Below are 72,089 nucleotides of genomic sequence, written 5' to 3'. Positions count from 1 at the left end.
ACAAAGAAAACAACCAATTAACAATTAAGCAAATAAACAAATAATCAACTAAAAACGCTAAGAACAAGAAAACAATAATAAAAAATGCCGAGACTATCCTTTTTAATATGAGGGGTATTACAATATACTACACTCCGAAATGATGAGAACAATGTTTTAGGAAGATTGAGAGGTAGTGAGAACACATTGGGAGAGATTTGAAAGTTTTTGAGGAAGATTTTACATTCTGTCCATTTAAAACTGGTTCCCAAAAGGACTGAACAGGTTCAAGATCAGCAGAGTTGAAAAATTCAAGACTGGCCATCTTGAACCAGTTCCTAAAAGTACTGAACAGGTTTAAGAGTCAAAAAAAGCCTTCGAAATTGTTTATGGCCTTCTTGAACCGGTTCCCACTTTCTTGAACTGGTTCAAGACTCCTGAAAGGTTATGGAAACTTATTTGATTCCTTTTTGTACTAGACTTCTTTCCAAGTCCTATGCACGAAATTTATCATATTTTCTGAGGGATTAGGACTTTCTAAACTCTATATAAACCTTGTCATACACATTGGTTTATTCTTGGCTTTAGGGATCATCAATTATATATTTTGAGAAAGCCTTTTAGAGAGAGAAAATTTAAAAAATTAAATTTGATTATTCTGAATTTATTTTTGAGAGCACACATATATATTCATGATTTATTTTGTTATGTTGTTCTCTATCTCATCAAAATTAGATCTATATTGAAGATTCAGATATTCCAGATGAAAAACAGGATTTAATTCTTCTACAATCGAGTTCAGATCTTGAAGAACAGAAGTAAAAGCGATCACACTTTGAAAGGGTTGGAGCATTTGTGGAGTGTTGTCTGATCCACCTACTACTCTCCTACAAATATCAAGCATAAGTCTGAGGTCAAGTTGTTGTTGGACGGGGAGTCGCAAAGCCAGAGGATTGTCAGCAATTAGTGTTTGGTAGAACGATAGGGTGTAAGCCAGAGTCAAAGTTCGGTGTACTTTGTTTCAAACATAGTGGATCGGTTTACTTTGGACTGAATAGTCCATGAGGTTTTTCCCATGCAAATAGTTGACGTATTTTATCAACTGGGGTTTCCTCGCTAAAAATCCTGGTGCAATCTCTTTAAACTTTTACTTGCTTTACTTTACAGTATTTATATTTGTGATTGTGGATGTTTAAATTTATCATATACTTTAATCAATCATAAATTGAGCAAGTGGACTTAATAATCAGATCTAGGTCATTAAAGGAGTTAATCACAATTAAAATCAACTAACTGTTTTCGCACCCCGCATAACTTTCTTTTCACAGAGCAAATTGCAAGTACTCTTTCTCGTTAAGAGGAGGAGGAAGAGGCAAATGAATAAATGGCAAAAACTTCAATTTATATAGATGAGGATGAGAAGAATGACGAGGAAGAAGTAGCAAGTGAGCAATTTGAGGAATTGGTGAGTCCACCAATGGCTAATCCAATAGAGAACAACATGACTTATGAGGATTTTCCTTATTTTGATCATGATCTTATTCTGGCCTTTAATAATTTAGAGAGTAAGGAGATGTTGACCACTATAGAGGTAGAGGAGAGAAAGGATGAACTTGAAGAAAATCTTCCTTCTATTCTCTTCAAGGACCTTCTTGAGGAGTGCCTTTTGGAAATGTATGAAAATTGTGCTTTTGACATTGAAAGCTCTATAGATGAAGTGAACTCTCTAATGGACTTCGTGGCTATCTTAAAGGGTGAGAAGATGATGATTTTTTAGGAAGAGAAAAAGGATGAAGAAAGGGTATTTCTTAATATTCCAAATGAGTATTTGAAAGACATTATTGATTTTGTTTTCAAGACCATGTATAAAAGGAACGAAATCATCTCTTTCATTTCTTTTCAAGTTATTCTTTTGGAGGATGATTTCATTGTTGTAAGTGAGGCATTAAATGAGAAAATTGAAAAGAGGGTCAATGAGGATGTTTTATATCCCGTTTTTGATACTTTCGACTAGTCAGTCGAACCAACGTCTTGCTAGAGATGTTAAACACTATCATTCGTAGAGTTTTCAACTTTATTCCTCTCCCATTACTTTTTATTTTTCACTTCTTGCGGCGTTTAGATATGTTACATTGCGCTTCATTAAAGATTTCACGTATGTTAGGCATTGGAAAAAATTCTGCCTTAGGAAAAAGTGCCAAAAGTTCCAAAAATTTTCCAAAAATGTTTCTGTCGAGTGCTAGTTTGATCAATCATCTCTTTTCTCGATCAATCGACGCTTTCTCACGATCCTTCGAAACAGTTGTCAATCGATCCCTGAAATTGGCGATCAATCGCCAACCATGTCGGAAAATTAATAGCCTAGGGGCATCTTTCATAGAATTTACGATCGATCGAGCACTATTCATAAAAATAAAATAAAAAAAATTTCTTTATTTCCTTGCATTTTCATTCCTTGCATGTTTTTTTTTTTTTTTTTTTTTTTTTTTTTTTTTTTTTTTTTTTTTTTGTATGCATACTTGAAAAAAAAAAAAAAAAACAACAATCTTTCAAAATTGCCACACTGTCTTATTAGAGATGTTAAACTTAGCACCCACAAGACACATTATGTTTTTTATCTCCTGTATATTGTATGTTTACTTTCATTTCCATTTTCTTTATTTTTCTTTCATTTTGTTTCTTTACATGCTTTCATAAAAAATAAAAAATAAAATATTTCACCATCGTGCCCTTATGTGTAGTCATGTTACTTTCATGTTTATTCTAGAGGTTGATCTCATATCTCTCTTTCATCTTATGCTATATTGCCTTAGAATGCTTGTTTGTTTATTCTTATCCCATTTGACATTTGATGTGAGTTTGCTAATGTGATTATTCAAGTAGGTTATGGATTCCAAGTTTGGGGGTGCATTCTCTCCTAATGAATCATTACCGGGTTTCATGTCTTTGCCACCACAATATATTCTTTCCATCTTTTCCATTGTTCTCATTGCACATTGAGGACGTACAATGGGCGCTTTAAGTTTAGGGGTAAGGTGACTTTGTTGTATTCTATTTAAAGTTTTGATCTTTAAATGCATGATTGAGATTTGAGATCGATATTTGCGATGATTTTGATCTTTTGAGGATCATGATACTTAGAATTTAAAAATTGCTTGACTTGTGAGTTCAATACTCCTTGTATGCTTTTTGGATGTCATTTTGGGGCAAATTATTCAAAAGATTGATTTCATGCTTGCTTATGTGATCCACATCATCTTATTTGTGAGATTGTTTTGAGATTCATCTCTATAGTTCTACACTTGCACATATGCACGCTAACATTCATTTGTGGGGTACATGCTTAGTTGATCATTGCTTTGGTTATATCCCAATTGAGCTAGTAAACTTTGAAAACTTTCATTCTTGACAAGATAACCTTGCATGCTAATAACAAACCTTTCACCGAGTAACCAGGATTCTAGCCTTATCAAGCATTAAACTCTCGTATTTAAAAGTGAAGGGCCCACACAATAGTTCCAAGAAAAAAAAAAAAAAAAAAAAAAAAAAAAAAAAAAAAAAGAAGAAGAAAAAGAAATTTGCAAAAGCAAATAAAGTGAGCACTTCTCACCAACGGTGGAAGTAAGGAAATGACATGACGAGAGTTGTTTTGATTTGTAACCTAGTTGATTTGAGCTTGTAAGTCCTTAGGGGTGTTTTTACACCTAATGCCCTAAAGCCGTCCGATTTGAGAGTCATTGACCTAATGCTTGTTAAATGGATCTTTTAAAGAGCTTAAAAGATCACTATATTGCACCATACTCTTGTCTTTGATCCCATTAAAAAAAAAAAAAAAAAAAAAATGTGCAAAAGAAAAACAAAGAGAGCATGTAGGAAATAAATTAGAATAAAGAGGTTCGTTCTTTGTCTTGATGATTGGTACTTGATTTGTGCGCTAGTTTGAGACCGGTTGTGCCCATTTCAGTGATTTGCTAAGATAGGAACATATTTAATGCCGGTTCACTCAAAAGGATGCTATAGTTGATTTGATTTGCATGATTATTTTACTTGATGTGTGGATGACCATAATTGCTTACTTATTTTTGGAAGTTTGAAAATTGCTTAGAGATGGTTGAAAAATGGCATACTTAAAGTAATTTTCTTTCAATGCTTATTTGGAATGTTAGTGCCTCTTAAGTGAGAAAGAGCTTAATATTTATGGGTATGATTTCTGGAAACCCTCATGAGACTTCAATCGTCCATTAGGGGTAACCTAAGGGTTTAAAAGGCTTGTTACATATGATAATTGCAATCGTGTTCCTGTAACGACCCGGATTTCTCAACCCGGTGCGTTAGTGATGAACCGGAAGTTGACCCTATAACGGACCCGAAATGCGGAAGCGAAAGAAGCCAAATGACCTCAAGAGATGTACGTCATCCCTAAGGCCCCAAAATGACTCTCCATGAAGCCACGGAACTCAAATGAGCCAAGCAAATGAAGCAAGAATGCCTAACCCGAAAAGAGATGAACTAAGGGCAAAATGGTCATTTCTCACTGAAAAGGGTGCCACCGTGCACACCATTGGAAGGACAATGAAAAATGAACAAAATTAGACTCAAGAATCATCTGATTCTGAGTCCGGGCAGAAAAGATATGAAATTCCAACACCCGATGCGAAAGTTATGAAGTAATGACTTAACATTTTCCAATATTTTCATAATAAACTTTGAAAACAAAAGTGCATAGAAAACGAGATACATGTCATTGGCCTCCGGTCTCATCTCATACATATTAAATACATTGAAAAGAATGCACTTACGTACACTTTACATATACAAATCAACGAATACAAGTTTAAACAAATAGGGCTACAAAGAGGCATCTTATGCTAACACTTGCTTAAAATAAAAACATAGAAACTGTAAGCCATCCAAGGAGCAATGGAATCTTCAAATCCTGAGTCTTGTACCTGAAATATACCCCAGTATCGTAGGGATGAGTAACATAAAGCTACTCGTAGGAGATGAGCATGCATCGACCTAGCATTTTACAATTTTATCACCTTATAGTGAAACATGTTAAAGGGGCTCATGCCACCTAACGTCTATGTCAAGATGAGACCTTGGGAGAATCCTAAGCTACCTAGATCATTTATATCATAATCACATTGTTCATGCAATTTAAACAACATGGAAACATGTTATATAAGGCAACAAGATATAGATTCTCAAAGTCTTCAACTTGAAATCCAAAATACGAAAACAACAAGTGTGGGTCATGCCACCTAACATCTATGTTCAAAATGAATCTATAAGGTCATTCCTAAACTACATTTGAACATCAAAACACAAATTATGATATCGATGCAATTTAACCAATAATGGAACTTCCAATACAACGCATGAAGCATGCTTTCACAAAGCTACATCATAAGCTCAAAATAGGAAATCAAATAAGGAACAACAAGTTACGATATCATCTAGTTATCAACTTGAAATGAAATACGAAATCAAACAAAGTGGATACTCGGACGTCACGCCGGATCAGACCGACAACATAGTTACTTTAGAGTTACTAGCCCATGGGTAACCTCCCTATGTGCGCACTAGACTGTATAGAGGGACAATCCCCCGTACTAGAACTAAGTCCTAGCCGTAGCCAAACAACGACATCCCCAAGTTTCCAAAAACAACAAATTGTGCAACAACGTATATATATCAACATGTATATACAAGATATCAACTATTTACCAAGCACAATCCAAATTTTGGAAACTTATACAATACATGCTCAAAATTCACAACTACTATGGCATGTAAGATGTCAAATACAAAGTGTGCAATTCCTTACACATAGCAACAATATATTCAATAAGGTAAAACATATTCTCATGAATATAAAAGTAACAGCTATGTTATCAAATGTTCAAAAGTAATCAAGTGAACATACATCAAATCCAAATCCATGATTTAAATATAGAAACAATTTCCAAAATGCAATTAAATCCATGGAGTAATAAAGTAGAATTTAATTAAACATAAATAGTTAAATTCTCTAAATTTCAAGTTAATCCAAATAGCGTCAATTTAATATATATTGAAAGACATGTCATGGTCATCATATATATAACATTAAATGACAAGTTAAGTGATTAAAACACTTAAAACAAAATTAATCAAGCTAATTAATTAACTTCCTCTAGATTTTTAAACAATTCCAAATGCTCTCAATTTAATCTATGTTAGAAAACATGCTAAGGCCTATTTAAATACCACATTATAACTTGATTTAATGCTTGATACAACCATGTGAATTAAACTTTCACTAAAAATAAATATTAAATAAAAGTTGTAATTCTTAATCAAATGATCCAAATTTAATATATGTTAACCAACATATATAAGCATAATTTCCTAGCATGTTACAATTCAAATCAAAGTTATACATCATCATAAATTTTAAATCTTATACAAAGAAATAAAAATTACTAACTTTCTAGATTTGATACAAAGCATACATATATGTTGTATAATCATGGCAAACACACAATACAACACACAAACAATCCTAAAACATTCCCTACCTCAATTGGAATGAAAATTCCAATTACCACCGAAATGAAATCGCCCCAAATTTTCGGTCCGCAAAACAGATTTTTTCAGCTTGCTACCTTCAACTTGTAAAATTCATAAAAAATTCAATTCTAACCCAAATTGAATAAATCCAAAGCCCAATGAAATCTTAAATACTATAATTTGATAATATCAATTTAGTTTAGCAAAATATTTTCCCAATTGAAACAGTTTTCACCCACAACTTTGAAACAAATTCTGCCCAGAAAACACATTTTCAGCCTGTAGCTTCCAAATTTGAAAATTCATGAAAAATTCATTTGACATCCAAATTGGGCAAACCTAATTTATTTTGGAAGTAAACATATGAGAGTGTAAAACTGAAAATTTAAGCCATGATCCAATGTCAAAAGGTTAGTGAAATAAATCATCTAAAAATATGTTTTCCAGCTGTAATAAAAACATGGACAACAGATAGTTTTGAATTTTTAAAAACATTTAGAAATGCTCTAAAATCGTGAAAAAATTCTGAGTAGTGTAAAACCCATGGGGGAAGTTCCAGTAAAAATTTCTAGGCAATTAAATCACCACAGCTCCATATAAAAATTTATTTCCGGACCAAAAAGGAAAAGCTTCAGCAACTAGCTTGCAACTTCAAAAATTCATAACTAATTCATTTTAAATCCAAATTACATGAAAACAAAACTAAATGAAAGCTAATTGAGTATATTTTCATATTCTATATTTAATTTAACAAGATTAATTTCAAGTTAAAACAATTTAAGGGCAAAATACAAGTCCTTCTCTTCCATGCATGTAAAACACTCAATAATGACATAAAAATACTTCAAAATAATAGATCAATACCTCACTAGAGAATTGAATCTCTAGATACCAAAGCAAAACTAGGAGTTAGGCTAGATCCTTCAAGGGTTTTAAGGAGGTGGATGAGGGGAACAAAAAGTATTCCAAGTTCAAAGTTCTAAGGTGAGTGAAAGGGCACCAAAAATGAAGTCAAAGCTACTAGTCAAGCTTTTCTCCAATGGTGGCTTCCTTAGGGTTCTTGAGAGGAAAGTGATGAATGAATTAAAATGTGTAAACCCTAAGCTAAATTGGTGGGCTTCTCCACTCACTAGGTGCTCTTGCACTACCTCTCACACACACACTAATGCAAGACTAAAGGTGAGTTCTACACTTGTCATGAATCCAAGTAAGCTTCCAAGATTAAATATTAACCCTACACTTGTCAACCATCCATGCCAACAAGTGCATCAATCCTAGGACAACAAGTGGGTGAATCTCCACCCTCCATGTGTCATGAGATTAAGCCTCCAAGTGGTTCCACCAAAAAATCAACAAGTGGCACCATAGGAATGTGACACTTGTCACATTTTCCAAAAATTGCAAAAAGGTCCTTTTTAGAAATATCTTCCAATTTAATTTGTAAAATGGTCCCTAAGACAAAAAATAATTACTTTACTTAATTACCCAAAAACCCCTCAAGTTATGGATAATTGCAAAAAGTCTTATTTTCATAACTTTTACAAAGAAAGTAAACATTTAATATGCATTTCTATAAAAGTAAAAATGTAGATGTCATGGAATTTAAATATCATGAACGTATGCAAAACCGGAATCAAATCAGAGCACAAAAAATGAGGTTATGCAAGTAAAAGTGAAAAACGAGAAGAGGACAAAATAAGGAAAAGACGAAAAATGAATAGTGTCAAAAAACAAAAAAATGTGGAAATGACTCGGTCCTCAAAGGAAGTTGTCAATCCAAAGGAAAGAGTCTCAGAAACCATTTCCGAGCACTCTAGACGACATTAAGAGGCAGGAAATCGAACCCAAAAAGGAAAAGATAATGAAAAAAAAATTTATCCGCAAAATTTGAAGAAAAAGGGAAAAGGAAGAAAATAACCAGGTCATTACAGTTCCCTACGAAAGTGGCGTTATCCATTTATTGCTTTCTAGTTCATAGTTGTTTATTTCTTCATTTCTTTCTTTACTTAGTATTTCATTGCTAGAGAATAACAATATCTAAGTTTGGGGGTGTGATAAGTGCTCAAATGTTGCACATTTTAGCACCTAAGTCAGGGTATTTTAGTTCACTCATCTATCTTACTTTCCCATTTTAGTTCTAATTTGTGTTTTTGTCTATTTCAGAACAATAAGGTTCAAATGAACTAAAAATGGGTTATTAAAGCCTTTTTGGAGTCAAGCAAATGCATCAAGAAAATTCAAAAAAAGTTGTAAAAATTTACCCTGGAGCAGTTTCGATCGATCGAAGCTTCAACCACGATCAATCAAAAGTTGGCGATCCTTCGCAGCCACGTCAGCAAAGGGATAAGACTGCCACCTCATCCTTTGACCAAATTGGCAATCGATCGAAGACTTTTACGATCGATCGTAGTGCCATGTCAGCGTAAGCTCAGCAATCCGGATAAAACTAAACAAATATTTTCATGCCACGTCATTCTGGATTGATCGAAGCTATTCACGATCCATCGAGAATATGCTGGCAATGAGCTGTTTTATTCCCATGTTGGCCCAAACTTCACCTACCCTATGGCTGCGGGATTGAACCAATTAGAAGGCCATTTTTTGACTTGTTGCCTACTCAAAGGGACTTATAATTAAATAAAATTAAACCATTTGTTAGGGGTTCACATACACCTTTAAATAGTATTATTTTACATTGTAATTTTATATTCTCTCTCTAGAAAAGTTAGAGATTAGGGTTTTAGGAAAAGAAGAGAGTGGAGACACCAAGAACACACTTGAAGATCTACACACTCTCTCTGTAGAATTCATCAAAGAAGAAAAGGAAGAAGATAGAGCCATGTTTGGAGATAGCCGTTGAGGGTTCCATGACCACATCGACTTCTTCCATGATTGGCTAGGCTTCTCTTTGGGGTTTGGATGAACCCCAAGCTTGTAATCTAAACCCTTTCTCTTGACTTTTTGGGAAAATTATCTTTTGATTAGTGCTATAGCCTTGTGTATAAAATGAATCTTGGTTTATCTCTATGATTTCTATGGTTTAATTCTTCCTATTAATTCTCTAGATTAGTTGCATGTCTATGTGTAATTAATTGAGGATTATATATCTATGATTCATATGGTTTAATTCTTCCTATTGATTCTCCTTGTGATTACATGTTGTCTTATGTGCGATTATTTGGGAATTGATCTCTACACTAGATTCTCTATGTTGGTTGTATGTCTATGTGTGATTAATTATGGATCTAGTGATGGCTATACATGGTTTTCATTGAATGAATTTGTCAATTAATTTGATGGATTATTCTTATGCTTAATGGATTATTTTACAATTTAATTTATGTTTATAGGTAGGTAGATAATCTATGCTTGATTTGATATTCTATGGCTTATTGTTGCAAATTCCATAATTCTCTAAATTGATGTATGCTACAATTGTGACTAGTTTGATGGGTCATACTTAGAATTGATGGGTTGTTCTACACTTAATTTATTTATTGGTTAGGTAGACAATTCATACTTGAATTTGATAGTCCATGCTGAATATTGCAATTAGTAGTCGTATTTTGTTCACAAGAATGTTTTCCCCAATTAGTTAAAAGTGTCTGGTTTGGTGAATGAGTTTAGTGGTGATTCCAACACTCTAAGACCTCTCTTCTTACCATTCAAATCCCTATCTCAATTTAGTTTACTTTAATTGCATTTTAATTCCATTGCACCTTAGTTTAATCAATCAATCCCCCTTGCAATCTTGTGATCCACTAGAGTTGAAGTTAAATTCCAACTACGTGTTTAGTCCCTGCGGACAATCCCTACTCGTTATGCCTCATTAGTTGTAGTAGTGGTTTTATAAATGTAAATTTGACTAGAAAGGCTTCCGAAACCACAATCATATTTTGACCTTGCAAAGCGACCTCTCGCATTAAAAAGCACAATTTTTCTCATCAAAGGAAAAAGGAAGGGGGTCGGTCATGATGTTTCATTTGAATTAATCCAAAATCTAGAGATTGTCATGTATAGTGATTATTTTAATCTAGTGATTTTCTATCAGTAAGGATTCCTTGAATTGTGTATAAAGCATGCCTATAAATTGTTGGATAGTAAATGTTATGTTGATGTTTAGATGAAGACTTGAACTTGTTATGTAATAAAATTAGTGTATTTCATAAGTTGACATGCTTATTGTAGCTTAGGGAATTACATTGAAAACTTGTTGTGATACAGTTCTTGTCTGTGAATTTTAGTATTAGTGTACCACCATGACTTTAGGAGCATGGTGTCATCATTACATTGTCTTGAGGTTTAAGTTGTGTATGCATGACATACATAGCAAGTGTGAAGGATGGACGCCATCCGAAAGTTGAAATTAGTGGACAACGCATCCAGTGGGTGAAAGGTCCCATGGAACATTGGCCAATGGGGTGTGCAAGTGCCCCAATCTCGTTTTCATGTCCAGGGATTTGATTCTGGCATTGTTTTCGTTATGTTGTGTTGTGGAGTCACATGTGTGAGTTGCATCATAGTGGAGTCTATGTGTCAGCTACTTGGTAGTTCTTGGAGTGATGTATACTTGTTATCGTACTAGCTTTGTGGTAGTCCTTGTTACAAGTATACCTTTATTGTTTGATTTTGCTTTCATTTACAAGTTAACATTACTTTTGAAGTTGTAGTTTGTTGATTTTACTTGTTGTGAATGGCTTATACCATGTTTCAAATATAGCTTTAGGGTGTCCTTTAGCTTCCCTTTGAACATAGATGTTAAGTGGCATGAACCTTGTGGATTCAGTTTATATTGAACTTGCAAATTCATTAAAACTTTAAGTTATACGTATATGTTTTTCCTACGAGTAATGCTAGTTATTCACCCCGCTGATTGCGATTTTTTAGGTAAGGAGACGTTGTTTTGGGATGAACAACATCCTTAGGTTGGCTTAGTTATATTGATGTCTTTTTATGTAATTTTGCACATTTACCAATGTTAGCATGTTTAAGTTTCACTTTTGAAGTTGTAATGCTTAGCTTTGTTTTGACATGTCGTTTTTACTTTGGGATGTGTAACGTGTATCTAAGTACACTTTTCAAAACTCTTTTATATGTATGACATGTGGCCAAGGCCAAACATCTTTTAATTTGCAATTATGCTCTTTTGATTCCATGTTTTACTTTAAGGCAATTTTACAAATTTGGAGGCAGCGGGCCATTGTAGCACGTGTAAAAATGCATATTACATTTACATGTATGTTCACTTTGTACACAATATCACATTTGCATGAAATGGATGTTTCTAGACTTAAGTGTTTTCACTTTTATGCAAAATATGAGCATAAGGGCATTTTGTGTATTTCACTTGAATAAGGATTTCCTTTGACATGGTCACCTAGAAAATATGATTTTAGGGGGGGTTTCTTCACAACTTTTTTTCCCAAAAAAATCCATTTTGGGTTCAAAAATCACTCGCAGCCGTGGAATTTCTAGTGCAGTAGCCCTGTTTTGTAGTCTACGATGGATGGCAGATGGCTACGATGGATCACCCTGGGAGCAACCCTTTTTTTTGTTTTGTTTTGAAAACTTCGGGACATGATATCTTTATCGTCTGGACTCCGAATCAAGTGATTCTTGAGTCTAACTCTATTAATTTTTCATCGTCTTTCCAATGGTGTGCTCGGTAACACCCACATTTATTTTGAAAAGACCATTTTACCCCTAGGGTTGTAGTTACCCGTTTTTAAAACTTCGCTTCCGCATTTGGTTTATTTGAGTTCCGGGACTACATGGGAAGTCATTGTGGCGTCTTAGGGATGATGTACATCTCTAAAGATTTTGTTTCTTTCTTTTGCTTCCACAAATTCGGATCCGTTATCGGGTCAAATTTTGGGTTGTTACTGACGCACCGGGTTTGTAAAACTTAGAGTGTAACATCGCATCCCTGAACTTCGAAGCAGAACTACCAGATATATGTGAAAAAGGTAATAGCCTTTTCATGAGTATTCAAGGGCCAAATTTTGAAGGAACCTCGTCATTGCCTAAAAAATAACCGGATAATTTGAATTTAAAGATGAATAATCTTAGGTTGTAGGGTGTGCTTAAAAAGCTTAGGACTAAACTTGCTTATTTCTTCCCTTCACAAGGCATTGATCCAAGTTTGCAACCCTATGAGGGAAACGAGTTATGCATTGGAAATGTGGAGACCGTCCTCTTGACGGATCCAATTTATGAGGACCAATGAGATTCCCATCTCGTTGAGCTATCGACATTAAACTTAGCCATTCTTAGGAAGCATTGAGCTTCCTTACTTCTTTATCTGCTTTTCTCTTCTTCTAATTTTTTTTTTTTCAAAAATACGTAAATTTGCCTAAATTTAGCATTTTCGTAAAAGTGCTCTAAATCTTATTTTGTTAGTCATACTAGGTGTCTCGGGCATCAAATAGGCTCTGGTGAAAAAATCAAAATTTTTCAGGATCGTTGCGGGCTCCAAAGTCCAAAAATAAAATTCCAGAAAATAGGAAAATTGGCGTCCGGATGCCCTTCCTTGCGTCCGGAAGCAAATCCACCTAGGCTCAAATTGTTGTTGTTTTTTTTTTTTTTTTTTTCCTGAATAACAAATTGTTTTAAAAAACACAAAAAAAAATTGGTGTTTTTTTTTTTTTTTTTTTTTTTTTTTTCAAAAATCCAAAATTTTGATTTTTTCCGAAACATGTCTGTTTTTTATTCCGACTGTTCTGAGGGGTGTCCCAGTGTTAGTACATCATGTCCAAGTGGTCCTGTGAATTATAGATCCTGTTTCAGCCCCCAAATGGCCAGAACGAAAAACAGTCCCCAGCCTATTTTGCGTTCGTATGCCCATTGCCATCATATGTGTCACGTCTAGAACGTTCGGATGCCCCACCTTGTGTCCGGATGCATTTGTCCAGACTTGGGGCCCATTCACTTATCTCTATATATTTTTCCCCCAATTCATTATATTTTCCCCCCAATTTTAAATTAACTCACAACCCATTTCTTGTAATGGGACCAATAAAATTTTGACGTCTACGCGAAGGGAACCCAGAAGATAATCAATGTAAGCTGAACTTTGTTACAAGCAAAATCTGAAGGAAATTATATATAATACTTTATATTACAAAAATAATAGCATAGTACATATTATTCAGTAGTACTATCATTAGAACTAAGGCTAAGCTAGCTCTATATGAGGGCACCTAAGTATGAAAGTACTAAAACATGGTTTGTTAATGACGTAAGCAATAAACGTTCACAAGGAACATAGTTACCTTGAATCCACAAGGTGGTACCTTGAATTCATAAGGAAAAAAAAATTGCAGAGGAACCTAATGATATATTAATAATTGATTGAACTACTCTGCAGTACATGTATTTATAAATAAAAAACCCTAACAACATAAAGGAAATCCTTAAAACGTAAGGAAACTTGCAGCGTAAGAAAACTACTCAAAACAAACTTGCTCTGAAAATTATGTAAAAATAACGAAAGAAACCTAAAAACTAAAAACTGCTAAATACCAAAAAGGAAAGCAAATCAAATTCGTTTAGTCTTCTAACGAAAATCTTAAAATATTCAAAATTGGGAAAACGCAAATCATGAGCCTTAAACGATTGAATTTGGCCAAAAGGAGCCCTACCTTGGCAGCAAAGCTCCTGATAATTGTGACTTTGGTCGATTCTGATTAAACTGGGCCCTTTTCGGGTCAAAAATTGATTCATCGAAATGATCCGGTAAAAACTGATCAGCTCACCCGTTTGACCTTTTGACGGTCCAAACAAGTTCTAAAATCTTCAGCTATCTGTTCTGCATCGATTAATTAGCTAGAAATGCAAAGCACAACATCAAACAAATCTAGCTCCTACCCCCATAAGTATTAATTGTGACTAGGGAACCGTCGACATGACAACTAGTTACCTCATTAACTTCTCCCACCAGTTCACTACCAATGAACACTACTAGCATGTTATCATAATCGAGCCTCAACAAAGTCTTTTCCATTTCTCGGCCTCTAGGCCGGTAAGAGATTGTTTCACAACACATAAAATAAACGCCCTGGTCATTATTTTATAAATAAAATAAGTATCCTTACCATCACTTGATAGATTTTAAAATTTTCCTACCAATTATACTACGTTATTATTGTTAGCAAAGTTACATTGTAATATTTAAAATTTATTTAAAATGTATTATGAAGTATTTTAGAAGTATTAGATATACAGTTGAAGTATCTATTAGATATTGTTTACACCCTATTTTTCCACTTTCCAGTAAAAGATTACCCAAGTCGATTCTAATAGAAAGTTACTACGACGTTCCAGTGGAAAGTCTTAAGACACATGGCAACCTAGGATGTGAGAGGTTACAAGTGGTTACATGCAAAGACATGGGATACATGGCAGCCTAGGAAGCGAGCGGTTACAAGACGTTACATGTAAAGTCATAGGACACATGGCAACCTAGGAAGTGAGCGATTACAAGTGGTTATATGCAAAGTTATGGGACACATGGTAGCCTAGAAAGCTGGTCGGTCCAATGGAAAGGTACTACGACATTCCAGTGGAAAGTCTTGGGACACATGGCAGCCTAAGAAGTGAGTGGTTACAATTGGTTATATGCAAAGTCATGGGACACATGGCAGCCTAGAAAGCGAGTGGTTACAAGTAGTTACATGCAAAGTCATAGGACACATAGCAGCTTAAGAAGCTGGTCAGTCCAATGGAAAGGTACTACGACATTCGAATGGAAATTCTTAGGATACGTGGTAGCCAAGGAAACAAGCAGTTACAAGCGGTTGTATGCAAAGTTATGGGAGACATGGTAGCCTAGGAAGCAAGCGGTTACATACAAGCTACCATTATTAAATTCTATAAATAGGGTATGATATTGTAACTTAGAAGGCCTTCTCAACACCAAACACAACATTTTAATACAACTTTACTTTTCATTATAATGCACTTTCAATACGATTAGTCTTAGTCCTGCACTTTACTTTTTAGTAGATAATTTTACATTTAATTCCTTTACTTTCATAAGTAACGTAGTTCTTCCTAGCCAGTTAACTATCCCGAAGTCCTTTATCAAAGGCAAAAAGAACCCTGAGGTGTTCATTCCAGACTTTATCACAGTCGTCTGGTCTTGCAATCTTCCACCTGGAATATTATTTGGATCTCTCTTTGAAACTACTGCAGTTCCTGGCACGCCCACCCGGTTTCATCGAAATCGGCAACTTTTACAGGCCAAACATAGTGGCACGCCCGGTGGGACAACCGGGAAAAGATCTTTCTTATGGCATATCTGAGTTTTGAATATAGAGTACTACTGAAGGAGGGCCGAACAACATGATATGTACTGCGTACGTAAAGCATGCTACCAAAGATACCTAAGGGTGGCCGAAAAATGTGAGCAATATTTTCGGTTTTGTCAAAGTACCGCTCAGGCTGGTCAATCAGGAAGTTAGCCGTACTTTTCACCTAATACTACTCAATAAGCAGTTGTTTTGGTGTGCAGGCCAAGTACGTTTGTTGAGGGTATTTCCATCAAGATGTACATTCCATGCCACAGGCACAAACGATGCAGATGCCATATGTACAATCGATGTCTATTCCAGTGGAACAGCATGTGCGGAATCCTATGGCAATTCCTCAACAGGTTTGTCATAATGTTTTTACTTACAATTTACATCATTTTGGGTCTTGTTAGGGTATGGCTCAGGTTGGTTAACAAGGAAGTCAGCCGTACTTTCCGCCAATACTATTCAACAATCAGCTGTTCCGGTGAACAGGCTAAGTATGTTTGTTGAGGGGAGTCCATCTCATAGGCCTGTGCATTCCATGCCATAGGCACAGACGATGCGGATGCCATATGCACAATCGATGTCTATTCCAGTGGAACAGCATGTACAATATCCTATGGTAATTCCTCAACAGGTTTGTCATGATGTTTTTACTAACAATTTTCATCATTTTGGGTCTTGTCAAGGTATGGCTCAGGTTGGTCAATCAGGAAGTCAGCCGTACTTTTCACCTAATATTACTCAACAAAATGTGCAGCCACCTGTTGCCATTCCTCAAAGGCCGCCTTAGGTTTTTCCTATGGCAGGCGGGGGACAACCTGTTCCAAAAAAATCTCCTGATCAAAGGGTAAATCCAATCCGCTAGAGGAGTATTCCTTTGGTAGATCCAAACATAATTTCAGTGGTGTTTGGGGGGCATCTAATGGCCAACTTACCCAAAGGTTGGCCAAAAACTACAAAGTCATTACCCTAACCTATGGTGTCGATTCCACCAGCAGTGAAGTCGATTCCGCCAGTAGTGAAGTCGATTCCACCATGACTTCCATCGCAGATGCAGGTTCCACCTAAGATGCAGAACCCTTTAGCAATAGTGAAGTCAACTCCAATAACAGTGAAGTTGATTCCACCAATAGTAGTTCATGTTCCATTTCAAGTGGAATCTTCAGTCAGATGTAGTTCATTCCATAAGGAAGGTTGACAAACCTTTCAATAGGAAGCCGTTATCACTTCTTCTATTGGAAGACGATTTTTCACAGTTAGATTTCCCTTCAGAAATGGCATAAGCTTCTCAATCGTTGTATATTCTTCCACCAGAAGAATATAATGGTCATAGTATTTTTCTTCCAATTTTGGAAAAGAATGCTAGTACTTTATTTGTCCCAAATTCACATCTTGTGATTTTTAGGGGGCAAAACTTGGCCAATCAACTATGTATTTGGCCCAAAGATATACAAATTCATCCTCCTCGTAAACCTCTAAACCCCGAGGGGCAATGAAATTGGATGTGAGGCTTCAAACTTCGTCTTAGTTAAATAAGATGTTTAAAGTTTTTAGCCCAATGGTACATTCCGGCTGAAAAGTTTTAGTTGCTCAATTCCTTAACAATAGGAATATCACATGGCAAATTCTCACTCATATCTAAAATTTGATATGCCTTACAATTCTTCAAAGAATATCAGGCACATCAAATTTGGGGGGCAATGTTTACACCTTATTTTTCCACTTTCCAGTAGAAGATTACCCTGGTCGATTCCAATGGAAAGGTACTATGACGTTCCAGTGGAAAGTCTTAAGACACATAGCAGCCTAGGATGTGAGCAGTTACAAGTGGTTACATGCAAAGTCATAGGACACATGGCAGCTTAGGAAGCGAGCGGTTACAAGCGGCATGCAAAGTCATAGTACACATAGTAGCCTAGGAAGCTGGTCGATCCAATGGAAAGGTACTACGACATTCTAGTGGAAAGTCTTGGGACATATGGCAGCCTAGGAAGTGAGCGGTTACAAGTGGTTACATGCAAAGTCATGGGACACATGGCAGCTTAGGAAGTGAGCAGTTACAAAAGGTTACATGCAAAGTCATGGGACACATGGTAGCCTAGGAAGCGAGCGGTTATAAGCGGTTATATACAAAGTCATGGGACACATGGCAGCCTAGGAAGCTGGTCGGTCCAATAGAAAGACACTACGACATTCCAGTGGAAAGTCTTGGGACACATGGCAGCCAAGAAAGCATGCGGTTATATGCAAAGTCATAGAATACATGTTAGCCTAGGAAGCAAGCAGTTACATGCAAGCTACCATTACTAAATTCTATAAATGGGGTATGATATTGTAACTTAGAAGGCCTGCTCAACGCCAAACACAGCATTTGAATACAACTTTACTTTTCATTATAATGCACTTTCAATACGATTAGTTTTAGTCCTGCACTTTACTTTTCAGTAGATAATTTTATAGTTAATTCCATTACTTTCATAAGTAACATAGTTCTTCCTAGCCAGTTAACTATCCTGAAGTCCTTTATCAAAGGCAAAAAGAAACTTGAGGTGTTCATTACAGACCTCCTCACAGTCGCTTGGTCTCGTAATCTTCTATGTGGAATATTATTTGGATCTCTTTTCGAAACTACTGCAATTCCTGGCACGCCCACCCGGTTCCATTGGAATCGGCCACTTTTACAAGCTAAACAGATACGTGTTAGAAATTATAAAATATATTTTATAATTATAAATACGTTTAAGAAGTATCAAACACGTATCTACGAGTATCTAAGTAGTATCGATATTGGGCATGTATACGTCGCTCTTATAGGTACATTTGTGCATCCTAGTCTCTTACTCTTGCTCTTGCTCCAATTGATGAGGATGTAAGTTCATGTCTCAGCCAACCGATGAACATGTGAGATCATATGATAATGCTCTCATCATAATTTTTTTCCTTACATGAATTTTGAATTCAACGGATGATGAATCGATGAGATAAGAATGACCTATAAGATTATATGATTGTTGAAGGAACATTTTGATATCTTTGGGTAGGTAAATATCAAACCCATTCTTGTTTTTTTGTGGACCAAACCCTCAATCTTTCATTTAAAAGTGAGAGAGGATACCCCTTGACTTTAGCCCTCTGTTGGAGAAAATAATTGAATGTTCTCCTTAATTTTATTCTCTCACTCATAAAAATAAACTTCACAACGTGCAATTAAGTTCAAAATTAGTTACGCTTGAAACAATGGACTCCTTATTCATGTATGCTATTTAGTTTTCTGCTAAGCTGAATCAAAGCCATCTAAATTAATACTTGGTATTAAGAGTTCAAATAACCTATTACAAACTCAATCAAAGCTTTCATCTTCCCAGACATAGAGTCACAACATTATAAGTACATTTTTGAAAGAAATAATTTACACTGCCAAATCCCAGATGGATCATATATAGCATATGTTTACCCAAAAAAATAGCAATACATCTTAATTGTCTAACATAAACCATCTTTTTTTTGTTGTCATTGCATCATATTTCTATCATGAAGCTCCTGAGCTACCACCCTAACATCTCGATCTCTTTAATTTCTGAAAAAAGTAATCTATTAGCATCTAAACGGATAAATATGGAGTGAAACTTTTCACTTACTATGGATATGCCAATGTTAAAGAACTAGAAATTAGTCACTTATTGCACCTTCTAAGATAGCAGCATCAATTATCAAAAAAATATAGTCCTTATTGAGTCCGCTGGTTACTTGTCTCAACCTTCTCACCTGCATGGAATTCAATATTTTAAATTATTGAAGGTCTACTTTTGTCCGGACGTTTGATGAAAATTAAACCATGGATGCTCTCTGTAACTAGGAATATAAAAAATGGAATAAGAAATAGATAGAGATTTTCATGTGTCGACTCACTTACAATTTTTGATTAATTGAAGTTTGATCTTCTTGAGTACTATTAGAGCATCTTTCATGTTGATCCTCTCATGGGGTGATTCGGCAGAGCATTTCAAACCCAATTCCATGATGGATGATAGACACTGCACCTTTGCAGTATAGTTATCTTCCTCTGGCCATAGTAAGTTGGAATCAACAACATGAATGATTGCATCAGGTAATGACTGATTTACCCAATCCTTGAGGCTCAGATCTCCGGCAAATAAATCATCAGTGGGTTTTCTTCTTGTAAATGTTTCCATTAACATAATACCGTAGCTGTAAACATCAGACCTTGTTGATACTGATCCTTCAAATCCATACTCTACATCCAACATAATAATTAATAAAAAAGAATTGATGTGTTTTGATGAAATTGAAATTTTGATAAACTAAATTGAAATTTTGATATGAGAAAAAGAATACCATAACTAAGATTTGGATAAAAATTGAAAGCTAAAACCTTCACCTGGTGCAATATACCCAAATGTGGCTAGAGTCTTGGTTAGTGCAATGCTATCCCCCTGTTCTAAGAACTTTGCGATGCCAAAGTCACTTACATATGTAACCATATCTTCATCTAGCAGAACATTGCTCGGTTTAAGGTCACAATGAACCACACGTGTTGAGCAATCATGATGAAGATAGTCTAATGAACACGCCACATCTATCATGATTTTTAGTCTTTGCAAGATATCCAAGAAGTAGTTGTGTGAATATAACCACTTTTCAAGACTCCCATTAGGCATGTACTCGAGTATCAAGGCCTTGAAATCAAGGTTAGAGCAACTGCTAATGACTTTCGTGAGATTTCGGTGACGAATGTTGCGCAGAATTTCGCATTCTGCGTCAAAACTCTTGAAAGCGGCTTCTTGTTGCACATTAAATACCTTTACAGCCAAAATCGTCCCATCTATTAGTGTAGCTTTGTAAACTGAACCAAAACTCCCCATGCCAAGTAAATTGCTTTCACTTAACCCATCAGTTGCTTGCATAAGTTCATGGTATGAAATTCTTTCACGTATAACCATGGGTATCAATTGGGTTCGAATTGGAATTTCATTTATCCACCATCGACTTCTTAGGCAAAAGATTAGAATTGTTGAGGCAAGAAGTACTGATGCGATCGGCAACAAAATACGAATCATTAATTTTTTTCTTTGATTTTTGAAGAGAACTAATATAACAAGGCTGAACTTGGAACCGAGGTGCACCACACAATGCTTCATTTGACAAAAAAGATTGATTTGTGAAATTTGCAAAAGGTCTTCCAGTCGGAATTTCTCCTCTTAATCTATTGAAAGATGCATTAAAATATTTAAGATGTAAGAGTTTCTCTAATGACTTAGGAATTTGACCAGATAAGTTGTTTTGGGAAAGATCCAAAAATTCCAAACTTGCCATGTTGCCAAGTGACTCAGGAATCGATCCTTGTAGTTTATTATGTGCAAAGGTAAGCCTAGCCAAGTTTTGCAAACCTCCAATAGTGCTAGGAACATTACCTATGAATTGATTCACCGATAGATCAAGTATCGTTGCTACCTTTAAATTTCCAATCTCTTGCGCTAGATATCCACTTAAAGAATTAAACGACAAGTTAAACTCCAAAAGATCTTTGAGATTCCAAATGGTTTCAGGTATGCTGGAATTTAATCTATTGGAGTCCAAATACAGATATCTCAAGGAAGTTACATTCCCTAAGCATTCAGGTATGGTTCCAAACAATCTATTTTCACTCAAAGCTAAAACACCCAAGTTCAGCAAATGGCAAATCTCCTTTGGAATCGATCCATCTATTTTGTTGTCCTCAAGATGAAGTTCTTGTAACTTACTCAATCCTTTGATTGTTGTTGGAATAACCCGAGTCAAGTAGTTGCCAGCTAGATATACGGACGCTAGGTTCCTTAAATTGCCAATCTCACTAGGAATATTGCCCTTAATTCCACAACCACTTGCATCAATAATTTCGAGAATATCGGAGAGATTACCGATGGAGATTGGAAGAAATACGTTTAAAGGATTTTCATCTATCCGCAATTCTATTAATTGTCTGCAATTGGTTAAGGAAGTGAGGAAGCTCAATTCTGGAGATGAGGGTTCACTAGTGAAATTGTTTCCTCCTAGGTTCAGAAATTGGAGTCGTCCTAAATTACCAAGTGAGCTGGGAATTGAACCTGTGAACCTATTACTGGCAAGGTCTATTTCAATGAGCTTAGAAGCATTTGAAATAGAATCAAGGATAGTTCCACTGAAGTTATTCAATCCAAGAAAAATATATTCAAGATTGGGTAGAGTCTGGCCAAAACTTGATGGAAGATTGCCCGAGAAGTGGTTGTCAGTGAGTGCGATCTCTTGTAGTGTTGAGATGTTGAACAACGTTGTTGGGATGCGTCCTGTTAGCTTATTCGAATCAAATACTATTCCTTCTAACAAAGGGAGTTCACCAATCTCTTGCGGTATCACACCTGCTAAGCCATGTAGAAGGACAATGAAATGTAACTTTAATTCGTGGGAATTATTGAGAATAAGTGAATAAAGAAATAGCAAAAACTAAAAGACGAAGGAAGGAAGAAAGCAATAGTATAGTAACCCATCTCTCCCAAAGAGGAGGTCTGGGTTTTTTTTAATTGGAATCACTATATTTATTACTCTAAACTTTATTAAAATATTAACTAATTTAGCATTTTCAAATTTAATCTATTTTGAGCCTGTCATGGTCATGAACTTACATTTTATGAAACCAATTACCATTAATTTTTTTATTGTTCACAAGCATCCTTTTGTTCGTAAGAAAATCATTGGAATTTAAATTGGAGGAAAAGTGAGAAGAACCCTAGAACAACTCACCAAAGCTTGTAGACAATCTTCTAATAAAAAACTGGATAATAACTTGCACCGAGAGATACATGCTTGTTTTGTCTAAAAACAATTTTAAAGAATTTAGTAAACATAAAATTATTTTTAGATAACTAGAAAAGCAGTTATCTCTTAAAGTATACATTTTTTGTAGCTGAATTTTGAGAAAGTAAATTCTAAAAAAATAGGGCTGCAACTCGGGCTAGGCCCATATAGAAAATTTTCAGCCCGAGCCGAGCTGCTTAAGCCCGCCCTACATAATTTGTCCAACCCGAGCCCGCACTAAACCCACCTTAGAAAAATTTATGCGTTAAAAATAAATCAATTAATACTACACCCATAACTTGAACTGAAAATCTTAAACATAAATCCCAAGCGCACTACCAACTTGACTACTACACTCTTGTGAATTAAGTATAATTATAAATATATATAATATTTTCAGTCCAGCCTGAATTGAATTCAGACTCAAAATATATAACCAAGGCCCAAACCGAAATTAAAAAAACATTGCCCAAGCCCACAAAATTTTGGACTGGGCTCGGGTTACTTCGGGTTGGGCCCGCTAAGTTGTAGCCCTATGAAAAACTAACAAGTTTCTATACATTTTCTAATTTTTAATTCTTTGAAAAAAATAATTAAAAAAAATTACCCATAAAAATCCATTTGGAGAGTAGTAAAAGTGGAGGAAAATGACCACTTGTGCCTTCCCGACCCAAATATTGAATTCTCACTTGTAGACATAATTTATAAAGAAATTATTATTCCTCCCAATATAAGTTATAAAAAATTTATTTTTATAAAAAAGGGAAAGAAAAATCTCAAAGCCATGCACAAATGAAGCTATGCACCAACAAACCATTAAGCACACCCACAAGGACCTTGTAGGTACAAAAATAGGTCCTCTCCCACAAATGGAAAGTTTTCATACAATAAACGATCCCCCTCCCACTCTATTTCTTGTTTCTTTTATAGTGTCCCTTCATTGCCCTAATAGTCTTCCGCTTATGCCCTCGTCTTGTTGTTAATGGGCCTTTTACATGGCGGGTTGGCTTGACCCACATGGAGAGGTAAGTTCGATTGGAATAGGTTTATATTTCTTGGCCTATTGTTAGTGGCTCGACCCATCTCTCAGGCCGTCTTTCAATGTCCACACTTGTGGGCGTATTTTCCCTTTCACCTTGCTCCCATTAATTTTGCTCTTATTAATGGGAAAATTAATGTATACAGAGTTATGCTTCAAATGGATGCTGACTCTTGTCTCTTCAGGTCATCGCGGTGAACTTTTGTATGTAAGAGCATTCGCATTAGGCCTGCAAAAGGGCCTTTTAAACGAGTGAGCAGCCCAAACGCATTGCAGTGGGTTGGTGGTAATTGAACGGACCCACATGGGCTCGCAATCTGGCTCTCTGAATACCAAGAGCCCAAGCGGTAAATTTTATTTTATTTTTTTTCCTTTGCCAAAACGCTATCGTTTTGCATAAAGCATATCTCCACACTCAAGAACAAAGGCATTGTTTGGTAGCATGGATTTTTTTTTGGGAAAAATAGGTTATTTTTAACTCATTTATTTTTTAAAAAATAAATTAAATTAAATAAAATAAAAAATATGTTGTTTAGACACTGTTTGTCCAAAAAAAAACTTGATTTGGGCCAAAAATAAATTAAAAAATCTTTTTTTGTTTTGTTTTATTTCCCCTTAAAAATTGATTTTTAAAAAAAAATTTTTGCTTTAAATTTTAAATTTCTGCCACAAACAATGCATTTGGCTATCCAGGCATTGTTTGGCTGATAAATACAGTGCCTTAACGAGTATAATTTAAATATATATATATATATATATATATATATTTAAAAATCAATTTTTTAAACTTTTTCAAAAAAAATTAAAAGGGAAAATTGCACTAACACCCCTTGAGATTTTAGTCAACGTCACTCAGCGGATTGTTAATAGATTTTTTTACATTGACATCCCCTGAGGCTTCAAAAATGTGCATTGACACTCCTCTATACCTCTAAAACCATATGAAATTACCTTTCACCATTTGACTTGTCAACAACTCCATTTAAATCATTAAATTACAAATTTAACCTCCTAACTAAATTTAATGGACCAAACTATTGTCTTTATCTTTTTTATATATATAGATATAGTTTATATATAATAATACTTATACCACCATAACCATAACCAAAACATAAAAATAGAAAATTAAATTAATTTAAAAAAAAAAAAAAATTTGCCAGATAACTATACATCGGAACCACCACCACCACAGTAGAAAAAAAATAAAGTCATGGCCAATCCATACTTATATGTCCTAAACGCCACCAAAACCAGCACCACACTAAGATAACACCACCAACACATTCAGACGATACCAAAACCACCACCACCACAATAAAAAAATAATAATAATAAAAATAAAAATAAAAATTTTGAAACACCCTAATAATCTAGACATCACCATAACCACCACAACCACCACCAGAGTAGAAAAAAAAAATTTAAAACAACCATGGTCAGCCCAGACCCATTACAACCATCTGAGGAGGGGGGGGGGGAGTTAAAGAGTAGGGTAGAGAAATAGGTTTAATGATAAGGGTAGTTTCGTCAATTAATAGGGCTGATATTTTGTAAGTTAATTAAATTAAATAATCAAGGGCAAATATGACATTTGAAACCATAAGGAGTGTCATTGTTAAAAAGGCCGTTAACCCGCATCTGAGTGACATTGATTGAAACCTAGGGGGTGTCAATGCAATTTACCCAAATTAAAAAAGATGGATAATGATATTTTGCTATAATGGAGAGAAATGAATGTAGTGATGATTTTCAGATGAGCAAATGAGTATTCATTTTATAAGATGAAAAATATAGCTATTAGGAGTATAGCGGTTAGAAATATAGTAGTTAGGAAAAAGTTTAAAAAAAAAATTTTAAAATTTTTTTTTTTTAACTTTTTCCTAACTAATTTTTTTTTTTTTTTTTTAGAGCGAAAATTCGAAAAGCCTGATGGAGTACATGTTTCTAGAGAGCGAAAGCTGCTAACGTGCCTCTTGGAATTGCTGACGTGGCTCTTGGAAAAGCTAAAGTGGCATTTTTGGAGAGCCAAAATTCAAAGAGGCTAGTGCAGATGCTCTAAGTGTTGTCATTGTCAACTTTTTCTTTCTTCACCTTTGTGACTTGTACTTTCAGATCGGTACATCCCCCTTGTATTTGACTGAAGAACTTTCTCCAGACAGACTTACATCTCATCTTTTCTACTTTATTCTGGTGATCTCATCCTCGTTATCCGTTACCTTCTTCATCAACGAGGGTGGTTGGTCTATTTCCCTTCTCAAGGTCAGTTTTGCCTATTTTATTGTTGTTTTTCTAGTTTTCTCCTTTCCATCTTTTTTATTCTGTTATGGGTTTCTAGGTTCTTTCTTTTTACCATGGTGTTAGACCTTAATGTTATTTGTGCCCGTTGCCAGATTCCTGGTAACATTTATCTGAAAGAGTACCCTGCAAACGCTGATTATGAGGTTGGGAAGGGTCTTTTCGCCGACAACGCGTTCTTTTCTGTTGCACATTTAGAGGTTTTTAGGTCCCACTACATCCTCTGTACTTTTTGGTACTTAACAAGCTCAATCTCCCCCTTTTTAAAGTTAACCCTCTTTAGAATCATCTCAGTTCTCTTGGTTCTAAACAAGGAAAGGGATCTAGACCTGACCATTATCGATTTATTGTTTTCCTATAAGGTTCCCAGGCTACGCCTCTTAGAGAGGCGTTATCGCTTTTTTCCAATTATTCATAGCATAATCTATTCTGACAAGCCTGATTCGGCTAAGGGGTGGAGAGATAGTCATATCGTTGTCCAGGAAAATTAGAGAACTAAGGCTTCTGATATATTCCCAATCCTTAGCTAGTTTGGGGATTGCGTTGTGCCTTTGTACAAACCTTTTAAGACTCATAAATATTAATGTGTCTATGACACGTGTATTCCTCGATTCTGTAGGTTCATTTATCATTCCATTAGCCTTCCTTCGAATTTGCTAGATTATTCCATTTACAATAAGAGACTCAGGTAACTCCAGAAAAACATATGGTGTAGTGTGCCCTCATCTCGTTTATTCTCACGTCTGAGTCTCTCAAGAACGTTGCTTTTGAAGCTAAATATATATTAAAAAAAAAACAAAAAAAATATATAAAAAAAAAATACATACATATCCCCTCGTTCGGTAGAAGTGCAGCTACTCAGAGGACAAGCAGTCAAGCTCATCAAGATACTCAGGCTCAACAGACTGTTGCAGTCCAACAGCCCTCTCAGAATCAGTCTCGTGGTAAAAGATCCACTCGGGAGGAGGATCCTAATGACAACGCTCCCCTACCTTAACGATAAAGGGTTTAGCCGAGCGGTTCTACTGCTGCTCAGGCTAGTCAGATGACCTCTGGATCGACTGGTTCCTCTCGGCCGATCATCCCTTGGGCTTTACAATTCACCAAGGCAGATCCTATGTCACTACTAGGGATACCATGTTCAAGAATGGGGCCACAACTCTATCCTATTGCAGGGACCTTTGGACTCTCATGGATATGAAGTTCCCAAAGGAACTTAGTAAGAAAGACAGATTCTCTCGCCTCCCCATCTACGTTACAGAGGTACAATTCTTTCCTTATGTACAATATTATTTATTTATTATTATTATTATTAGTATTATTTTATGTTGGTGCCTCAGTTGAGCATTTTATCTTTACAGACCGTGTTTGGTGTAGTTGCTATACAAAGGGCTATTGACGATAGGGAGCAACAAATCGCCAGCATCCGTACTCAGCAGAACAAACTTATTGAAGATTTCACTAAGTTGGTTGCCTAGCTCTGTGAATCCGAATGGAGTCGCTCTGAAATGGCAAAGAACTTGGAGATATCTAAGGTCGCTTGTATGTTTGCATAGACGAAGCTAAAGGATATCGCTGGATAGTACTATTATATATTGGGGTTGCTCGGTACAGTGTAAGGTGGTATTACCGCTTTACACTCCTGGTTGTCCCGTACTACAGCCATGAGGTATACAAACAGCTACCAAGATGGCTACCTGGATTATCCTCTAGCTAAAGGGGCAAGAACAATATACAATGGTTTGGATGCATGTGACTTGGCCTTAGGTGTTGAGCCACCCAAGAACTACGTCAACCCCTTCGAGGATCTCATATAAGAAGTCTTCAAGGAATGTTCGAACATTCTTCCAGGGTTTTTCCCACTCCCCCCTCATTTCTTACTGTTGATCCCCCTGTCTCCAACTCCTCAGAACTAGCAAGATGGATCAATAGTTCGAGTTGAGGATCTTTCAATTTTTGTTAATGTGATCCCTACTAGAGATAGAAGAAAATTCGAAGTCTGCTGTAGAGAAAATTGTGAATGTTGAGTCTTCTCCTTCCTAATAGGATGATGTGCAACGTTTTTTTTAATTCCTTTTGTAACTCCAAGGCATGTGGTGTAACATTTGACTTTTCCATCTTTGTATTGGATATTTTTATCATATAATACCAGGAAATGTCTTTTGCTATTTATGATATTTTAGCTTTTTTTTTCTCTGCCACACATTCCACCTAACTTTTAGAAAATATATCTAAGTCTTTGGCGATCGGCTCTTTGTGCCACTTGTCACTGAACTTGTAATTTTGTTTGAAAATTTAACTAAGTCTTTGGTGATCGGCTCTTGATGCCATTTGCCACTCAACTTGTAAATTCTAAGTCTTTGGAAATCACCTCTTAGTGCCACTTGCCACTCAACTTGTAATTTTCTTTGAAGATTTATCTAAGTCTTTTACGATGAGCTCTTGATGCCACTTACCATTCTAACTTGTAATTTTCTTTGAAAATTTAACCAAGTCTTTGGTGATTAGCTCTTAGTACCACTTCTCACTCTAACTTGTAGTTTTCTTTGAAAATTTGACTAAGTCTTTAGCGATTGGCTCTTAGTGCCATTTGCTACTCTGACTTGTAATTTTCTTATAAAATTTGACTAAGTCTTTGGCAATTGGCTCTTGGTGCCACTTGCCACTCAACTTGTACTTTTCTATGTGAAAAATTAACCAAGTCTTTGGCAATCAGCTCTTAGTGCTACTTGCCACTCTGACTTGTAATTTTCTTTTAAAATTTGACTAAGTCTTTGGCGATCAGCTCTTGGTGCCACTTGTCACTCAACTTGTAATTTTCTTCAAAATTTTAACAAAGTCTTTGGTGATCGGCTCTTGGTGCCACTTACCATTCAACTTGTAAGTTTCTATGAGATCATCCTCCAAACTCGATTGGATGCTCTGCATGCTATTTGTCACTCAAGTTTAAAAAATCTTTATAGATAACTTGAAAGATTTTTTCAAGTTTCTGGTTGATGATCATTCATGCAGCTTATCATACTGAGAAGAAGTTATCACTTAATAATTTTATAACATTTACTTTTCATGAGAGGTTATATTAGCATTCGGCTCAACCTTACAAGCTTTTTTAGCATAAAATGAAAAGAAGGGAGGAAAGGATAGAATCTTTTATTAGAAATTCCTCTTTAGGTATGTGGCATTCCATGGCTTGTCAATCTGCCTGTCAATAAGCCTTTTGAGCTTTTACACTTCTTTCTCCACAACCTCAGTGATATCGAATAGTCCTTCCCAATGGGTTCCATCTTGGACACTATGTCTGTTTTTCTTTTTAGGACGAGATCTCCTTGGGAAAATGCTCTATGCTTGACCTTTTTGTTGTGGTTATTTATTAAAGTTTGTTGGTAAGAGGTTAGCCTTATCACTCTTGCTTCCATCTTTTCTTCTATCATATTAAGGTTCAGTTTGAGCATTTAACTGCCTTTGGGGAATACTTTGTTAAGGTTTATGAAGTCAATGCACACCCTCCACTTTACGTTCTTTTTATGTACTACAATAACATTTGATAACCATTGAAGGTAATACACTTCCCTGATGAATCTTACCTCAAATAGGTGATCGACTTTTTTGGCTATTATCTACATCATTTCTGGGGCAAATATTCTTTGCTTCTGATGTATGGGTCGAAAACTTAGATCAACATTTAACTTATGGCAAGCAACCTCTGGGCTCACCCCTGGCATATTTAGTTGGCTTCAAGCAATGACGTCCAAGTTTCTTCTTAAAAGCTCAACTAACTCATTTTTCTCTTCTTAGGACTACAGTGACCTACCTTTGTTGTCCTTTCTGCTTTGCGCGGATAAATTTGTACTTCCTCTAGCTTTTTTTTCAGTGAGGAATTGTTCATCCACCTCTACAATTTATTCAATTGACTTAGACAGAGGGCTTTATGATTACTATTTAGGGTCTTGGGGTTGGGTGATACACTTGCCCATATCTCTTGTTCAGAGGGTTATTGTGTAACATTCATTTGCAGTGACTTGGTCTCCTCAAATTTCAACCACATCATTTCCTTTTGGGTTCAAGCATCTCATTACCTAATGCAAGGTAGATGGGATGCCTGGCATGAGATGGATCCACCCCCTCCTCGTCAACAAATTGTATGATGGGTGGACGTCCATAATAATAAATTTCTCCTTATGGTTCCTCCACGCAACACATACCAGTAGTTCAATTACTCTAATCGGTTCCACCATTTTACCATCAAAACCAACCAATGGGTTCCCAGTCGACCTGATTTGTTTTGGGTCGACCATCAGTTGTTTGAAGGCTGACTTGGTGATTATATTGACATAATTTCCTGGGTCGATTAGGACTTGCTTTATAAGGCAACTAGCTACCATGAGGCTAATTATGAAAGGTTCCTCATGTGGTTTGCACCTTTTGAAGGTCGGCTTCATCGAATATGATCTGAGTTGGGTAGCTTTCCCTTTTCACGGTTTTGACACTACACAATCTTCTTAACTTCTGTGTTTGCCTTAGACGTGATTGGTGTCCTTTAATCTTCTCATCTTCCTCTGGTCGCCCATGTATAGTGTTAATGATCTAAATGGGATGTGCCTCTTGAGGGTTAGTAGCTTTATCACTCTATTTCATCGGGTTATGGTGCCCTGACATTTGGTTTAGGTTTTGGTGCTCTTTGGTCAATAAATAATTTGACAACTCACCCTTGGCGATCATTTTTTTAACCTGTCTTCTCGTATTTCTGCATTCATTGGTTTGATGGCCAAAATCGCTATGGAAGGCACAGTGCTTTTACTAGTCCTTTTGTCTGATCGGTTGTCTGATTGGTTGTGGTGGTGTGAACTTTGCCTTGTTCTTTAGAGGGGTTAAAGTTTTCTCCTCTCTCTGCCGTTTGGGAGGTCTCTAAAGAGCTGGTGGTGCTTCGATTAAAGACCTTTGGTTCTTCATCTTATCACATGATCGGCTCTCCACGACAACCATGGTGGTTTGTTGCATCCTTACTACCTCCTCTTCTTCTAGTTGTATGTATCCTTGAGCCTTAGCACTTAACGTCCCCATGTTTAGTGGGGTTTTCTTTGCTAATAAAGAATAGAATTTCATCCCTGGAATGATCGCCAGCTTAAAAGCTTCTACCACTGCCCTTTGATCATATTCATCAACCGTACTCATTTATAAGTTAAACATGATGAGGAAAGCTTGCAACCGTCTGCTACCTCATCATGAATAGGCTCGATATGGTCTTCTGAATGCACTATTTACCAAAGTACTAGGCATAAATAGTTCACATAATTAATGGAACTGCCGACTGTTAGTTTAGCAAGTGTTTGAACCAGTTGAGCGCTGGTCCAGCAAGGCTTGTTAGAAATACTCTGCCCATCAAAGTGTTATCCTCAGTGTGCAGAGCCATTTTGAGCTGCACATTGTAGATGTGCTCCATCGGGTCTTTTATCTTAACAAATGAGGTGAATATTAGGATGACAAACTTCTTTGGCTTGGGCTCTTAAGGATCTCCTTTGTGAAGGGGGGATTCCACTATGTGGGTGGATGTTCTGGCGGCCATGTCAGCTGATGTAAGCACCTTTAGCTCCTTTATTTGTTCTTCTATCTTCTTTTGAACCTGTGTCCTCATATCCATTTTGGATATTTCGTCAAACGTCTGGTCTGCAGTGGATTTTGCATAGTGGGAGGACTAGTTCCTTCTTACTCATTCGTCAATCCTTTGCACCCTAGGCCGATCTTAGGTCGGCGGGAGTCAAGGTGAAGAGATCCGACCTAGTCATTCTGCAATTGATCAACTTCGTTTATCGCCGCGACATCCACTAGAGAGGGCGGAGGTCGTGGCATAACATCACGCTCAAAATGTTATCTGAGCTCTGCGTTCTCTTGATGTAGTTTCGACTAGCTCTGCATTCTTCTGGCATAGGGTCTGAACCAGTTACCAGAGCTCATCCTGCCGATCGCTTCAATTCTCTCCTTGCTGACGCGTACTTCATTCTCCGATCATGGTTCCTGATCGTAGTTGTGTCATGAATCAAGTCGGAAAAGTACGAGATCTTACTCGTCGTTTCCTATAGACGGTGCCAATTAGGTGTAGGTACAGAAATAGGTTTTCTCCCACAAATGGAAAGTTTCCATACAATACACGATCCCCCTCCCACTATCTTTCTTATTTCTTTTATAGTGTCCGTGCATTACCCTAATATTTTTCCCTTTATGCCCACGTCTTGTTATTAATAGGCCATCTACTTGGCAAGTTGGCTTGACCCAAGTGGAGAGGTAAGTTTGCCTGGGCTAGGTTTACATTTTCTTGGGCCTATTGTTAGTGGCTCGGCCCATCTCTTGGGCATCTTTCAATGCCCATACTTGTGGGCATATTTGCCCTTTCAAACCCTTTCCCAGGGCATTGGACACCTGGTGGTCTAGGGCTGTGTTTAGTTAGCATGAATAGCAAAACTCAAAGGAAAAATGAAAATGATAGAAGAAAAAATGTACGAGTATTTAGTATATTAAAGCAAAAAATAACTTGCAAAGCTTGTTAAACTAAATGGATCGTACCAGTCAAGTTGTTTGCAAAAAATGAAATCCCTTTCAAAGAAGTAATGTTAAATATGGATGATGGAATGCGACCAATGAGGCGGGCATATCGTATCGATAATATCTCCAAATTACGAAGGTTACCCATGTCCTCCGGAATTTCACCTGCAAAAGAATTTATCATTTGTGTACACAAATTAATTTTGATATTATATTAATAATATAAGTATAAAACAAATGCTCTCAAGATTCAAACCGGTTTTCTCACACTTAATTACCATCGATATAAAACATTTCATTTTAATCATATAATTATAGATAAACATAACAAAATATGTGGCATGAATTTTTTTAAACTTGGCAAGCTACAAACTCACTATGAGAGCACATTAATTCAGACTTATAATTTTTTTTTTTCTTGAACAATTAGATGGAGAGGGAATCTAACATGGGCACACTAAATTGATCATAAACAAATTAAAGATAGTATATGTAAGAGTACCTTCCAAGTTGTTATTGCCAAGATATAACTCCGCGAGCACAGTTGAATTCCAAATCCCTCTACGAATGGGTCCATTGAATTTGTTAAATGATAGTGACAAAATTTGAAGTTGTGAGCACTCATATAAACTTGATGGAATTTCGCCATGTAACTCATTGTAAGATAGAGAAAGCCATTGGAGGTTTGGAAGACGATGGCACATATCCAATGGAAGATTACTAGATAAGCTATTTTTTGCAAAAGAAATTAGTTGCAGCGACGAGATATTGAAGATGGTTAGTGGCACAGAGCCTACAAACTGATTATATTGCATGTTTAGAATCTTCAGGTGTTGAAGATTACCAACCTCTTGTGGAATCATTCCATGTAGAAAATTGGAAGATAAATCCAAGTGTTCTAACATCGATATGTTGGAGAGGGAAGGTGGGATAGTACCTGTAAAACTATTGTTACGAAGAATTAACTCTTGCAGTTCAGATAAGACACCCAACCATGATGGAAGCTGTCCACTAAATTTGTTAATTTTTAAATTCATGAATTTCAATCGACGCAGATGAGATAATTCATAGGGAAGATGACCACTGAAATTGTTGGTACTAAGGTCAAGCGAAACGAGAAACGAGAGGTTACCTAGGTGTGGTGGAATTGTACCTTCAAGAGCCATGTTAGAAATATTCAAGGATGTCACTCGTAGGTGGCGAGTGCCGCAAGTGACCCCATTCCAGTTACAGATAGAAGTAGTTGTGGACCAATTGTTAGCCAAGACACCACGAGAGTTCAGAATTATGTGGGCTTTCAAGGTAAGAAGAGAAGATTGGTCACTAGTAATGTCGGTAACATTCCCAGCTAAACAAGCCGAAAGACAATGCACTAACAACACTACATGCAAAAGAGCAAAGCAAGTTCTCTCCATGAGTGTATGTGACTAATTTGGATTAATACAAAAATGGTGGGCATGCAAAACATAGCACAATGATATATATATGTCATAAATTTTAGCTGTACTGAAAAAAAATGGTAAGGTCTGAGTCTTGCACTTTGACAGAGATGGGATAAGAAAAAATGAAAGGTCTAAATTATTCCTTTAATTTTAATGGACGGCTGGAAGTGGTATTGATTATACTACACTAGAGCCAATGGTTCAGTGCACAATGTCAAAGAATCACATTTTCCACACGGAATAGAATGCAGAAAAGGGCACTAGCTAAAAGTGTCCCATGGGCTAAGACTGAATAGAATGCAGAAAAGGGCACTAGAAGTCTTGATTTGAAAACTCAGGCTCAAAAATCATTATTTATAACTTTGAAAATTCACTAGTGTTATATACTTATCATGGGGGACATATGAATTGGGATGTGAATGTGCGCGCATTATGTAAGTAGTAAATTGGGATGTGATGTGCGTGCGTTATGTAAGTGGTAACTGCACTTGTTAATGGTGCATTAAGGATATTGACTAATGCGAAGTTTAACTATAAATACGGATTGTTCATTGCTATATGTATGTACTTGGATTTAAGAGAAAAGAATAAGATCTTTCTAGCTCCACTATATATATTCTTCTCTCTATATTGTAGATATAATTTTATGTTCTATATTTTCTTTTAGATTCACAATACGTTATTAGCACAAATCTCTAACCAACTGAGACTTGAACGAAAAGCTCTCACTCCCTCTCTCTATCTCAACTGATATATCTTACTTGTGACATTAATTTTGATAGATGGTTGAGTTTGTTTACTTTGTTAAACACAATAGAAAAGAAAAAAATAGCCAAAGTATATTTCTATTGAGCGTATGTATATACATATATATGACAAATATCAAGTAATTTTCATTTATAGATAATCTTATCTTGGATTTTGTTTATATAAAGAATTCTATTTTAAAGAGAAATTTATTATATTTTAATTTCTGTTTTCGTATTATTAGATATCCCCAAGTGAATTTCCTTGTCAGCCCTACCCCAGGAACCACATACAATGGTTACTTTTAATATGTGACTTTGTTGACATTGCAAGTTACTAGTTTATTTTATGATGGGAAGTATGGGTGCTTCGAAAGTTGATCTAGATGAAATATCATGTGCAAGAGATACATTTACTAATATAAATTAATAAAAGGTAATAAAGTCCTGGAGTTACCTGTCAAGTTGTAATCATAGAGAGCTAGAATTTTGAGGGATGTAAGGTTCCCGGATTCCTTTGGTATACTATCAGTGAATTTGTTTTCTCGCAATTCCAATATATGAAGCCCTCTACATTCCCCCAATTTGGATGGAATTTGACCACTGAACCGATTGGTTGTAAGACATAGCACTTAACATTTCGACCAAAAACACTGGTCCCAATATTTACTTGATATGATGCGCACATATATATTTAAATTTGTCTTGAATAAATAAGATTTTGGGGACCACTGGTAATGGTCCTCGGTGGATAATCTCTTGGTTACTTGGCATGTATCATATTGGTTTACTTTTTTATATATTACTATGTTAAGAGTTTTTGGTTGTCCACCACGCTTATTATATATCTCTAATAGGGCTGGTAAAATGGGTAACAATCCATTAATCCCGTTTATATTCGTTTGTTTTTTAATGATTTTGGGTGAAACATATTTAAGATGTGTCAAAAATGAGTTGAGTAATTTTTAACCACTTAATTTGAGGGTCAAGATGGGTCGAATATATTTATCCATATTCAACCTATATTTCACCCATCACATAATAGATACACAACACACATCTATTCTATATAGCACGCAACTCATTTCTCTCTCTAAAATTCTCTCACTCAAAAATGAGTTATGTCCATAACCCAGTCCGAATATTTTGAGCAGATCGAGCGGGTCAAAATTTTTAAGAAAATTTTATTTTTAAAACATCAATATTTTGGGCGGGTCAGTCAGGTTTCACAAGTTAATTTATTTATTATTGTTATTATTTTTTTACAAATATACAAATTACATTTTCATTTTCCAAGTTTGTAAACATCAAAATTTTTAAGAAAATTTTATTTTTTAAGCATCAATATTTTGAGCAGGTCGGTCGGGATTCACGGGTCAAAATTTTTTTTTTTTTCAAATATTCAAATTACATTTTTCCTTTTCCATGTTTGTAAACATCAAAATTTTTAACAAAAATTTATTTTTAAAACATCAATATTTTGGGCTGGTCAGACGGGTTTTCACCGGTCTTTTTTTTTTTTTTTTTTTTTTATACAAATATTCAAATTAAGTTTTCCTTTTCCATGTTTGTAAATATCAAAATTTTTAAGAAAATTTTATTTTTAAAACATTAATATTTTGGGAGGGTCGGGCGAATTTCACGGGTCAAAATTTTTTAGCTCAAACTTCAAAATTTCTAGGCTGGATTAGCCCACCCAAGTTGCACCCTTACTCACGATCATCTCTCTAAATTTATCATTCATCAATCCCCTCTCTCTAAGTTTCTTTCTCTAGAAATTTATTCTCTTTCCTTCATTTCTCTTTCTAAGACGAGTCGACAAATATTACTGAGTTTAAGATTGTTTTTTTTATTTGTTATTAAATAAAATTTTAGAACCTTTGAAAAAAAATAATTAAAAATAAAATAATAATTATTAATAGGTTTACGGGTAATAACGGGTTTATCTTATATATTTTTGACCCACCCATTTTCAACCCGTTTTAAATGGGTTAAATAGGGGTCTTGCCCCATGTTTGACCCTCCCATTTTTAACCCATCCCAAACCCAACCAAACTCGCCCATTTGCCACCCCTAATCTCTAAGTATCTATATACAAATCAATTGTTGCGATAAGGGTGAAATTATTTACAATGTCTATGAAGCTATTACTAGCAACTAAAATATATACATGTGCCATATCATTCAGTTTGTACTTTGATTACACTTTTACTAATATATTTCCATCATCTCTTTTGTTACCAGTCTCATCTTTATTTATCTCTCTTTGCTATCTGATTGTGGATTTAACTTTATGATTCAGTTTGAAATGGGTGGAACATAAACAATGATTATTAATAAGAATGTTTACTATAAGAATCAAACTATGCACTTAAATGTAATTATTAACCACTGAGTCACTTGTTATTAGTTATAATAATCATACTACGCATAGATTAGTTTCAAGCTCATCGGCATGGAAATAGAGTTTACCTAGGCACTAGTCCAAATCTTGAACAATTTTTACAGGTAATCAAATAAAGTACAAAATTATTATATGATTACCTTTGGAATTTTATTAGACCTAGTCTTTTAATTAAATTGTTATATACACCATAGTGATCAAGGTACTTCATTCTTAATATTATGTTTTATATCTTGATACATGTCACACATGATAAAGGCTTGATTATGTTGCCTGTGCACAATTATTTTTTATGAGATCCATTTTATGAATATTGAAATTAAATTAAACATCTTTGGACTGCATTCAGTTTATGATAACTTAAAAATTGAATACATCATGGTGAAGGACCCACTTATTTTATGGTAAAAAAAAATAAAATAAAATAATTCACATAGTATCGTGATTCTTCTAAAAAGCTCAGTATGAATGGATGCAATTATGGTTGCAGAATTATGAAATTATGGACGAATATAATTCGGCCTTATTTATAATCAACTAGATTGAGATGATGTGGAAAAATAATTACTCATAAGTACATGTTAAAAAGAATATCACTTATCATGCTGAGGGCGTAGATTTATGAAATATTTGATGTGGAGAAAATATTATTGAAGGTCATATATTGACAAAAAGATACTCCACTGTTCACACTGAATGCGTGGATTTATGTACAGCTGATATCAGGTCGGATTATGGCAGAGTAAAATTATGAGCTTTTACTATAATATTACCAGTCCCATTAGATCAAACAATTTTTAAAGTGAAATCTGTTCATTTCATGATCATAAACATGGTTGTGGGTATAGTCATGGTAAAATTAGGACTGCAAATGAACCGAGCTGTTCATAAACAGCTCGGGCTCGGCTCGCTAAGGGCTCCGGCTCGGGCTCGTTCGTTAAGTAAACGAGCCGAGCTCGAGCCCAATTTCTAGGCTCGTTTAGTAAACGAGCCGAGCCTGAACAACGTTAGGCTCGGCTCGTATGAGCTCGTGAACAAGGCTCGTATAAGGCTCGTTTAGGCTCTTGAACAAAGCTCGTATAAGGCTCGTTTATTAGCCAATTATAAGTTCTTGATCCAACCCATATATATGAGACCATTACAATTATACATGATAAGCCTATTTGAAAACCATTACTATAATCTAAATAACAAAGCCTAAAAAAAAATGGCCCATATTCATTTTAAAGACCCAACCCATTTATGTTAACAAACAAATCCTATTTTATATTCAAAGTGTTAGCCCATATAATACATTAGTTTGGCCCAATTTACATCCTTTCATTAATAAGGCCCAAGGACCATTGGCCCATCATCAATTAAGGGTGCATCTTAGCAGTTGATTTTGGTACTTTTTAAGTGATAGAATAAATCCTAAAGAAGGCAGTTTCACCACATATCCATCTTCATAGCTTTACCACATAAACGCGCCGGAAGCCCTCACAAGCAACAGAGCTCCGATAAACTCCAACGCTGGCATCCCTCCCTAAGTCACTCATCACTCCACTCACTGCTGTCATCAGAGGAAGGCAAAAACCTTATAAGATCTAATTTTAACTTCTTTATTTGTGTTTTTTTTTCTTCTGTATTTTTTCTTTTTTCTTCTTCTTGGAGATTAAGATCTGATCTCATGAAAGAGAGCTTGTTTTGTTCTTTTCTTGAATCGGGAATTAATTTTACAACTTTGAAATTTTAACTTCTTTATTTGTTTTTTTTCTACTGTAATTTTTCTTTTTTCTTCTTCTTGGAGATTGAGATCTGATCCCGTGAAAGAGAGCTTGTTTAGTTCTTTTCTTGAATCGGGAATTAATTCTACAACTTTGGAATTTTAACTTCTTTATTTGTTTTTTTTCTTTTTTTCTTCTGTATTTTTTTCTTTTTTTCTTCTTCTTGGAGATTGAGATTTGATATCGTGAAAGAAAAGCTTGTGTTGTTCAGTTCCTGTTATGCAGAGTTAGGAAACAACAATTAGAGGTGCATGTAATCGAGCCCGAGCCGAGCCCGAGCTTCTGGAAAATCTATCGAGCCGATCCCGAGCTTTGCTTAGCCAAGCTTGCCCGATCCCGAGCCGAGCCCGAGCACCTTTCTGGGAGTGACGAGCCGAGCCCGAGCAACCCAAAACCCGGCTCGACTCAGCTCATTTGCAAGCCTAGGTAAAATTAGGGTTAATTACACTCACACCTCCCTTATTGACAACCAGATGAAAGTTGGCTTATTTTTTAACACTCAAACCCCATGTTAGAATTTTGAACCAAACAGGCCCTTAAAAGGTGAGAAAAGACGATATTGCCCTAAAATAAAATATTAATCTTTAAACTACAATATCATATATGACAAAATCACCCTTACAGAAGAACATAAATTCATAATTTCCTTGCCCCCACCATTGCCATCTCAACCATCCCACCATTGTCACTGCAACCTCCTCCATCACCACCATCACCGGCCGCAACGCCATTATTAACCACATCTGTTTTTACTGCATCATCCACACATACTACAGCATACACAGAGGGAATAGGATAAAAGATATAGAGAGAAAAGATCTAGAAGAAAATCACAGACCCACCGTCGGGAACGTACTGCATCAGGACACCGACGGCGGCGAAGTCACCGGGGAAATTTAAGAAAAGCTATCAACGGGTCATCCCAACGGTGGAAATTCCAAACGACCTTCAAAACAAAACACTCGTAGATCTTTTTCCTTTCTGATTTTCAATTTAAAGAGTGACCGATGGCTATGATTTGAGATTTTCATGGGTTCGATTGGGTTCTTCGTGGGTTCAATTGGGATTGTTTGTGGGTTTGAGTGGGTGGTAGTGATGGTGGTGGGGTGGCGTTGCGGCAGACAAACACTTTGTGGCGACGAGGGGGTTTTGCTATTGGGTCTTACGATTATTGGATTAGATTTGGTGAGATGGGGTAGGGATTTTTGCTTGTTGCAGATGCTGATGGGGTGGTTTTGCTTTTTACGACAGTGGTGGTGGTTGTGGCGTCGAGGTTGCGGTGGTGAGTGGAGAAAGAAAGAAAGAAGAGGTGGGCGGCGGGTGGTGGTGCGATTGCTGTTGAATGGTGGGTTTGGGTTGTCATAGATTAGGGGCGAATGGCAGAGATGGGGCGCTTGGGGAAGAAAATGAGGGTGAGTCTGATATTTATTTTAAAAAAAAATTAAAAATTAAGGGGCACAACCATGGTAGTGGTGGTTGTGGTGGTGTGTCGCTAGTAGAGTTGGCAACCACCCTCTTCTTCTTCCGATCTTCCCCATTCTCTCTTTATATATATCAATATTCTCTCATTCCGATCAAAATATATATGCATAATGTGTACCCTCACTTCCATACTTGCATAAATGATATTCTGATTGATCCTAAGCTTACGTACATAGTAGTTCTGATTTCAATGTCGAAACTCAAAGGTGACCAAAAGATTGCAACTTGATCGGAGAGAATAAAATATGCTAATTACAAAAGTTATACTTCACATTTGTCGCTCTCATAATGGGATAGGTAAACCGGTGCCATTGTGGTAGATGGATATAGAAATGGAGTGAGCTCCTGATTACAAATAGCCGGTTGACTGGTGCATTTTCTGATGTTTGTTTTGTTGGCTTCAAAGCCCTTTACTGTTATTATTCTTTTGGGCCCTAAGCGGGCTGAGCCATTTCTTTATTGGGCTTTGTACTGTTTATACAAAATCTATAAAATTCTTTGAATTTTGAAAAAATAAATAAATTTCAAGGTTAAGAGGAGGTTTGAGATCAATTTTGAAAAATCATGTTATGTCCAACTTTTGTCATAGCTATTGGGCCCTAAGAATTAATGAAATAAGACAATTTGAATAAAAACGGATCTGCCCTACTCATGTAAAAAATGAAAAACGAGCATTATGCTTTCGAATCACAAACTTTACGGTCTAGTTTTATTTTATGGATTATTACATGTAAATAGTGTTAATGATCCATATTTACCATTTGATGTAGTCAAAGTCACATAGTTTTAAAAAAATGAAGTTGACCAAAATGCTAACGTGGATATAAAAAACACTATTCATTCACCAAAAAGTATTACTTTTATGCACTTAGATACCACATTTTGAGCACATAGCTATCATTTTTTCTGCACACATGTATCAACTTTTTATTATTTTTTTTTTACAGCACCAAAGTTGTACCTGATGACAAAATGTGGTACTTGTGTGCACAAAAAATAATACCTATATATCTAAAAGTGGTATCTTTTAGCAAATGAACAATCTTTTTTCATATTTACTGTATTTTGGTTAACTTCATTTTTTCGAAATTACGAAATTTTAACTCAATCAAATGATAAATATAAATCATTAACAACATTTATATGTAACAATCCCTTTATTTTATTTTAACAACGCAATTCCGGGTCCATTGAAATAGCAACATTGCCCGTTTGAAATAGCTTTTAGCAGTTGCTTCGATAAGTGATAACCGCCATTTGAACACAAAACCTAGGCTCAGTTACTGGCTTGCACAATGTGCCAACTCTGGCTTGCACAATGTGCCAACTCTTTTGTTCTAAATAAAAAATAATAAATAAATTTTGCTCCCCTCCCCCCCCCCCCCCCCCCAAAAAAAACAAAAAAAAAAAACACCTAACAAATTATGTGCACACATGCTATAAATATATCTACAAAATATAAGTGCTATTTTTTTGTACTTTGAAGGAAACAGGGAATATATAATCATTGTATGCTGAACTTTTTTTTTTTCTTTTCCGGAAGGTTTTAAAAAGGGGTGCAATTTGTAAGCTGAACTTTGTTACTAGCTAGCAAAATTTGAAGGAGATTATATATATTACTTCATATTACAAAAAACAGCATAGTATGTATTATTCAGTTGTATTGTCATTAGAACCAAGGCTAAGCTAGCTCTATATATATATGAGGGCACCTAAGTATGAAAGTAAAAACATGGTTTATTAATTAGCTGGAAATACAAAGCACAACATCAAACAAATATAGCTCCTGCCCGCCTAAGCATTGGGACTAGGGAACCCTCGACATGACGGCTAGTGACCTCATTAACTCCTCCCACCAGTTCACCACCAATGAACACTACCGGCACGTTATCGTAACCGAGCCTCGATAGAGCCTTCTCCATTTCTCGGCCTCTCTGTATTTGATCGAGGTCATGAATGGCTGGGTTGGCGCCAAAGTTGTTCCTAAAGAAGGTTATGATAGAGTCGGACATGCAGCAAGACCTCTTAGTGAAGATCACTAGAGGCCTTTGAGACACCATTGTTGTTACCCCCTCCATTGATTCCAGTAAATTGAAATACAGACTTCAATTTTTGACTCTAGTAGTAGAGCTTGACGGTTTTAAATGTCAAACAATGATACAGATCAGAAATGTGAGCTGTGAATTGATAATGTAGCCCCATAGGTTTATTTATAGCATGACAAATTGACAACGGTGGTGGATTTTGCATAATTGAGTAAGAGAGAATATTTCCCTCTAGAATTTTCATGATATTGCTGATGGCTAGCTGACAGAGATGGATCAATGGGTAGCGATGCGCAATAAGAGTTGCAAGATAAGGAATACCTATGTACGGATATTGGTACGTCTTCGTATTGCATGGTGACAAATTATATACATATAGAGCCATGCACATACACCTTGCATGCATGTTATGATACTTCTCAATTATAATACTTCTCATAAGTCTATGTTAATTTCTCAATTATATTTAATGCCTCGTCATTTTTCTATGAAATGCAGGTGCAAATATGGGACCATGAAAAATCAATTTACTTGGAAAATAATTAATTCATCGACGTGTCTTATGAAGCATCAAGTTTCGTCATCGATTTTTCTTATTTGCAAACAATTCTTTAGGAGCCACACTCTCAAACATAATCGGAGCGTTTTCCAATTTGCAGGGAAGACACCTTGCGCAACTCCTGTGAATTAGTAGGTGAAAGGCCCAAGACACCCAAAAACAAATATGGAACCATGCATGTACATTGGAATGCATGCATGATAAAGTAGTAAGGAAAATAAAAAATAAATAAATAAAAGAAGATGCATGTATGAAATAGATCAGAGAGGAAGAGGGACAAAGAGGATAAGGTCCCAAGGCACCAGTGTAGGTGGTGAGAGAATTTTAAGCATAAGAAAAAGATGAATGCGTGAGCGGTTCCTAGCATCCCACAATAGGTGAGGTACCGAAGGGTACAATCTCTCTCTCTCTCTCTCTGTGCTTTAGAAGAGGACAGTTGATTGAAAGCTAAGGAAAATATAAAGTTCTCATCTTTACAGCTTTAATAAATATGACACAAATGGACAGAGTCGCATTCAGAAGAATCAGAACAAAGTATATCATTTACAATTGGATAGAAAATGTTAAAAGGATTTCGCAATTTATTTGATTCCACGCGTCGGTACCGTGTGTATGTATGTGCCATCATTATCATTATCCTATTTATCTTGCTGAGCCTAGCACGTGAATGTGCATTAGATTCTTTAGATTTTTGCTCATTCTTTGGATCACAATCTTAGCGATTGGAGTAGGGTCTAATGGGAATTTAAACAAAATCAACTCAAATCGAGTTTTATGAAAAAACGTGCATACCTTTCCAATGAAACTTCCATTGCCTTAATCCCGTGTGAACTCAGTCAGAAATATGAACGTTTTTTTTCCCGAATTATATGCTATCACTCTTATTAGTGGTATATCTAATGTTTACTTTGATAACTAGGATGTTCGGGGTTTTGTCCCGAATAATTTTCTGATGTGTATATTTTGTGTTGGCAAATTTTATTAACAAAATAAGTCCGATCGAGTTATAATTTTTTTATTTACTTCTCAAGATTGAGATCGGAAGCGGGATTGATGGAGTTGTTCATGTTTGATAGCTTAATGATTTCAAAAAAGTAAGAATAACACTTTATGAAGGTTAGTTTGAAGTTTAGGACACTTGCATATTTTTGGAAACTTGACATACTTAATTTTTCTAAGTGTAAACCCCTATTCAGGTCTGACCAACTTTAACCGGTTCAAGGGGTAGCTGAACTGATTTAAGTATTAAAACTTGGAATTCAAAATTCACACTGGCCAACTTGAACCGGTTCAAGGGGTAGCTAAACCGGTTCAAGTCCTTTAACAGATTTTGAAACTTTGTTTCCTTTTCTGTTTCAACTTTCTATTTTACATAGACTTTTTCCTTAAAACTCATGCACGAAACTAAATTGTTTTCCAAATACAATTAGGGTTTCTAAAGTCTATAAAAAGAGATTTTTCTCATTTTAGTTGAGACGACTTTTAGCATCAAAATTCATATTTTTACAAAGCCAAGTCTGTGAGATTTTTCTGAGAGCTACACACTACATACACATGAGTGAATTAGGGTGTTGTTCAAATACTTGATCGAGTTCAAGCTTTTGAAGATTGCATCTAAAACGATTAGAGAAAGCAGATCTTTTACTTTCTACAACAAATTTAGATTTAAAGAAGAAGATTTTCCAATCACACTTTAAAGGGATCAAGGCACTTGTGGAGTGTTTTTATCTACCAGTAATCCTTCTACAAGGTTCAAGGCGTGTAATACGCCGATATTTTAAAAGATTTATTAATTGGGATTAATTACTTTAATTTTATTTTTAAATGATTTGTTTGATTTAATTGGAATTAATTGCTTTTATATTATTTTTAAATGATTTGTTTTATTTAATTGAGTGCTGTTAATTGTCTTATTTTAATTAGAATATCTTTTGTGATTATATTTGTTGAATTGATATGGTATTTTGCTTTGTGGAATACTATGATTGAATTTTTATTTGATTTGTGTGTATTTATACTTGTGTGAATTGTTTGTTAATTATTTGTAATTATTAGATTTAATTTAATTATTTTGTTTTAATTGGATTGGGCTCAAGAGAAGTAAGACCAATGGATGTGGTATTGGGCTTGAAGAAAGTCTTGTTGGATTAATTATTAAAAGCTCATGATTATGAAGATATTTAAATAATTATCTTTGCATAATTATATATATATATATATATATATATATATATATAATTAATTAATAATCATTATGGAGTGGTATATATGTCAATATATATATGGATATATATAGGTATATATGATTTATTTAACAAATGATTATTTATGGAAGGTATTTATATATATAACACAATATATATGTATATGTATATATATATATATATATATATATATATATATATATTATTTGAAGATTATTATTTTATTTGGAAATTATAGTAAGAATAGGATTTGAATTTTAATGTATATAAATATACACATAAGGTTTTATAATTAAAAATTTACACGTTAGAAAAATAAGGGAGACAGATATAGAAGAAGAAGAGAAGGCTAACAAAGAGGAGGCCGGATTGGAGAAAGAGGAAGTCGGAATTGGAAGAGACAATCAAAACTTTAAGCGTTGGTTTCATTTCGAAACCTTCAGGCAAGTTTTCTCCATTTTTTCTCTTAGAACTTATAAGGATTTCACCTTGAGTATCAAGGCTTTAGATTTAATTTATTAGTTAAATCATGGATTTAATCAAAAGCATTAAGTTTATTTTATTTGATTAAATTATGATTAAATCGGAGTATTAAAAACATGATTTATTATTATTTTATTTTATTATTATTATTATTTTTTGGAATTGTTGGATTTTAATTATATATATAGGTTGTATATATTTAAATTCAATTGGTATGCTTGATCTATGACCCAAAAGGGTTAATTAGGGTTTATAGAATTTTTGATATTTTTCTGGAATTTTTTAAAATTTTCTGGGATGTTTCTATAATTTTCTAATTTTAGAATTACATATATATGTATGTTGTTGTACGAACTGGAAGACGCTGGTGTATTGAAGAATCAATAGGGTGTAATCCAATGTGGTACAGCGCATGGAATAATGATGCGCACACTGATTTGGGCTATTAAAGTGCTTTGATGTAAGTGGACTGATCCAATGCATCGCGGCGTATGATAATATGGTGCGCTTGTGAATTTAAACCATGGATTAGGTGTAGTCAACTTAGAAATAATCTAGTGTGGCGCGAACTATCAGAGTTGATGCAGCAGTAAATCATAGTGCGCCACGTGTCGTTTGATGAGCGCTGAAAAGTGCGCTTTTAAACCCCTTAAGCTCGAGTATTCTAGGACCTTTATCTATCTTATTTTTTCATTTTAGAATAATTTTGTGTTATTTCCCTTTTTAGGTCAATAATGTTAAAATGTGTTAAAAATGATTTCTTAAGGCCTTTTTGGAGTCAAACTAAGTCTTGGAGAGAATCTGGAGCAAAAGGAGACTGATTTGGAACAAAAAGGATGCTGATGCTGAAAACTGCCAAGTGAGATAGATCGCAGAAAAGTGAGATCGATCAGAGTTTGATCGATCGAACCCAGATCGATCAAAAGTTAGATCGATCGAACAAACTCTGATCGATTGAAGAAAAGTCTGATTGATCGAAAATGTGCTGGTAGTGAGCTGTCTAATTCCAGAGCGCGCCAATTTCTACCTACCACCTAGTTGTGGGATTAGATATTTTTGGGCTATATTTCTGACTTAGTGACTAAGAAAAGGACCTTGTATTTAAAGGGAATTGAACCATTTTGTATGGGAGCTTTATCATTTTTACTTTTACATTATACTTTTATATTCTCTCTTTAGAAAAGTTAGAGATTAGGGTTAGAAGAAAAGAGAAGAGTGGAGGCTCCAAGAACATATCTCAAGATCTATACACTCTCTCTCTCTCTAGAATTCATCAAAGAAAAAGAGGAAGAATATGGAGCCATGTTTGGAGCTTGCCCTTAAGGATTTCATGACCACATCCACCTCCTCCATGATTGGCTAGATCTACACTTAGGGCTTGGATGAGCCCTAAGTCTTGTATAATTTAAACCCTTGTATTTATATTTTTGGGGATTTATATATATATTGTTGTGATTAGTGCTTAGCCTTGTGATTATTGATTTAATTCTTCCTTATGATTCTCTATTTTAATTACATGTTGTCTTATGTGTGATTATTTGGGGAATTGATCTCTACACTAGATTCTCTATGTTGGTTGCATGTCTATGTGTGATTAATTAAAGATTTAGTGATGGCTAAGCATGAGTTTTCATTAAATGGGTTTGTCAATTAATTTGATGGAATATTCTTATGCTTGATGGGTTGTTCTACAATTTAATTCATGCTTGTAGGTTGGTAGACAATCTATACTTGATTTGATATTCCATGGCTTATTATTGCAAATTCCATGATTCTCTAGATTGATGTGTGCTACAATTGTGACTAGTTCGATGGGTCATGCTTAGATTTGATGGGTTGTTCTACACTTAGTTTATTTGTTGGTTAGGTAGACAATTCATACATGAATTTGATGGTCCGTGGTTAATATTGCAATTGGTAGTCGCATTTTGTTCATAACAATGTATTCCCCATTAATGGAAAACAAGTGGTTAATTACATGAGCTTAGTGGTGATTCCAACACCCTAAGACCTCTCTTCATATCTCTTAAATCCCTATCTTTCACTAGTTTATTTTAATTGCATTTTAATTCATTGCACCTTAGTTTAATTAACCAATCTCTCCCTTTGCAATCATTTGATACGCTAAAGTCGAAGTTAAATTCGAACACGTATAATCCCTTGGGACGATCCCTACTCACTCTTGCTACGTTAGTAGTAGTGGTGGTAGTGATTTTTATAAATTTAAACTTGACCAAAAAGGCTTTTATTGAACCGTACATTCACTACATTATGTTGGTGTTTACAAGCGGCCTTGCCAAATTTTGGCGCCGTTGCCGGGGATTAACGATTTTGTTGGAGTTAGACTAGACAATAGTGTTTATTTGATTGCTTCAATCTTTATTGTATTTTCCATTGTATATTCATTTCTCAATCTTGATATTATTTGTTCAATTAGGTACTTGACTACAAGGAAGGCAAACATTGGATCTTAAAGCAATCATTAGACCTTAAAGCAAAGATTGGAGTTGAAGTTGCTTAAGGACCTTTGTGAGCATTTCTTGAAAGTCTCGTATTTTAATTGTTTCACTTCTTTGCATGCTTGTGATAGCCCTTGTTGAGGCTAATTTTATTGCTTAAATTTTTATCCAAGCATCGGCCCGTGTGGAGGCCATTATTTGTTGTATTTGGATTTTGAATGCGGATGGAGCCATTGTTTGATCCAAGTTTGGGGGAAAATTACTTCCCCTCACCTTATGTCCCTCCACCATATTTTGATCCTTATGAGTTTAAGTCCAATTCATTTCAACATGCATCATTTTATCATGGACTTGACCACTCTTTTAATCCTCCTTGTGACTATTGCCCTCCCCCACCATTTTATGAAGAACCACCTCCATCACCTTATTCACCCGAGTTTCAAGAAAAAGTATTAGCTTTACTAGATGGGCATATTTCACAAACTCCACTTATTAATTCACATTCTCAAATTTTAGCCAAGCTTGAAGCTCAAGTTAAGCAAATTGTAAGTACTCTTTCTCGTCAAGAGGATGAGGAAGAGACAAATGAAAAAATAGCAAGAACTTCAATTTATATAGATGAGGATGATGAGAGTGAAAAGGAGGATGAGACAAGTGAGCTAATGCCTAGCACTCTGTCTTGTATAGAGGAGGAAGTGGCAAATGAGTTAGTGGTTAGTCCAATAGAGCATAATATGATTAATGAGGACTTTCCTTATTTTAATCATGATTTTATCTCGGCTATTGCTACTTTAGAGAGTGAGGAGATGTTGACCACTATAAAGGTAAGAGAGGAGGAAGAGGAACTTGTTGAAGAGGACCTTCATTTTATTATCTCCAAAGACCCTCTTGAGATATGCCTTTTTGAAATGTATAAAAATTGTGATTTTGACCTTGAAAGTTCCAAAAATGAAGTGAATTCTTTAATGGACTCCTTAGCTAACTTGGAAGGTGAGGAGATAGTTATTTTTGAGGAAGAGAAAAGGGATGAAGAGAATGTGTTTCTTATTAATCCAAATGAGTCTTTGAAAGACAATGCCTCACCAACTATCAAAGTGGATGATCCTTTGAATGTGTTTCAAGAACACAACAAAGTGGCAAGACCAACCATGATTGATTTTGTTTTCAAAACTGTGGATGAAAGGAACAATTTTATCTCTTTCATTTCTTTTCAAGTCATTCTTTTGGAGGATGATTTTCATTGTTGTAAGTGAGGCATTAAATGAGAAAAGTGAAAAGAGGATCAATAAGGATGTTTCATATCTGATTTTTTATTCTTTTGATTAGTAAGTTGGCCCAACGTCTTGCTAGAGACACTAAACACTAGAATTCGTAGAGTTTCAAAACTCTATTCCTCCCTCATTTCTTTTTATTTGTCATTCTTGTGTACATTCTTCCATTCATTTTTCAATCTCTATTCTTGTTACCATCATTGGGGCTTAGTATAGGATTTTCTGCACTTTCATCTCAAAATTAGGCATTTAGTGCCAGTTCGATCGATCACAAGTGTCCCTTTGATCGATCGAACCTCTCTGCAGTCAATTCTCTGCAGAAATCAGCTTTCTGTGTATCAAGCGAATTTTATTTCAGATCGATCTGAGTGTTCCAAGATCGATTGAGATTTTCCTCAGATCAATCTTCATTCCATACTTAGAAATTTTTTTGGAGCTCTGCATTTTTCATCTCTCTGTGTATCGATCGAGCTTGTTTGCAAGTTTTCACATCTTCGATCGATCACAGTTTTGCCACTCTGACTTTTTGACTTTTTCTTCTTTCTATTTTTATTTGATTTTATTTTTTCATTTTCTTTTACTTTTGTTACTTTCTTTTATTTTGTTTAGTTATTTTTCTCTTTGAAAAAAAAAAAAAAGATTTTTTGTATTCTTTATTTCCTTATATTTTTACTTCTTGCATTTTTATTTACTTACCTTTTATCTTTGTTTGTGTAAATATTTATTTTCTCTAGGAAAAAAAAAAAAAAAAACAGAAAAAAAAATAATTTTTTAAAGTGGCATTCCGTCTTGCTAGAGACATTAAACTTAGCAATCATTGTGCATATTTCTTATATTTTGTTTCATTGTATATACTTTCAAAAAAAAAAAAAAAAAAGTGTATCCCTTATTTCTTTACATTTTCATTTCTTACATGTTTATTTATTTTATTTTTGTGCGTGTGTTCATTGTTGTTATGTCTAAACAAAAAAAATAATAATAAAAAGATTTTTTATTTTTATTTTTATTTTTCATTATTTTGTTCTTGTATCCTTTCTTATTTTTTGTTTTTCATTTCTTACATTGTACATATTTTTTCATTACATTTTACATTCTTTATTTCTTTTTCTTTTATTTTGTTTATGCATTTTATTCTTTATTTTTCTTGCATTTTGTATATACTTGCTTTCATTAAATGAAAAATATAAAAAAATTCACTATTGTGCCCTTTTGTGTAGTCACGCATACTTTATGATTTATATTGGGCTTGATCTCATATTTCTCTTTCATATTGTGCTATATTATCTTAGAATGCATGATTTAATTATTCTTATCCTATTTGATATTTGATATGAGTTTGTTAGTGTGGTTATTCAAATAGGTTGTTGATTCCAAGTTTGAGGGAAACTATTTTCACATTGGATCATTGCCGGGTTTCATACTTTCGCCACTACGGTATACTCTTTCCATCTTTTCCATTGTTCTCATTGCACATTGAGGACAATGTGTGGTTTAAGTTTGGGGGTAAGGTGTCTTTGTCGCATTCTACTTAAATTTGAGATTTAAATGCATGATTGAGTTTGAAAATCTAATCTAGCTATGACTTTCATCTTTTGAGGACTATATTGCTTAAAATTTAAAAATTGCTTGACTTGAGAGTCCAATATTCCTTGTATGCCTTGTGGATGCCATTTATAAGTAAATTTTTCGAAAGATTGATATCATGCTTGTACTTGTGGTCCACATCATCTTGATTTTGTGATTGTTTAGAGATTTATTCTATGATTCTATACTAGCACAGGCACACACTAGCATTCATTTGTGGGGTACATGCTTTGTTGATTATTGAATTGGTTATATCTTGATTGGGCTAGTAGTGCATTGAAAGCTTTCATTCTTGATAAAAATGGATAACAAACCATTTTCATTGAGTAGTCGGGATTTTAACCTCATCAAGCACTGAATTTCTCGCACCGAAAGGTGGAAGGCCCAAACTCTAGGTTAATAATTGAACTTGAAAAAATAAAAATTAAAATTAAAAAAAATAAATAAAAAAAAAGAAGAAAGAAAGAAAAGAAAAAGAAAAAGTTGTAAAAGTAATAAAAAAGTGAAGACTTATCCCAAAAGCTGAGAAGTGGGAAATGATTAGATGGATGTTGTTTTGATTTGCAGCCTAGTTGATTTGAGCTTGTAAACCCTTAGGGGTGTTTCAACACCTAGTGCCCTAAAACCGTCTGATTTGGAAGTCATTGACCTAATGCTCGATCTCATGGATCACTAAAAAGCTTAATAGATCAACAAATTGCACTATGTTTCCATCTTTGATCATTAGGATTAAAAATAATAATAATAATAAATAAATAAAAAATGAGTTAAAACAATAAGCGCACCTAGATAAATAAAGTTTTAATAAAAGGTCCACTCTTTGTCTTGATAATCGGTACTAGATTTGTGTGCTAATTTAAGGGTAAGGATATGATCATTTCTTTAATTGGCTAAGATAGCAACATATTTGATGCCGGTCCACTCAAAAAAGATTCTAGAGTTGTTTTGATTTGCATGATCATTTTCTTAATATGTGGAGGACCATACTTGCTTGCTTGATGTTGAAATTTTGGGAGATTGCTTGGAAATGGTTAAAAAATTGCATACTAGAGGTAGTTTTCTCCCAATGCTTATTTGTAATATTGGTGCCTCTTTTATGAGAATGAGCTTAATGTTTGTGGGTATCATTTTTAGAAACCCTCACGAGACTTCACTCGTCCACTGGGGTAACCTAGGGGTTTAAAAGGCTTGTTGCATATGCAAAATGCAATCGTGTTCCCTATGAAAGTGGCGTTATCCATTTATTACTTTCTCAATTCATAGTTGTATAGTTGTTCATTTCATTCCTTTACCTTGTAGTTCATTGCTAGGGACTAGCAATATTTAAGTTTGGGGGTGTAATGAGTGCTGAAAAGTGCATTTTTAAACCCTTTAAGCTCGAGTATTCTTGGACCTTTATCTATCTTATTTTCCCGTTTTAGACTAATTTCGTGTTATTTCCCTTTTTAAGTCAATAATGTTAAAACGTGCTAAAAATGGTTTCTTAAGGCCTTTTTGGAGTCAAACTAAGTCTTGGAGAGAATCTGGAGCAAAAGAAGGTTGATTTGGAGCAAAAAGGAGGCTGATGTTGAAAACTGCCAAGTGAGATAGATCACAGAAAAAGTGAGATCGATCAGAGTTGGATCGATCGAACCCAGATCGATCAAAAGTTGGATCAATTAAACAAACTCTGATCGAAAATGTGCTGGCAGTGAGCTGTCTAATTCCCAAGCGCGCTGATTTCTACCTACCACATAGTTGCGGGATTAGATATTTTTGGGCTATATTTCTGACTTAGTGACTAAGAAAAGGACTTTGTATTTAAAGGGAATTGAACCATTTTGTAAGGGAGCTTTGTCATTTTTCCTTTTACATTGTAATTTTATATTCTCTCTCTAGAAAATTTAGAAATTAGGGTTAGAAGAAAAGAGAAGAGTGGAAGCTCCAAGAACACATCTCAAGATCTACACACACTCTCTCTCTAGAATTCATCAAAGAAGAAGAGGAAGAAGATTGAGCCATGTTTGGAGCGTGCCCTTAAGGGTTTCATGACCACATCCACCTCCTCCATGATTAGCTAGATTTACACTTAGGGCTTGGATGAGCCCTAAGTCTTGTGTAATCTAAACCGTTGTATTTCTATTTTTGGGGATTTATATATATATATTGCTGTGATTAGTGCTTAGCCTTGTGATTATTGATTTAATTCTTCCTTATGATTTTCTATTTTAATTACGTGTTTTCTTATATGTGATTATTTGGGGAATTGATCTCTACACTAGATTCTCTATGTTGGCTGCATATCTATGTGTGATTAATTAAGGATTTAGTGATGGCTAAGCATGGGTTTTCATTAAATGGGTTTGTCAATTAATTTGATGGAATATTCTTATGCTTGATGGGTTGTTCTACAGTTTAATTCATGCTTGTAGGTAGGTAGACAATCTATACTTGATTTGATATTCCATGGCTTATTATTGCAAATTCCATGATTCTTTAGATTGATGTGTGCTACAATTGTGACTAGTGTGATGGGTCTTGCTTAGATTTGATGGGTTGTTCTACATTTAGTTTATTTGTTGGTTAGGTAGACAATTCATACATGAATTTGATGGTCCATACTTAATATTACAATTGGTAGTCGCATTTTGTTCACAATAATGTATTCCCCATTAATGAAAAACATGTGGTTAATTACATGAGCTTAGTGGTGATTCCAACACCCTAAGACCTCTCTTCATATCTCTTAAATCCCTATCTTTCACTAGTTTATTTTAATTGCATTTTAATTCATTGCACCTTAGTTTAATTAACCAATCTCTCTCTTTGCAATCATTTGATACGCTAAAGTCGAAGTTAAATTCGAACACGTATAATCCCTTGGGACGATCCTTACTCATTCTTGCTACGTTAGTAGTAGTGGTAGTGGTTTTTATAAATTTAAACTTGACGAAAAAGGCTTTTCTTGAACCGCACATTTACTACATTATTTTGGCGTATACCAGCGGCCTCGTCATCGTCCTTAATCTGGTGCGGTTGCGCTCGCAGTAGTATTTGAGCTCAGTCTATTATTTTGCCTGTTTGTGACATAAAATTGAAATGGTCATAACTCAGTCATCTTAAATCGAAATTGGGTCATTCTTGAGCTCAAATTTAAGGATTTTTCGTCCTCTTTCCAATGGTACCAATTTCATTATCAGATTCCCATCCTACTATGAGATATTTATGTTTTAGTAAGATAGTGTCGGAAAATTATTTAAACCGAGATGGAGTATTTATGGGAAACCGTTTTTGACGATATTTAGTAACATTTAATTTGTTATTAATTTAATAAATTAATAATTGGTTATGAAAGGATGATATATATATATATAATTATTGATATATATGTATATGTGATTTTAAATAATTAAAGATTATTAAGGAAGGATTATACACATATATATTATATAATATATATGTATATATATGTATGTTAATTAAGATTATTTGCGTTATTATTCTTATTTGATATATCTTGATGGATTGGTTATTAAATTAGTGATATGCTTATAATTTGCATGGGATGTCTATGTATGAATTAGCTATCATTGAGTTTAAAATTGATACATAGATGAATTGTAGGCATGGGTGAGTTGCCAAAGGTTTAAAAAAAATATTTTCTTCTTTGTATGACTAAAATATATACATAGAAAACGTGAATGAGTGATTAATTTAAATGTATAAATAAATATACTTGTGGAGGCATGATTGATTTGCCAATGTATAAATAAATATACTTGTGGATGCATAGTTGAATTGCCAATGTATAAATAAAAATACTTAAAGAGGCATGGTTGAGTTGTCAATATATAAATAAATATATTTATAATTGTATGGTTGATTTGCCAAAGCGTAATTAAATTACTATGTGTTAAATGATTAAAATTTTAATTATGGTTATTGTATGTATAGGTTGGATTATGATTTGTTATTCTTAAATTAGAATAGTCGAGTATTTACAAGTTAGTGTATTATTTTACATATATTAATAAAATAATATTGGAGAAGGCATGGATGAATTGCCAAAGAATAAATCTTTGCTTTATGATTTAAATAAATAAAATCATTCATTAGTGGTTCTAGGGTTTTGGATTAAAGGAATTATTCCTTATATTATGGTTTATTATTTAAATGATTAAATAATTATTTAAAATGGAATTAAGGTTAAAAGGTTTCTCTTTAAAAGAGAAAGAGATTGTGGATTGGTTTAGGTAGGATTATGTTTTAACTATGATTTAATGGTTTTGAAAATTAATTAATGAACCTATTAATGGATGTGAAGGTTATATTGTATATAATTATTTATACATATGTGTATCTTTATTAAACTTAAAACTTTATTAGGTTTGGTTTTGATCAGAGATGATCTGCTTATTGGTTTTCAGAGGCCTAGTAGAAAGAGCTTGCTCGTTGGGTCTAACCCACGATTTATTTTTCAAGTTATTAGAAGTTCAAGTCTCAAGGTTGAGGATCCACAACGGGAGGACTTATCTATTCTTTCTATTTTATTTCAAAGTAGAATATTACTACTTCAGTAATTATTAATGGATTTATGGATAGTAAATTTTGGTTAATGGGTCCTTGAGTTAAGTGATTCCCGAGTTGTAACCATTGACGAGTTATTAATGGAAATTTTATTTATTAGTTTTTCTTTAGCGTATTATTTATTTTTTTATTTCATTTTGTACTCTGTGCTTGCTTGAAATACTTTAATTGTTTTGATATCCCCTGATTTTGTGCGCGGACTTGATCAACCCGTGCTCCGAAATTAGGGGGTATCACAAGGCATAAGTCTGAAGTTAAGAGTTGTTAGACGAGAAGTTGCAAAGCTAGGGGCATTCAACGGATTGAGTCTTGGAAGAATGAAGGGTGTGAGCCCAAGTCAAAATTTGGTGTACTTTGTTTCTTACATAGTGGATCGTTTTACACTCGCGACAGTGCAAAAATCCTCGAGTTTTTCGAATTGGTTTCCTCACTATAATCCAGTGTCACTCTAACTTTACTTTCTCATTATTTCTGTGTGATTGTTAATTAACTGATAATTTTTGTAGAGTAAAAACTGGATAAAGAAATAAGTAATTAATCTCTCTCTAAAAAAGTTTTTAAAACTCGAATTTCTACAGCCTATTCCATTGCATAACTCACAATTGGTATTAGAGCCAACCTTTACACACTGAGTTAATCTGAGTGGAATTTTTTTTTTTTATGTTTTAAAAAATTCTTTCATCATGTCTTATGTTTTGAAAGAGGGTGGATCTAATCAACGTGGTCCCTTATTCGAATGTGACAAGTACTCTTTTTGAAAAGCAAAGATGAGAGCTTATTTACAAAATTCAGGAGGTAAAGTCTCTTGTATTGTTAAGATAGGTTATACACCTCCGACTGAGGATAAGTTATAAGATGGTAAGACTGTTCAGGTTTTGAATGATACCTTCACTTACACAACTATTTAACTGATTGTAGTGACGCTAATGGAAAAGTTTTGTATGCAATTATTAATTCTGTTGTTCCATCTGAATATGTTAGAATTTCTGATTGTAAAATTGTTAAAAAAGCTTGGGATATTTTACAGGTTACTCATGAAGGAACGTCAAAAGTGAAGCAATCCAAAATTTAGATGATTTCTCATAAGTTTGGGAACATAGTGATAAAAGAAGATGAAATTGTTTCTTATTTTTATTATAGTCTTCTTGAAATCATCTCTGAACTTTGTCACTTACACAAAAGAGTTAGTGATAAGAAAACTTATGAGAAAATCTTGAGATCTTTACCTAAGAGATTTCAAATTATAATAGAAACTATCAATGAACACTAGGATTTGTTTAGTGCTAAGGTAGATGAGGTTGTGGGTTTTTTGAAAACTTTGAGATAAATTTTTTTATCAAATTTAAAAAGAAAAGAATCTGGCCTTAAAGTCAACTCAGGTTGAAAATATTTTTGATGATAATTCTGATGAAGAAGTGGCACTCATAACTAGACAGTTTAATCAGTTTCTACAAAAACAAAAGAGAAGGAATGACAATGGGGCCAATCCTCGTAATTTTGACAAGAGTTCGACATTTAAAATTAATGAAAAGAAATGGGAAGAATCAAAAGAAACTGAACTTATTTACTAGAATTGTGGTGGCAAGGGTCACACCTCAATTATTTGTCCTAGTCCTAAGAAAGAGTTAACATATATGAATAAACAAAAATTTATGAAAGTTTCAGTTTTTGATAATACTATTCCTAGTGATAATGAATCCCCTCATTATGATTGAAATGATTCTTTTTGTGTTGCTTTTCTCAATAAAGGTCCTCATATTGTTACCTTGTCTGATTATAATATTTCAGACAATAAAGATAATGAAATCCATGATGAAGAGGTTCAAAAGGATGAGATTGATGAAGCGCAACTGAAAAAATGTTTGCAGAAGCTATGGAAGTAAAATTGCTTGTTAAGAAATTGGCAAAAAAACATAAACAAGCTAAAGGAGAGAGAGATGAACTGAAAAAATAAGTTGCAGAAAGTAAATTGAGAATTGTTGAAAGCAATTCATTCATCTTTGATCTCAAAGGAAAATTCAAATCTCTTGAAGGCAAGGTAAGTCTAGCTAACTCTAAAAGATTCTCTTGTTTCTAGAATTGAATTTCTTGATGTTGAGTTGAGAAAATCACAAGAGAAATCAGTGATCAATTGATCACTTGAAGGCTCATGGTTTTAGTGATCAATGGATTAATTGGATTCAAGCTTGTACTTTTACTCCAAAATTTTCTGTCTTGTCCAATGGTGTGCCTGCAGGATATTTTTCTGCTGCCAGAGGGATTCGATAAGGTTGCCCTTTATCTCCATTGCTTTTTGCTTTTGTTTCTGAATATTCCAGTACAATTATAACTCAGTATATTGATAGTGGAAGGATCAAATTGTGCAAATCAGTGGTTAATACTGGGCTGCAAATTTCTCATGTGTCCTATGCTGATGATTTGTTGTTGGTGGTTAAGGTTGAGGTATCAATAGCAAAAGCAATTGATGAGGTTTTTAGAAAATTCAAGGATGTATCTGGTTTACAGGTGAATCATGAGAAGAGTTCTGTTATTTTTTTTAAATTCAGTGAGATACAAGAGAAGATTAGCTTCTATTCTTCAATTTCAAACTGAACATTTCCCTTTCAAATATCTTGGGTTACCATTGCCAAATCACAAGTTAAAGGCTGGAGATTTCAGTAGCTTAACGCATACAAATTGTATTAGTCACATAAATCCCCACCTTCCCCCCCCCCCCCCCCCCAAAAAAAAAAAAAAAAAAAAACATTAGTTCCAACAAACTAGAAATCATTTGCCTAAACATATAATTTTTATATTTTAAGAATTTTATTTTTTATTTGTTAATGCCAAGGAAGAGAACCTTTTTCATTTAAACATTCATGCTAGCAACTTTCAATCATTCCTTAATATCATATATCCGCATACAAATTGTATTAGTCACATAAATCCTCTCCCCTTCCCCCCGGAAGCTTAGTTCCAACAAATCAGAAATCATTTGCCTAAACATATAATTTTTATATTTTCAGAATTTTTTATTTTTATTTATTTATTTATTAATTTTTTATATTTTTTTATAACCACAACTTGACAATAACAATATACAACAATATACATATAAATGGTTACATCCCAACGCCCCCAAACTTAAACGATATATTATCTTTAATGTATGAAGACTAGTATAGAAGCTAAGAATGCATGGAAGTGTAAAAGGAAGAACACTACCGAGTGCTAAATTATACAATCCATGCATCCAATCCCGTAGGAGATGCCAAGTCTCTTCCCCCAAAACTTATACCTGATAATCTGTCAAAATAAACTGGGTACCAAGCGTAAAGCATAGACATTTATATAGATTGAAATCTAAAAAACCATTCATGCTTTATTATAAAACTGGGAAGAAAACCAAAATTCGTTCATATCTAAAAGTGCACCCACAAGTGTCATGCCAAACATGGCCCAAAACAATAAAATATTCAAAACACACAAAATAGAAATAAACAGAAATAAATAGCATGACTAAAAGTAGTAAATGAGCAACATGATGCTCAATAAACCCTTATAAAGGATGAGGAAGGACCCAGACCTGCACGCTTAAGAATTAACTCCTTCCACTTTTTGAGACTAAAAGCTGTTTTTGATGTTACATGTGCTTCATTGCATGGAATAACAAATCCTTGGTCCTTAATCATTTTTGTGATTAGATATAGAAATGGAAAAGACCAAGTCAATGATGTCTCGGTTTGTCGGACATTCAATTTGTTATAAACCATTAGGATTTGGTTCATTATAAGAGTGGGCACTGAAAACCAAAACCCATTGTCAGCTGCAAAGAGAACTTCAAGGAATTCCCCGCTTTGTTATTTTGTTTTACCTATTTGAAGAACATTTATGGCTAGCACAATCTCTATGAACCAAAGTTGGGTAGGTACACAAGAACTTGTGGAGGAGGTACTCTCAATGTTTGGAAAATCAATATAACTGATTTCTTTTAATCCTTTAAGTCATTCAAGTACATTCGGAATTGGGCTGAAAAAGGGGTTGTCCCCCTGCATCAACTGGGGAGTTAATGAGGCAGCCACATGCGTTAGCAAAATCATCCAGTGTGAATGAAAGCACAGTGTCATGAATGGTGGTTGAAAGTTTGATTTATTTCTCACATTTGTATGACAGATTCTGGTAGAATTGACGGACCAAATAAGGATAAACAATATGATGACATGGCTGAAATAAGGATGCAAATCTTTCACTGCCCAATCTGTGTCGGGGTACCTTCGGAAGGTATTTCTAATGGCAAATCTAGTTTCAAAGTGAAGGGCCATTTACTCCAATTGGGACTAACAGCTTCCTTGGTTGAACTAGCCCGCTTGTCCCCAACTTTTAGTGCCTTGGAGTATTTAAAACTTTTTTCGCCAACCTTAGGTGCCATTTGAAGTGAAAAAGGTTGTTGGAGAAATTGCACAAACAAGTGGTGTGCAATAGAAAATAACCTAGAGCAAGAGTATGGAATTGAGTTAGAAAACCCACAATTTTTAAACAACAATCAAATATATCCTAGTCCCAACACAACCTAATCATCCAACTCATGATAATTCCCTTCCTCCTCATGGATTAATGAAAGAATGAAATAATTGAAAGAGAGAGGAGAAGAGATTTACCTTAGTGAAGGATATGAAACTTGAGATTGAATGATTGAGACCTTTGATTCCTTGAATTAGAATATAGATTAAAGATGGGAATGATTGGGAGATGTATTGGTGGGGTAAAGGAAGTGAAAGTAGGGTTTAAAGAGAGGTGGGGTTAAAATATTGAGGGTGGAGTAAAAAAAGAATGATGTGGGGGCAAAATATATAAAGAATGAATGGCCCCCAATTTTTGGGCAATTGCGTCCGGACGCAAGTAGGTGCGTTCGGACATACGATGTCAAGGTGCGCGAGGTGCACACCGTGACTTAGCCATGGCCTATATAATGGCAACTGGCATCTAGACGTAAGGAGGTGCGTCCGGACGCATTTTTAACAGTAGACTATTTTTTCATTTTGTCCGTTTGGAGGCCGTAATGGAGTCTGTAATTCACGAAACTTTTTGGACATCATAAACTTACCTTGAGATAGTCCTTGAATTGATCGGAATTGAAATCGAAAATGTTTTGAAAAATTCGGACTTTTTAGATTTTTAAAACTATTTTGCTCCCAGGTAGCTGGGCATCCGGACGCAAGAAAGAGCGTCCGGACGCAAATTTGGCCAGAATCTATTTTTTTATTTTTGGAACCTGAGACGAACTCAAAAAATTCCAAATTTTTCAACAGAGCCTATTCAACGCCTTAGACACCTAGTGTGACCAAAAGAATTGGAATCAGAGCACTTTCGAAAAAGCATTAAATTTTGGTGTCATACTTAGGTAAAAACCATATTTTTGGATATATATATTTTTTTAGAAGAAGAAAAGATAAAGAAATTTTAGGAAGCTCGGTGCTTCCTAAAGATGGCTAAGTTTTACGTCGATAGCTCGATGGAATTGGAATCTCGTTTAGTTTTCATAAATGGGATAAGTTAAGAGGACGGTATCCACATTTCCAACATATGGATCATTTCCTTCGTAGGGTTACAAACTTGGATCAATGCCATGCAAGGGGTTGAAATAAGCAAGTTTGTTCCTAAAAGATTCAAGCACACCCTACAACCTTAGATTATTTGCTTTCAAATTCAAATTGTCCAGTTGTTCTTGAGGTTCCTACACAATTTAATCCTTGAATATTCGTGAAAAGGTTTGGAACTTGTTCACATATGTCTGGTGGTTCAGCTTTGAGATTCAGGGATTCAAATTGAGGAATGAGAGGAAATTCATTTTCCCAAGAGAAGGATTCCTTGGGTGTTTCCCACCGCCAAGACTGTAAAGTTGGATTATCCTTAGTTCCTGAATTTTCTTTCTAACTTAGGTTATTGATAACAACCTCTTCAGATTGATTATGACTTTTTTTATTTTCAAGGACATTTTGTCTTAGAATGAATGGAAGATATTCTTCGACCTTTTCATCCGATGTGTCAAAAGTAAAACAATCATTATCATCCAGAGGATGTTGAGAAGTATTGAAGATGTTAAGATTAACCTTTATATTCCCAAAAGACATGTCCATCACCCTGGTTCGGCAATTAATTATAGCATTAGCAGTGACTAAGAAAGGCCGACCAAGGATCACATGAATGTGTCTCTTGGGATTGTGGACTGGTTCGATATCCAGAACCAAAAAGTCTACCGAGAAGTAGAACTTGTCCACTTGATAATCATATCTTCAATGATACCACGAGGTTGCTTGATGGATCTATCCGCAATTTACAAGACAACTGAAGTGGGTTTTAATTCGCCCAAACCAAGTTTTAAGTAAACTAAATAAGGAATCAAGTTTACACTCACTCCTAAGTCAAGGAGGGCCTTTTCAATCTCGTTGTCTCCAATGACACACGAAATTTTTGGGGCACCAGGATCCTTGAATTTTGGATGTGTATTGTGCTGAATTATGGCACTCACTTGTTCAGTTAACCTCATATTTTTAGCAATGTTGCTTCTGAAAATGCGTTTCTGTGTACACAAATCCTACACAAATTTTGCATAAGGTGGGATTTGCTTTATGGCATCAAGAAGAGGAATGTTGATCTTTAATTGCCTAAAGACTTCCAACATATACTGAATTTTGTCGCCCTTATTCCTAAAGTGAGTAGACTCTTCGAGACGTTAAGGATAAGGAGCCTTGGGCTCATAAGATGTCTCAATACTTGGGATTGGCGAATTTAAAATTTTTGGACTAATTTTAGGATCTTCGGGGGGACTCAAATCCTTGAGAGCAAGAACTTCAGTCTCTTCGCCTACCTTATTATCTACAACTCTTCCACTCCAAAATGTGGTGATTACATTGACTTTTTATGATGTAATCCATTTGGAGGAGGGAGTTCATCAATCACAAATTGTCCTTTTGGGTTTACCACTGTTTGAGCTAGAAGCTTACCTAAATCACTTTTATGAATTTGATTAACAGTATTAGCTAATTGTCCTAGTTGGGTTTCAATATTAACTATTGATTGGGAATGAGTATTGACCATTTACATAGTTGATTGCAAGTTATTGAAAGCAGCCATGATTTGCTTGTCGGTGTTCAACATCTCATCCTATTGGGATGACTTAGGTGAAAAAGAATTTTGATTTGAAGAACTTTGATTGTATAGAGGAGGACGATAGCTTATAGAAGCTTGGAATGGCCGGTTCATGGGTTGAGCATTAGATTGATTTAATTGCCCATGACCTTGGAATGCTGAATTTTGTGGTGCTGGTTGCTTCCATGGAAAATTTGGGTGATCTTTCCATCCCAAATTATAAGTATTAGAATATGGATTATATCCAGGATGAGAGAACATAGTATTGGCTTGCTCTTGCGTACCTCCAGAAAATTACTCCGGTGTGGGGCAATCTTCTTCATGATGAAAAGTACTTGTATAAGATGCACACATAGCACTTGATGAAGAATTTTGAGAAGAAGAGAGATGTGGTGCCACTAGCTGAAAAACTTTGTATGCTATGACATCCACTTGAGATGATTCTTCCCTTGACACGGATTTTAGGGTATTTCAATGTTAGAAGTAGGAACTCTACGAGAACTATGTTAAATAGAATTGTCACTCATATTCTCAAGCAAAGTCCATGCTTCATCTACATTTTTGGACATAAACATGCCCCCATAGGAAGAATCTATTAATTGTCTATGTGGTTCGGTTAAACCATCGTAGAAGGCTTGCACCAATTGCCATTTTGGAATTTGGTGGTACGGACAGTTCCTAAGAAGGTCTTGGAGTCTTTCCCACATCTCATAGAATTGTTCTCCATTGATTTGGGAAAAACTCAAAATTGAACGACGTATTTGATTGGTTTTACCCACTGGATAATACTTTTTGAGAAATTCTTGTTGCAATTGGACCTATGTAGTAATGGAATTTGTAACAAGAGAATTCAACCAATAATATTGCCCTATCTTTTAGGGAGAATAGGAAGAGACACATATGAAGAGCATTTGAAGGAAGTCCTTCATTTTGATGGTAGAGTAGATTTCTAAGAATTCATCAATATGCTTATAAGGGTCCTCGTTATCAAATCCATGATAGCATGGAAACATTTGAATTGTGCTAGATTTGATTTTATAGTGAGGTGCTTCGACATTGGGTATGACGATGCACGATGAAGATATATATGTTGATGGTATAGAATGATCTCTAAAAGTCATGGGTGCTACAATTTCATAAATAATTTCCTCATTAAATTTTTTTTCATATAGGATTTAATATAATTCAACATTTCATTCAGTCGAAGTTATTAGGCTACCTTGTTCCTTGAGCAGATGCCCATCTAGCCCACTCACACACAATTAAGGTAAGTTTTTTGTAGAATCTGCAGGAATAAGAACTGTTGTTCTTATTCAACTCTTTATTTTACACTCCTTCCCTTATTCTTCTCCTTAGTCTTCTGTTTGAAATGGTTGTCCAATCCAAAAACCCGAAGAAATTATCCACCTTCTCCATCAAAGCTCCCAATCATTGGAAATGTCCACCAACTTGGATTTCTCCCTCATCCCTCACTCCAAGCATTAGCTCAACAATATGGTCCCCTCGTGCTGGTTCACCTCTTTAGCAAGCCAGTTCTCGTCGTCACCTCTGCTGATGGTGTTGGGATTTATATGCCCTAGCATAACAAATTCCTATTTGGATTATAGTAACATATATTCCTGACATATCTAAAATATTTATGATTTATATAATTGGTGAATTCAATGTATTTTGTTTCGATTCATTATGGAAGTGATAGTGTCCACTTGATTATAAGAGATATTTATATATGTATGTGATGGCGATCAATACATGAATATAAATAGTAATCATAAATTGTTCATAGTCGGTAATTATGGATGGACTCATTATTAACTAAGACTTGAATTGGATCCGCGTTAGGTTGAGATATATTGCGAGAGTCATCGTATGCAATTGCTCCCTATCACCGTCATGACATTTGACTCTTAAACATAAGAGAAGTATAAACTCTTTTATTAATTAGTAATTACTTTAATTTGTTCGGCGGAATCTTTGGAATTCTTAGATCGGCACTTTGGGTAATTATGTAATTAATAGTTAGAGGGTTATATTTTTAATTTTTGCATCATTGTTACTTGTATTTATTTTGTACAGATTATGATTGATCACAAAATAAATTTAAAGGTTTTCGTGTGTTTTTAAACAAAATGATTTTCTATATATTTATTTATTTAAATTATTATTTTTTGTCAAACAAATATTTTATTGTGATCAAGTCAGAAATAATCAAAGGTATCAAAATAAATATATTAATTAAGTAGTCAGATTGGTGGCTTTGTTTATCCGATAACTAATTATGCATAGAGGGGTCAAAGTGCAACATTGACTTAAAGGTTATTTATTATTTAATTGGAGTTCAATTAATTTCTTTTAGTGGAGTAAAAATTAATTTATGAATTAATTGAATTGGGTCCATAGATCGGGCCAATTATTAATTCATTGTAGCCAAGAAAATAATAAGCCCAAAGGATTCTCACTCATAGCCCAACTTGATATTAGAATCCTATTAGATTTGAGATATATGAATTAGAGATTGAGAAGGATTTATTATTTCTTTTTCTTATCTTTATGTTGCCTATATATACATGGTCCATGTATATTTTAGGTAAGACTTTTGGAAGAAAAAGGAATATATTTTCTCTCTCTAGAAATTCAGGGTTAGTGTTCTCATCTAATGGAGGCTCCCATAAGTCTAGTTTTCCAAGGTCATTTATAGAGGCTTATGAGTGTTTCCTAAAGGATAGACCAATACCAAGAAGATGGAGATCCAAAGAAAACGCATCTAGTAAAAGGGATCTGTTACCCAAGAATTGATTCTAGAGGGGGGGTGAATAGAGTTAATGGCCAATTTTCGAAAATTATGGAAATATAATTTCTAATCAACAGTATAACCAATTATGCAATAAACAAGATATGAAAGTAATCAATTTAGCATAATTGTAAAAGAGATAAGGGAAGAGAGATTGCAAACAATAACACAGTGATTTTTGCGAGGTTCGGAAACTCCTACTCCTTGGCTCAAGATACCTCTTGAGACTTCCCAAATTCCTTAGAGCTTCTCCTTAATGGTGGAGAGCAAACCTTCAATTGAAGCAAGACCTTTCTTCTCTTTCTTGCTAGGAGAACACCCTTCTCCTAGGCTTCCTTTTGGGTCACACCAACCCTTTACAGTATCCTTGCTAAGAGACCACCTCTCTTCATTTTACATAGGCCACACCAGCCCTTACAATTTCTTTGCTAAGAGAAACTCTTCCTTTTAGGCTTACAACAGATTTGTAGATAGAATTTGTAGTACAAGAAATCCTCTTAAGAACTGATACAAATCAAACCTCACAATAGAGTATATATGAAATCAAGTGAAGCTCAAACTCTAAGTATGAAATATATGAGAGATGATGAGGAAAATGCAGAACAAAAGCTCTGATGAAATACTAGAATAAAAGTTCAGCAAAGGCTCATGAAATGCTCTCTGAAGTTCACTCTGATTTAACTATGGAAGCTTGTATATGAGATAAAGATTGATGTCTGAACAGAGGCTCTATGAGTAAGTATAACCAGAACAAAAGCTCTGTATAATGGTAAAGCCAAAAACTCTATTTGATGCAATATAATGTCTCTAAAAAATGGTCAACTTATTCAGTAGACAATCCCTCTGTATTTATAGAATTTCATAACTCAATATAGCTGTTAGAAGTGGTTAGAGGAAATAAATGCAGAAAAATTGCCGTTATAATTCAAAACCCTCAAAGGAGCCGGCTCTTTGCAAAAGTGGAGGCGGCTCAATTTCAAATGGAGGCGGCTCCATTAAAAAAGTGGAGCAGGCTCTTTTTCTAAAATGGAGGCGGCTTAATAAAAAAAAGTGGAGCCTTCTTTAGTTTTATAGAGCCTTCTCTACTTTCCTGAGCCTTCTCTAATTTTGTAGAGCCTTCTCTAGTTTTTCATTGAGCCTTCTCTATTATTTGAGCCTTCTTTTATTTTTTATTGAGCCTTCTCTATTCTTTGAGACTCTGCTAATTTTTTGTTGAGCCTGCTCCATTGGCCTTGAGAGAGCTGGCTCTATTTCTAATAGAGGCTACTCTTGCTTTATGAAGGCTGTTGCTAAATTAGATTGGACAAAAAAAAGTATATGACTTCAAATGGACATAACTTAGTCCATGAAACTCCAAATGAGGTGAAATTTGAGTCTAAATTTATTTTCTTGAAGTCAAATATCTAAACCCACTGGCCTTGCTCAAAAATTCTAACCATAGAAAAAGTTATGGCTGTTTAAGTGCAACCTGGTCAGAATTTTCGCAGAGTAGAATTAGGTATTTTGTGAAGCTCATATCTCAGTCATTTTAAATCCAATTTAGGTGAAATTTGAGTCTAAACTCAAGGGCTCAAAGTCAGCTTTTCAATGCCACTAGACTTGTGTAAAAATTCTAACTACACAAATAGTTAGAGCAGTTTTAGTGCAAGCTGGTCTGAAATTTTTCTGGGCTGAAAATTGCTTCTTTTAAGATATCCATCTTTCTAGCACCTAGGACTTTGATGAATGATTCAATTTTGTTCAAGGCCTATTTCTAAGAGTCTAGGGACATATAAAGGTGATAAATTTCAAGTGCATTGTGTCCTAGAGTCATTTACCAAATTTTGGCAACAAAGGCTATAAAGATGAAAAATTAATTCAATGCCTTTTCCTTTTCTTTTTAGAGACCAAAATAAATGTTATGATTAATGTGCATGGTCTTAGCATTTCTAGCTTAAGTTGTGAGTTCTTTCAAAGCTTATGCAAGCTTGAACTAACTCATTCTTAGCAAAGACTTCATATGTTAAATATATATGTATTGAAGTTCATAATCTAATGCTAATGATGTAGAAGCATATAAATGATGTATGATATGCATGGTCCTATAGAGATGAGCTTCAAATGAATTCATAAAGACTTTGACATTGAATCTTAAGCTCTCACCATCCTATCTACCCTTTTCTTCATTCTTTGACCATGATCGTTTAGGCTTGATGAAGACTTTTTTTCTTTCTTTGAAATGCTTTGTGTGATATTTGAAGTCTGAATTCTTCTTTAATTTCTTGCACTTTGATGCTTCCTTGAATCCATTGCTTGAGTGTTTGGAATGCTTGAAATGGAACTTCTAGCTCATCATTGAGGATTGAATGATTGATCAACTGTACTTCACTCAATGAAAATATTAGCACATAAACATCATTAATGGTTTGTAATCATCAAAACATAAGATTGACCTTTAGATAAAATCGTTAGGCCAACAGGATCTACAATAAGTGAGAACATTTACTTTAGAGGAGAGATCTAAAGTTTACTCAAACCCTGATGTAAATATTCAATCTATTAATTGAATGATACATCATATTTTATTTTTGCATAAAACTTATTTCTATGTGATGAATCAAGATCTATGTATGAAAATCTCTTAAAAAGTTTTTAAAACTTGCATGTTTCCCAACAGTGGTATCAGAGCATGGTTTGATTCATTACTAGAGATCATGTTTTTATCAAAATCATCATTCATGGATCCAAATTATATTTGCATATATATATATTTTTATGTATGTTGATGTATGTTTTGATATATTGATATATGATGATGTATGTTTGGGCCATGGATGAAGCTGGAAACCACTTAGAATGAAGGTACGTAAAGTTAAAAACCAACTTCGAACACAAAAAGTGAGGTTGTGCCAAAAAGTGACAAACGGGGAAAAAGACAAAAAGTTAATAGTGTTCAAAAAGTGAAAAAGTGGAAATGACGCGATCCTTAAAGAAAGTTGTTAATCCAAAGGAAAGAGTCTCGGAAACCATTCCTGAGCACTCGAGACAACACTAGGTGACGAGAAACCGAATTCAGAAAAGAAAAGATCAACGGAAAAAAATATATCCGTGAAAATTTGAGAAAAAGAAAAGGAAGGAAAATGACTGGGACATTACATCCCAAATGAACAATTAATTTTTGTTAATTTCGTACAGTTAATTTGTGTTAATGTGCTAAAATTGATGGCTGGCAAATATTCTGAAATGTTATAGGACTATGATACAAATTTCATTTATTAGACATCAGAATGTTTGAGTACTATGTGTTATAACATATTTGTATATAATATAACATTTATCTTAACATATATCACAGGTTTTACGAGCAATGTAGAGCAAAGGAAGTTGAAGGGAGTGTAGAAGGAATCAATAAATACACGTCATAATTTTTTACTAATACGTGTTACAATGTTATTGTATATTATATATGAATTCTTTGTTAACATGCATCACAACTTTTAATTATGAAGTTGAAGGTAAATGTGAAATACACATCATAATTTTTTACTAATATATGTTACAATATTATTTTATATTATATATGAATTCTTTGTTAACACACATCACAACTTTTAATTACGAAGTTGAAGGTAACTGTTAATTACCCATTACACTTTTTTACTAATATGTGTTACAAAATAATTGGGCATAACATATGAATTACTTCTTAACATTAATCCAAATAGTTCATTTACGCAACAACACCTGCATGAGTAAAATCATTGACAATCCAAAAAAAATCAAGCCTGCAAGGAAAAAAATAAACAAAGCTTTTGTGATTAACAAATGTAAATTTAGAAGATCGGCATCTGCAATAGTTGTTGTTACACAAGCAACAACGTTTTCAACCGCCGTGGATGGTGGATTGATCCACACAAAAAAAGAACAACGCCTTTCTGCATAATTGAAGAATTGCCTCCTAGGATTCTCTTTGGTCTTTGAAACGTGCAAACGAGTCCTTTATCCACATAAACAAATTGGATGGTCAACATCAACTCTACGATGTACTCCAGTGCTACTCGATGACGCCATTGAAGATGGTAAAAGTACGCACTAAACAAAGACACACCTTAGACAACTCATTTGCTAGAGAAAAGTGGAATAAGACTGATGATTGGAAGGTTTTAAGGCTATGTATTTCGACGTACTCCAGTGGTACTTTGTTACCGGTTCTTTGTATACATATATATATATATATATATATATATATATATATATATATATATATATGTACCTGTGTCTGTGTGTTTATAACGACTCTCTAATGGTTCATTTATAACGGTTCAAATTGAAGGGTCAGTCATCAATTTCAAAGTGGTTTAAATAATTAGTTTTAATTACAATAAAATAATATTTGTATTCAATGTAATATATGTTCTCAAAGTGGGTTTATATTTCGAGAAGTCAATGAACAAAAAGAAGAAAAAATAGAGGGCTTTAGTTAAAGTGAAATTAAATGGGGCTGCAGGAACTACTGCCAGAACTACAAAACAGGTACAAAAGAGTTGGGAACAAGAAAATAGTTGTTACATTCGCATCAGCTCTTTTCTTCTTCATATTTACTTACATTCACACCCTACTTCCTTCCCTTCATGTTTAGAAGGAGGTGCTGCCGGACCCGCCGGGGGCTTCGTCGCTATCATTTTCCAAAACGTTGAGATTTCATATTTGCGATTTCATATTTCATGCAATACGCATGAAAGTAAGTTCCTTATAGGAACTACAAAAGGCTTGCAAAAGAGTTGAACTACTGGCTCCCTTCTTCGCATCATCTGGGTTCTGACATTCATTTGGAGAGGATATGGGAGATAGGGGAAAGAACTTGTTGATGAGGGCATTGTCGTGCTCGTTTTCTAAGTCTAATAAGCGACGTTCCACCCAGCGCAGTTCTTTCTCCATCATCTGCATCTTCTTGATGACACGGGTCAGCTTACCCATGATGGTATTTGGAAAGTTAGGATGGGTCATATCCAACTCATCATCAGTCTCAACTGTGGTTGTTTGAGGTGGGGGGACTAGTGGTGGAGGAGATGGGTTAGTTTTCCTGTCCATCTTCATTTTGGTTGTGGTTATACAAAGTGTGGAAAGTTAGGTTTTATATGGTTGAAATCTAACTACCATATATAACCATACATAAATGCATTGAGAGATGCATCAAAGAGAGAAGCATCAGAGAGGTTTATGTGGCAAAATGAAAAATGCAGCTGCATTCAATTAGTTGTTCAGCAAAACAGAGTGGAAATGCTATATTTAATTAGTAGTTTGGTAAAACAGAGTGAATATGCTACATTCAATTAGTTATTCCACAAAACAGAGATGCAGCTGCATTGCATTAATAAGTAAGATATTTGTATAAAACAAGTTTAGTTAATGAAGTTGTTGGGTATAAATGAAAAGTTAATGGTGCCCAACTACTAATTACTATTTAGTTTACTGAATATATATTATTCAACCATAAAAATCCAAGGCAGCTTCTTGCAACCCGAGAAATAGGAAGACAACTTCATCTGGAAGTTGGTGAGTGTTCCTATGTTAAGTATAATATTTGTATCTTAACTGTGCATATAAAAATTATACTTTTCAGTTTGAGCACTAAAGTATTTAGTTTTTTGTACTTACTTTTCAGATTGCATTGGCGGCATGGTTTCCATTCTTGTTCACTATGGTCCGCATATTGGTGAAATCAGAAATATGGACCCAGAAAATTATGGTTACCAGAAATTTTTAGAAGATTTGTGTGGACTGCCATTCATTCATGCAATTCCACATCCTTTTGCCATGAACGTATATGCTTCTATCCTTGACACACTAGATAGAATGGTGCTCAACAGCGATTCAGATATGGCGAGGATGTTTGAATTGCAATATTGCTATAAAAAGATGATTGTTTTCTTTGAAACATAGGAAATAGGTTATCCATTAGCTATATGCTTTTGATCCATCTACTACTGGAAGTTTAGAGGTGGATGGATGAAATATAATTTCTAAGTGTTTTTTGGTTCTTCATGGTTTTCTTGTAATATTTTACTTATGTTATGTAGTTGTGCAATAAGTTTAAAACATATATAAAGTTGTGACATATGTTATGTTATGTACGTCTAACAAATTGTTGTGACATGTGTTTAAAATATATACCTATATGATATACAATATACTTGTGCCACTTGTTATTAAAATGTTATGACATCACTTTCTCAATAACATCTCCATACAAAAATTATATAATAATTACAAATATTATATTTTGCTCCATCACTTTCATCATGAATTATTCTATAATTCATATACTTGAATACATAAAGAAAGTCCATTCTAATGTGGCGAAAGTCCACTGTGTGTTACCCATTCAAAATACAGAACTACCCAAATAATCCTTCTATGTAATGTGGTGAAAGACGACCTTGCAAAACCATGATATTTAAATCACACCAACAATGATTACAATTGATGACATCCTCGTTAAGGATCCAGCAATGCCAATCAATATGGTTGCCTTCGGGACAACATTTTGGAACATGCGTAAAGAATGACCGATTGCAGGAAGAAGTCCTCTCAATAATTGTTAACATCTTTCTACGGACAAACTTGATACAAGTGCTGAGTATT

At 34.7% G+C, this 72,089-nt stretch overlaps 3 protein-coding genes and 1 long non-coding RNA gene across 8 annotated transcripts; all 4 read right to left on the bottom strand.

The window, feature by feature from the left end:
* Positions 1-4,661: 4,661 nt before the first annotated feature.
* Positions 4,662-8,689, bottom strand: LOC132298761 (uncharacterized). Of its 2 annotated transcripts, none has more exons than XR_009479948.1 (3): positions 7,399-8,689; positions 6,543-6,635; positions 4,662-4,928 (listed from the first exon to the last, which is right to left on the bottom strand). It is a non-coding gene; the product is annotated as an uncharacterized LOC132298761 (long non-coding RNA). The 2 variants fall into 2 exon arrangements; XR_009479949.1 differs by having other exon boundaries at positions 4,663-4,928; positions 6,543-6,629.
* Positions 8,690-18,789: 10,100 nt separating this feature from the next.
* LOC132298717 (probable LRR receptor-like serine/threonine-protein kinase At3g47570) lies at positions 18,790-34,080 on the bottom strand. 4 transcript variants are annotated; one of them, XM_059795109.1, is made up of 5 exons: positions 33,038-34,069; positions 32,557-32,700; positions 19,744-20,085; positions 19,517-19,595; positions 18,793-19,407 (listed from the first exon to the last, which is right to left on the bottom strand). In XM_059795109.1, exons 1-4 carry the CDS (start codon positions 33,948-33,950, stop codon positions 19,558-19,560), a joined length of 1,437 nt encoding a protein of 478 aa, XP_059651092.1. In that variant the 5' UTR covers positions 33,951-34,069; the 3' UTR covers positions 18,793-19,407; positions 19,517-19,557. The 4 variants fall into 4 exon arrangements, with proteins under 4 accessions (XP_059651097.1, XP_059651092.1, XP_059651088.1 ...); XM_059795114.1 differs by having other exon boundaries at positions 18,790-19,595; positions 19,740-20,085; positions 33,038-34,072; XM_059795105.1 differs by having other exon boundaries at positions 18,793-19,595.
* On the bottom strand, positions 20,192-20,791 carry LOC132298749 (probable LRR receptor-like serine/threonine-protein kinase At3g47570). Its single transcript, XM_059795122.1, has one exon. It carries the CDS (start codon positions 20,789-20,791, stop codon positions 20,192-20,194), a length of 600 nt encoding a protein of 199 aa, XP_059651105.1.
* An 8,014-nt stretch (positions 34,081-42,094) lies between the features above and the next one.
* LOC132299217 (monothiol glutaredoxin-S2-like) lies at positions 42,095-42,575 on the bottom strand. The gene has a single exon (XM_059795747.1). The coding sequence runs from the start codon at positions 42,451-42,453 to the stop codon at positions 42,145-42,147; it is 309 nt and encodes a 102-aa protein (XP_059651730.1). The 5' UTR covers positions 42,454-42,575; the 3' UTR covers positions 42,095-42,144.
* Between the last annotated feature and the right edge of the window lie 29,514 nt (positions 42,576-72,089).

Source organism: Cornus florida, unplaced genomic scaffold, assembly GCF_030987335.1.
Source record: "Cornus florida cultivar Cherokee Brave unplaced genomic scaffold, ASM3098733v1 CherokeeBrave_3.0.0_Hap2_Chr01, whole genome shotgun sequence".
NCBI lineage: Eukaryota > Viridiplantae > Streptophyta > Magnoliopsida > Cornales > Cornaceae > Cornus > Cornus florida.
Note: the sequence above shows the minus strand (reverse complement) of the source record. Positions and strands in the feature narration are given on the sequence as shown.

Coding starts and splice junctions, on each gene's coding strand:
- LOC132299217 (XM_059795747.1), bottom strand. CDS start 42,453: ATGGAGGGGGTAACAACAATGGTGTCTCAAAGGCCTCTAGTGATCTTC.
- LOC132298749 (XM_059795122.1), bottom strand. CDS start 20,791: ATGGTTATACGTGAAAGAATTTCATACCATGAACTTATGCAAGCAACT.
- LOC132298717 (XM_059795098.1), bottom strand. CDS start 33,950: ATGGAGAGAACTTGCTTTGCTCTTTTGCATGTAGTGTTGTTAGTGCAT. Junction 32,701..33,037: donor TGGCAATAACAACTTGGAAG/GTACTCTTACAT, acceptor ATTCTTTTGCAG/GTGAAATTCCGGAGGACATG. Junction 22,226..32,556: donor TTTTGCAAACAACTTGACTG/GTACGATCCATT, acceptor ATGGCTTAGCAG/GTGTGATACCGCAAGAGATT.